The sequence below is a fragment of the Strongylocentrotus purpuratus genome, unplaced genomic scaffold (assembly GCF_000002235.5).
Source record: "Strongylocentrotus purpuratus isolate Spur 01 unplaced genomic scaffold, Spur_5.0 spur5_contig_867, whole genome shotgun sequence".
Taxonomy (NCBI): domain Eukaryota; kingdom Metazoa; phylum Echinodermata; class Echinoidea; order Camarodonta; family Strongylocentrotidae; genus Strongylocentrotus; species Strongylocentrotus purpuratus.
The window spans coordinates 909192-970902 of NW_022145576.1; the positions used below are offsets into that span (position 1 = coordinate 909192).

Below are 61711 nucleotides of genomic sequence, written 5' to 3' on the forward strand. Positions count from 1 at the left end.
TTTTGATTTGTTTATATTTTAAAAATTGAAGTATTTCCATTGGTAACATTGGTTATGACTTGCATATTTATACTGTCATTTCTATAGAAATTGAATCGCTGATAATAGCAAGATTGTTTCTATACCTATAACTATGTTATTATCGTTCGGCAAATTAACTAACCGTCAGTTCGTGACAGCTGTTTCTTCAATATCAAACACTGACAGAAATATTAAAGTAGATTGCGATCAAAATCAATGAGAAGGGATTGGGGAGCGGCAGCACACCATCTGGTGAGTTTTGCCATTTCAAATGCGAAACGGCATCCTTTTTAGTGTAACTTTGAGGCATTTAAGTCTAAAGATTGCAAGTTGCTTATCTAGAATATACAAAATTGTTCTGATAACTTATTGAGGGTAAGGTCAAAGTATTACAAGCAATAATTTAGCAAAACAATTCAAAAGACAGAGCTATAGGCAGAACTTTGAAAGTTGGTGTGCGAATAATGTGATGTTTTACAGTCTCGCAAACTTTAGGTGCAATCCGTCTTGTCGATGGGTCATCAGGTAACGAAGGTCGAGTCGAAATCGAATACAACGGACAATGGGGAACCGTCTGTGATGATCTCTGGGACGACACCGATGCGACAGTGGTGTGTCAAATTCTTGGTCTAGGTGAGAGCGGGAGTGCCCTTAGAAATGCTGCCTTTGGACAAGGGAGTGGAGACATCATTCTTGACGACGTACAGTGTGTCGGAACTGAAACGGATCTCTTCTCGTGTCCTAGTAACGGACCACTCAGTCACAACTGCGTGCATGCTGAAGACGCAGGAGTGCGATGCATCAGCACATCATCCGGTGAGTTATGTGATTTGAAAGCCAAAACGATATATTTTGGTTTGATTACTTATTAAGTCATTATTCTTAAGATTTCAAGTGATGTATCTCTAGGATGAACGATTTGGCTCATATGGATTATTGAGTTAAATTGATTAGAAATTGATTATTTTCAGAACCATTGCTGGAGGAAACGAACTTGTCGATTCTTCGCCTTTATTTTAATTCTGTTCCATGCAAAATTAACAAAACATAAAATATTTAAAAACAAAATATCTTAATGTAATAGGGAAATATTTAATCCTGAATCATAGCTTCCTCCTCAATAACCATAGTGAAGTATAAAGATATCGGATTTGAAGCACAGAGAAATCAGTAAAGTGACTATATGTGGCGGGAATTTTGCTGGCAAGATTTTGGCCTATTTCTGAAAAGACCCCCCCCCCCAATATTGCAACATTATATTGCAATATAGCAATAATCTGATCATTGGCTTTGATTTGTTTATATTTTAAAAATTGAAGTATTTCCATTGGTAACATTGGTTATGACTTGCACAGTATTTATACTGTCATTTCTATAGAAATTGAATCGCTGATAATAGCAAGATTGTTTCTATACCTATAACTATGTTATTATCGTTCGGCAAATTAACTTCAACAAATACTGCTTCAATAAAATAAACATACAAAGAAAATCTGGCCTCAACATAATATACTCGAAATTTTAAGATATGAATAAAGTGACTCCACCTCCTATCCTTCCAACTAGGTAAAATGTGATATGGTCATTTCCGGGCATTTAACACAACAACTGCAGTGCATTCTCAGTAAACAAAGTATCTAAAAAACCAATGGCAGAAAATCTGCGTTTCAAATCGGATAATTAAAATCTTAAATCCTTCTTGTCATTTGATCTCATTTCTCGGGTACCAACCTCAGAATCAATCCGTCTTGTCGGTGGCCAATCAATTAACGAAGGTCGAGTCGAAGTGCGTTACGATGGACAATGGGGAACCGTCTGTGATGATCTCTGGGACGACGCCGATGCTGCAGTGGTGTGTCGAGCTCTTGGATTTGGTGATACAGCAGCTGCCATCGGCCAAGCGATGTTTGGGGAAGGTACTAATAAAATTGTCCTAGACAATGTAGAGTGTCTTGGAAACGAAGCCGATCTCTTCGCTTGTCCCAGCAATGGTCCACTCATCCACGACTGTCGGCACTACGAGGACGCGGGTGTCCTCTGTTACGTTTAGGGTAATTCTTCTTTGTAATGATGTCTGTATATGTATACCCTTTCCCCGACAATTATCAAAATAACTCGAAAAATCGATGAGCTTGCCTAAATCGAATGAAAACTTAGTTGTTCTTTACAACATTTTGGTACGTTTTTTATTAATTGATAATTTATAGTGCTTCATGAAGACGTGATGACGTAATTCTATCCGTAAAGTTTTAACAGTCATCATCGTAACAGTACTCGTTGTTTGAATTTTAGTGCCACAGCACTGGCGTCTTTTGGCAAGACATTAATACAATCTTAATGCAATAGTGGCAGTCATGCTAAAGCCGGGGGGGGGGGGGGGTATTCATTGCGGAGTGCCAGGAGTGTCAAGTCTGACACCAATGACCGCTATAGAAGAACCCACTATTATAAACATTATAATCAATCTTCGATCGTGATTTTTTTTCCCATGAATCCTAAACGCGGTTCTTATTAAAATTACAAATTGTGCAATACGTTTGGGTAGCAGGAAATATCTTAACCAATATGCCGAGGTAAATTTAAGGTGCATAGATAATAATGAAAGTGATTAATTTATGCATTATATATTTGAATCTATCTCTTTTTCCAGACGGTGCTGATGTATCGTGATACATATTGCGTGCTATGGTGGTGTGTCGATTTTACAACTCACTTTTGATGGTGATTTTTTTCAACGTATACCTTTTTTTATACACTTCATCAATGGATATGGATCTCTTCTATTTTCTGTCTTCACAAAACTTGTCATCAGTGACAAATGACCGGTTTTTTGTATAAGCTAGCGAAATCCTTGCTTCTGATTGGTTATTACCAGATTTGTCACTAATATTTGTCATTTGTCATAAAAAAAAGGCTTTGTGAAACGGTTCCCAGGTATTTTATGGGTTGTTAATTTTCGATTTTAATGTCTCGCATATTGTTTTGTTTTTCTAATCCATTACAGCAATGGTAGTAGGCTTTCAATTTTTTGGGGAAAATGAAAAGCAGAAGAGAATTTCAAGTAGTTGGAGATAGTTACTTATATGGTTATTCATTGTGGCAAGCCACTGTTAGCGAGGGTGACTTTATTGAGTTCTGTAGTTATATTCAACACTGATGTAGTAGCAATTCTAGAGGCTGGGGGATCAAACCCCAACATTTCTTTAAGAACCCCCCCCCCCCACCCCCATTTCCCTGAAATATGTCAATTTACAAAGAGCATATACTATACAATTATAAAAGTATACTCTAATGCGCTTTCAATACCATATTATTCACCGGCTGTAGCTGAACTGCCATGATAAGGGGATAAACAGTTAAAGGAATTACTTTTAATTCACCTAGGTTGAGAGTGGCAAATGTAGATTAATGTTGAGGGACTCAAACCACGAACCAACTGATCAACAGTCCGACGGCACCTCTATTATACAGGACATCTCTTTCGTAAGTGAATATAAGCGAGACAAATGTAGACAATGAAGGCAGGACCCCCAAGCCCGCGGACCCCCAAGCCCACGGACCCAAACTTCTCTAAACCTACCCTTTTAGAACTGCGCCTGCATCAGTTATCGTACACGAAAGGCCGAGTAGAATTGTCCCAGTGCAATGACGGAGTATGGCGATGCTTTTTAGTTTCTGTCCATATAATTTTCTCAAAGATTTAGTCTTAAAAAAGTATTTGCTATCCTTAAAATTTAATCAATGATGGGTAGGATCTTACGCAGCTTGAGCACAGCACGGGATCGAGTGATCACGCTTCTGCATCTCTGGAAGGCTCTTTCGCACCGCCCAACGTCACTCCGCGAAATCACAAACTCACGAGCGGTCGCGTATAATACATACCCTTTAATCATGAAAAAACGTCCTTGTAAGTCCTTGTAAAAAAACAAACTCTTTAACCTCTACATTCGATGATATTGGTTAGCTTTGTATTTGAGTGGTGAAGTCGGTAAAAGTGATAAATACAAAGACTGGTATATGTGTGAATGCAAAACAAATTTCTTCAAAGGGTTCTGCGCGAACGCTTGTGTGTTCCCGGAATAATCTACGACGGTGCGATAGAACTACACAGGGACGCAAAAAAGCGATCACTCAATACTGTGCTTTGCTCAATGACCGCAGAGCAATAGAAGATTGGCCTTTTTCTCGTTTGTTAAAATGTTTCAAACTGTATTTACAAAAACCAACACAATTTGAATGACCCCGAATAACCTCATCGTATTATTATAAATAAATATGGCGTTGTAATCGTGGTATTTCATTTCGTACCTCTTTGACAAACCCACAAAAATTACTTTTAATTATCTGGAAATGTCGAATTTTTAAGAATCTGTTTTCCTTTGTATTTTGTTGTCTTTAAATGCTTTGATTCATTCATGTTTACATTTCCAAATTGTAATAGCATTTAAGTAATTCTAATCATACCAACGAAATAATGTACTCGCAGATTTACCGTTTATCATTAAATATTACAGCTGGAAAGAAAGTTAAAAGATGAACTTCGACAAGTTATTACGATTTAATAGGACACAAGTGTACGTAATTCATATCAAAAAGTGACTTGCAGATGTCAAAGTCTCTATGTTAAACATCTTTTCGTAAATGAAAACAAACGTATTTTTATGGTCCTTAAATTTCTTTTCAATGCGTTGCACCTTTGGACTTGTAATACTTCCCAACATCTTGGTCATGTTCTAAACTACGAAATTGATAACTTTTTTGATGATTCCATGTAAAAGAATATTTATGGTGTATTCGGGAATAAAATCTGTCACTTGCATGTAATTACAGAAGTGATTATAACTGTCTCATTCTTATATGTGTTAGCTTATTATCATTTAATGTTAGATCATGATACTAATTTATCTCATATTGCATCTGAAATATGATCCAAGGACATATATACCCCCATGAATATGACCCCCGGACAACAAACTATGAGGACGGTAGCTCCTGGACAACTATTCCCAGTCGATTGCCCCACAATGTTACCCAAACTAGTTTTCTGAGGATACTCTCCCAGGAAGTAGTTGTTGTAGGGGGTAGTTGTCCGAGTGGTTATTGTCCAGCATGGTTGTAAATCGTCTGGGCGGACTCGTCTTGAGTCCCAATAGGTCCAGGAAATGAAAAACCCTTTTATTATATGAAAGAAAACTAATTTGAAATTGTTAGCCATGATCGGTATTTGGCAATTGATGCCTATCACAAATTACTAAATTAGTCATGTGACTGAAATGTTTCCTTTAAAGGAAGCCTCCATCCAACATGTCCAATTAGAGATAGGGAAACGTACGTGAGAGAGAGGGGGGAGAGCGTGACTAACTTGATCATGTGACTGAAATGTTTCCTTTAAAGGGGGCCTCCATCAAACATGTCCAATTAGAGATAGGGAAACGTACGTGAGAGAGTGAGAGCGAGAGAGAGGAGAGAGTGACTAACTTGGTCATGTGACTGAAATGTTTCCTTTAAAGGGGGCCTCCATCAAACATGTCCAATTAGAGATAGGGAAACGTACGTGAGAGAGAGAGAGGAGAGAGTGACTAACTTGGTCCTTTAAAGGGGGCCTCCATCAAACGTGTCCAATTAGAGATAGGGAAAAGTACGTGAAAGGGAGGAGAAAGTTAGAGAAAGAGAGGGGGTGAGAAAGAGAAAGGGAGAGATGGCAGAGAGGCAGAAAGAGAAAGAAAGGATATAAAGAGAGGAGGAGGAGAGAAGGACGATGGTATGGGAGTTCATTATTGATGCGTGTGGTGTGAGAGAGGGTGGCGGTTGTGGGTTGAAATGATAGGGATCGATTCGTAAGCGTGTAGTCATACAATAACATCTTAACTCTCGATATGATGATAATAATCTGTTTTCAAGGAATAAGGAAGTTAAAGCTTTTCATATAATTTATCACCAGGGGGCGATATTGAATATGATGATCTCATAATATGAACAACTCTCCATGCCTTCTGAACATGGCACTTCACAATTCTGACCTGACTTATTAAGTAGAATATCACTCTGCATAATATATCTTGTTCTCAGGGAAGTAGGTTATCTCAGTCACAAGAAAGACGGAAAAACATGAAACTTGAAGCACACGACAAAAATCGCCCACTAGTCACAAGTTATTTCAAGAAGTTTCAACTTCCTCATTCCTTGCCCGATTTTGTTCAAATTCAAATCTTTTAAATTTACAATCAAATTCACTTTAGTATGAAGATTTTGGTTCCCTTTAATTTCGAAATTCAGAGGGGGGAGGGCCGCATTCTCCCCCAACTTCGGCCATGTATGATTTGATTTGATTTGCTTTTATTTCTGCAATTTTCCAAATATAATAACTGAATAACAAAGAACATCTACAAGCAAAACAAGCATTTGTAATAATGAAAAACAAAATGTACTTTGAAAACTGATTAAAAGAATCTCACATGTTTTTTAAAGGGATCGTGTAACAATGTTAAATCTGAGAAACACGGCCCTACGTGTTATCAGTGTCTGTGATATGGTGTAGTATTGAAGCCCTAAAAAAAATTGCGCTTCAAAATGATCAAGAAGTGCCTCAAAAAAGTAAAAGTCTTTGAGTGACCGGTTTTACCATACTCGTTTTTTGTTTCAGAATCTGAGACAAAGTTACCGGATCCCTTTAAGGGAAAGGTAATAAAAGGAAAATGAAAATTGTAATGACACGATCCCAAGGACTTTCAAAATATCAACCTAAGGCAATAGACGAGTTTACCAACATATTCAATTGTTATACATACTTTTTAAACAAAGATTGGTCTTGACAATCCGAAAGCTTGCTCGAGATTTGCCCGAAATATCAACAAGTAATTTCTGCAGACTGGATTCCGAGTATTGTAGTTCATTTCATTCATTGATAACAGGTTGATCGTCACTGGGTTCCCAGGAAGGAAACAACCATCAATTCAAATATTTTAATCGACCCGTCTATTTCGTTAGCTCTGTGTGTTTGTTTTTCGTGTGTTTCATCTGTATATTTCAATAGAGTATTTGAAAAAAAAAACCTGCCTTCGGTCGCAATGCTGTTATTAAGCAAGTCCGTATTATACAGTGCGTCAAAGAAAAAAAAGAAACCGAGAAAGATCGATGTTTAATCATAACTTATCACAATCAAAATTGATAATTATGACTGTATATTTCAATAGAGTATTTGAAAAGAAACCTGCAAACAATTTTTTAGACAATCAAACCCAAATGCAAAGCATGATGCTTAAGCAATATCTTGTTTTGTGTATAAAGTGACACAGATATTGAAATCATCACTGATAATTGTAATCACAAAGTAGGGTTAAATACCAATGTCTAAAAAATGTTATATATTCGCTTTGAGATTTCCCTTTGTAGGTGCCCTTTTTTCTCCAGAAAGTGGTCTCTTTTCTTTGGAAGTCGCTCGGCCGCCCCTGGATTTAACGAACTAGTTTTCACTGGTTGCCTGCCGTAGCAACAAACAGACTTGACAAAAGACTTTATGCATGGCGGATCGTGAAGTCTGCATGAAGTCTTTCGTCTTCTTTGTTGTTTGGGCAGACAGTAACTGGTGTTAACGTTAGTCATGTGATCTTGCCATAATGAATCACTACTTCAATTAATACCAAGGGGGCGGATAATTCTGAGCCTAAGAGAACTTCTGATACTCCACTTCAATTATTATCTCAGGGTCACATGGACACTTGATATGAACTCCATGGTGAAGGGTCTCTCTGGATATGTCTAACGGCGCACTCCGGTTTCTTAAGATCGTCCTCTTTGATCATCTGCTGGTTCTGTAACTTTCGGACAAGGTCAACGGGCGTAGGCTCTTTTATGAGGGTATAACTAAGACAGAAATATTGGTTTTAATTCGGAAAACAGAAGAGAAGAAGAAGGAGAAGAGAGAGAGAGAGAGAGGGGGGTGAAACTAGTTGTGTATTCTCAGTATTACTATCCGTGTTGCAACGTTGAAACTAGTCGTGTTTTCTCAGTATTACTATCCGTGTTGCAACGGTGAAACTCGATCACCACTTCCTGCCATCTCAGCTTCCTTTGATGGTGTCAAGTAGATAGAAAATAAGTGTAAACGCTGTAGGGAATCCTGGGGGTACAAGGGGTATTATGATGTACATGCCCCCTAACGGAATCTAAACACCTTCATACACATGTAAATGAGATATTTTACCGACATGTACTCGAGAGCCCCCCCCCCCCATCCTAACCTTGACCATAAAGTGCATAGGCATAATACGCAGTCAAACGCCACATGACTTTATATTCCGTTTTTTTTATATCTTATCTGAAATATTTTTCCATGGCGAAATTATCATTGTCGTTTAAAAATATGGTGTCCAACTTATATTCTACCACTCTCTTCGCTCGCTTGCAATATTTGAACATTTGAACTTTGATAATCGGGAGGGACGTCATCCCCCGTAGAAATCGTGTTTGTATGCCTATGCCCTCCACTCCCCCCCCCCCCCATCAAAACAATATCCTGATCCCGCCTCTGTATCACAGGACGTTTACCATAGTTTTCCCCGATCATTGCCGAGAGAGATTAGAACGGTAAGGAAAGTGAGAACAGTCAGCATCGTCGGCCGAGAACTGCTGGTTGAAGATTGAGCACAGTGGTTCAGTTGTTATTATGGTCGGTAATCTCCATCATATGTCGTGGTTTCTCGTGATCAAGATGATGTTGCTGACTTGTTTAGTAGCCTGTTTGCTCCCTACGTTAACGAATGCACAAGGTAAGCTAAAGATCAAATAAGTTATTATTCAACATACAATGTTTTTCTTTTCTTTTCGAGCAAGTGCATGAAGATTCCATGGAAGGATACACAATCGCTTCTAAAAGTGACCATCAGTCAAAAGGATTTGGTTTTATCACAGAGCGAATCCACCATGTGTTTAAGGTGTTCGCCTCTTCTCATCTCATATTTGATATTATTTGTTGCATTTATTATACAAAACAAAAACACATTGATGTTCTTGTCGATGATGTTTGATACTAGATACATATATTATCAGTTTATCCCAATCTAGAATTTAGAAAAGAAAGAACGAACAACATTGAATTCGGTATTCCGTGGTTTATTACTTTCCGAGCAGCACGTTCGAATAAAGAATCCGCTCAACAAAATCCAATAACCATCAAAGAAGCACAACATAATTATCAACATTTCATTGAGGGCTTCACACTGTGCAATATCATATGTTTAGGCCTCTTGAGCTGAGATTCATAGCAAGCGCTGCTCTTCCATTTTGATCGTACCTTTACCTCAACTTCATAGTAATAATAATAATAATAATAATGATAATAGCTCGTTCTTATATAGCGCTTTTCAGGACCGGAGGCCCTCTCAAAGCGCTTTACAGATAAGTATATTATTACCCCGGTCATTGGATTCAGGCTTACCCGCACACAATGTATGCACATTCTCCACTCCCTGGGGAGCATTCCAGCCAGGCGTCATTTTTACAAGCGCACACTCGCTAATCTAACCACATTAGCCTTCGCATCCTACCGGGTACCCATTTAACACCTGGGTGAAGAGTGGCAAATGTAGATCAATGTCTTGCCAAAGGACATTAGTGCTGCGGCGGGACTTGAACAACGGACCTTGTGATCCACAGTCCGATGACTTATCCACTCTTCCACAACACCTCGACATAGAACTCCTTTCATTTAAAATTTGTGGTAAGATGTATCAGCTCTCACTTCCTACCTAAGTATGATGGCAAGCTAAGATCAAGTACGGGAATAATGAACAAGGTCTATCCACGGCATACGCGCGACAAGATTTCCCATCTAGTCACAACTAAAATAATAATATTCAACAATATGCATTATTTTCCAATTGTTCCCAAGAAGATTAATTTTGCATCATCCTGGTACTTGTCAAGTGCCAGGCACACACATAAGGGCATTCTTGTTTTGTTTTTTTTAATCGTGAGCGAGCGAAGCGGCCAAGCAAAAATAAATGTTAAGGTGGTAAAATTTATATTTTTAATCAGCGCAGTAGATAATATATTAAAATAATTTATGCGGGCACCTCGTCGCAAAATACATGACTACAAAAATCAAATTTTCAGTCACTTTAATACACGAGTCTAAAGATATTCGGACATTTGTTTCCCTGAATTATCCCGTTTTTAAATATTGCGAGAGAGCGAAGCGAACGAGCGTAGCGAACGAGCGTGATAAAATGAAATTTCTATGCCAAAAATATATATTCGGACCCCTCGCTGTCAATGGGAAAGGTAACTCCTTGGGCAATAATGAAGGCATTCATGCACTTCGATGCCTGAAATCATGTTTTTCTTAAATGTTGAGAGCGAGCGAAGAGAACGAGGAAGAAAGTCAAAATACATAAAGAACGCGGTTTGTAATATTAAGTTTACACAAAATCGACGTTATCGAAAAAAGACTGCTGAAATTCATTAATAGCATGCTTCCGGATTCATTTAAATTAGACATTGATTAAAATAGGCATTGCATGTCAAATGAAAGCTCACGATCTAAATAAATTGAAACGTATTATATCTTTCCCCTAAAAAACATGCGTGACCACAATCAGACATTTAAAATTGAATCTTGGCATCCCCCCTCCCAATTAACGAAACCAAAATCATACAAACTGGGCGCTTAGATGATACGTAAGCGATTGAAGGAGTGTCAGTTCCGGATTCATATAACGCCGTTTCAACACACACTAGACGATCGATTATCATCAATGTTAATAATTTATTATCCATAAAATGAGTGAAATTAGGTCATGCAGTACCTTGGATCTGCAGTATTCATCGTCTGAATCCAGTGACGATAATAATTATGGTTTCGATGGGCCAGTTTTCAAATTATTCTGAATTAAAAATACGTGTTTTCATGTCGACTATGTTTGATCGTGGGTGGGTACATTCCATCGACGTAATGTTAGCGGAAGCCGTTGTATGAGACGAGTGTTACATTACTTTGGTCGTTTTATTGGTTTTATTTATTTATTTACATACCAATCACCATCACCATATTTTCACCATCATCAGTTTTTTATTATTATTTTAATCATCTACTTCACCCCGGCCTATCACGTTTTCTAACAAATGCTTATTGTGATGGTCCTTTTTCTTCTGCAGATTTATGACTGACTAATTCTTGATAGTGTGTTACAGGTACATTTTGTTTTAATGTCAACATTTCTACTATTATTATATCGTGTATACGTTCAAAGAAATTGTTCTATTCTGTATACGTTGTATCGTTGAAATGTTATGTTATGTTTTGCAGAAGAAAATTAATTCAATTCAATTCAATATAACTTTTTTCTCTCCAGGCAACCCAAGAAATGTCTTGCAGCATACGATTGAGAAAAAAAAATGCATTTGGCTTTTGTCTTTGTCCGTTCTTAATTAACTGTGGTTATCCAAACAAGGATTTCTTGAATACTGGCGATGGTAAAAATACATATTATTTATGCTAATCACTTAATTAGTGCAATGATTTCCTTCGTCCAGAAACCAACATTCGCCTTGTTAGTGGCTCTACGATCAGAGTAGGTCGAGTCGAGGTGTTGTACAACGGAGAATGGGGAACCGTCTGTGATAGTGGCTGGGACATGCAGGATGCCCGGGTAGTCTGTCAATCTCTTGGATTTGGTCAGGCACTCGAAGCTGTATCGGGTGCAGGATTCGGTGAAGGCACAGGGACTATTGTTTTGGATGACGTCAACTGCTCTGGAAATGAAGAGGACATTTTCCAGTGCGGAAATGCCGAACTTGGAATCAGCAACTGCGGACATGAACAAGACGCAGGAGTCCGATGTGCACAATTCCCATCAGGTAATGTTCTAATATCGGATTTCCTTTTTCAAAAAAAAAAAGAATGGAAAAAGGCAAACTATCACGATCGTAAACATCTTCGAAAAAAAAGCCTCTTCAATCACCTTTTACTGTAATCCAAACATGATTTTTGTTGTTGCAATATTTAGTCTCTGTTATTGTGTTAATTACACTTTCGACGATACACTCTTTAAACCTAAAGTACAAGAGCATTATTGAAAAGGGCTGAGGAGTAACCACATTTTCAAAATAGCTGGATATAGTTGGATCTAGAATGTCAATAAAATTAATCTATCATTTTGATAAAAGGGTCACTTTGAAATGGTGATTTATCACCCTTTTTTCGCTTAAACTTAGAAAATACCTCATATACAAAACATTTGTCTACCCTTTTGCCTCAACCCCAAAAAGCGTATTCGGTAGATGCGAATATATTCAGATATGCATGGATAACATTATCAAAATGCGTAGATTAATTGATTGTTGTTGTTGTTTTTATTGTGTGTGTGTTTTTTTTTGGTATTTTGTTTGTTAATTCGGGATGAATCTTCGAAAGATATCTTTGAGAAGCTTTTCACACACTGCCAGCTGTGCAGCTCGGATATCTTTGCCTCATCTCCCTTTCCCTCACTACCCTAGTAAAATGGTACAGTGACTTGTAAAATGTTTTTTGCGATGCCATTTATGTAGAAAAGATCACCACATTGGTTAACGCTCCTTCACGAACCATCACTATCTTCTTTCATATCATCAGCTAATATCCGTCTGATCAATGGGTCCAATCCTACCGAAGGTCGTGTCGAAGTCTTTTACAACGGAACATGGGGTACCGTCTGCGATAGCTATTGGGATGACTACGATGCTCAGGTGGTGTGTCAGAGTCTAGGTCTTGCTGCATTCGGGGTTGCTAATTTTAGAGCAACATTTGGAGAAGGCACGGGACCGATCTGGATGACTGAGACTAAATGTAAAGGAGATGAAATGGATCTCCTAGACTGCCCACACACTAGTCCACCCCACTACTGCGAACACCGCTATGACGCAGGGGTACAATGCAACCCAAGATGTAAGACATACTAATCATTATGATAACAGTAATATCAATAATTGTAATTACACTGTCGCTCATATAGTTGGAATATATTTTTTACTCTCAATTTATGGAATTATTTTGACAATGATTTATTCCCAATAGATCTAGATAATAGTATACATTCTCAGATTTTGTTGAACAATAATTTGCCATTGCTTGTTTTGCGTGACTGCTAAAAATGGATATCAACTATGGGACCTACGCCCTTAAGTCATAAATGACAGTAATGAGGATTAAATGCCCCACACAAGGGCACTAATATGGCACATCGACACAATATTTTGATCCTGGAGCCTCACATGACTGTACGCAGCGGGGGCTAGTGTAGGGAGCAGTTCCCACAAATTAAAAAAAGAAAAAGAAAATGCAGTAAATTATCAATAATTCATTGAATTCCCCCCCCCTCCCCTGGCCGTGCATTATGGCTCAAGGCATGGGCACACAGAAGATTTGTTTCTGTTGTGTACCGGGGGGGGGGGGGATTCAATGAATTATTGATAACTTATTGCATTTTATTCTTTCAAAAGGGCCGCTGGATTTTCAGCTACGATACACAATTGTATTCTGAACTTATTCATGATGTATAGGCCTACGTAGAAATGTTGGCATTGATCCAACAAAATGTAAGATAATTATATACCAGACATTCATAGCATAGTTGTATGGATTTAATTGAGTGAAGGCAATAAATTAAGTTAAAATTAATTTGATCTCTTTTTTGTTTTTAATGGGTGAATTTCAGCTTGATAATGGGATTCATCTTATCGTGTCATTTACAAATCAAAAGTGTCTTTTTGTTTGTTTTTGTGAACACCTATGGGACCTCTGAGCATGAACACAGTGGAATATGAGAATGTGATTATCTTTGGCAAGACATTTGTTTACATTTGCCACTCTCAACCCAAGTGTAGTAAATGGGTACCAGGTACTCCTTGTATTATTTATAACGCTGTAGGGCAGCTGGGCTCAAGCCAGCATAGGCCTAATATTAATACCTTGTAGGCGTCTCGATCATCCCCTGGCTTGAGCATCCCCTAGGATGGATGTGTGCTTGGTATAAATGTAATTAATATAATTATATGTTTATCATTCAAATTAATACCACCAGCAACACTTCGTCTGGTCGGTGGTTCGTCAAAGCTCGAAGGCAGAGTCGAGATGCAACTCAACGGCCAATGGGGATCTGTCTGTACCGATAATTGGGATCGCAACGCAGCCAACATCGTGTGCCGAAGTCTCGGGCTCGGGCAAGCTCGCTACATGTACTTTGACTCCGCCTTCGGTGAAAGTAACTTGACGAATGCTTATAACTTTGACTGCCAGGGGTTTCAGCCTAGCATCCTACGTTGCGGTCGGATTGGTGTCAATAACTGCCAATACAGACGTAACGCTGGTGTCCGCTGTTATGAAGGCATCTTAGGTAACATCCCAATAAACATTGAAAGGAATGAATAATGACAATAATTATGGAGATAATGATGATGACGGTAATAAGAGCAATAATGATTATGATAAGAACAACACCTGTGATTATAATAATATTGATATAACAATCATAACAATGTTTAATGATAATAAGAGACAAAACAACAATGATAATGATCATAAATCCAATTATAAATTAGTTAACAATAACTCTAACTACGAGGCATTTTTTAAATTTTGCATCAGCATGAATTTTGTAAAAAAGATTTCACAAACTACAAGAGTATGAGTAGATATTCTGAATGCAATGTGCTTGGGGCAGCAAAGGTAGATTCAGTTAACCTGAATGCGAAATATTATTATTTGTTTTGAGGTGGAGGCTCGTGGAGCGATATCTCCTCATGGTCCTACAAAGCTTAGCGCATACTTAGGATCCTAATTTGCTATCTAATTGAGCTCACAGTCGCAGAGCAATCAGATTGCAAAGGTCATTCAAGTAGACTCACAGCCTACGATACCAACATCCCACATGAAAGAAAGAGACCGACAAAACAAAGAAATAAATAAGAAAACATAGAAAAGACAGTTCCTAAAGGTCCACAAGCCCGACGGCCCACGAGACCGATAAAACAAAGGAATACATAAGGGAACAGATCTCGTTCTCGTGGGCTGTAGCCAGGATCATATTCTGATCGGATACATTGTTCTTGAGAGGTATCATCAGCATGCTCTAAGTTCAACGTAATTGTGTTGGTTCGTTTTTTTTGTTTTGTCTACAGCACCTGTTCGTCTTGCTGGTGGTCCATCGCTCCAAGAAGGTCGCGTCGAGATCCTTTACAACGGCGAATGGGGGACTGTCTGTGACCGTGGCTGGACTGTCTTCGACAAACCTTCCGACATAGTCTGTCACTCTATTGGACTAGGTAACGCCGAGGCAACCTATGGGGGTGGTCGTTATGAACAGGGTACAGGACCTATGGTTCTAGATGATGTATTTTGCCCAATTACAAGCGTAACTAGCATCATACAGTGCAGGAGCGAAGGTTTTGGAGTCGGTTACTGTAACCCCTCGGCAGAAGCTGGGGTACGTTGTGGAAGAAGCCCACAAGGTAAGAATCCTAATCAGTTGTCTTTGTAACTTCATGTAAAGGATCATTTACTTATGTTCACAAGCAGTTGATAATGTAATAAATCTGAACACTAGAATATAGATTACAGAACGTATATTGTATGCATTAAACTTTTCGACCAAGTCGACTGTGGGTGACAAAAGTAAAAGGTAAAATTATTCTTGAAAATAAGCTCAATTATACATTTGAAATATAGTGACACTTTGAAATGCAAAGAACTTTGACCGCCCATCGAACATTTACAAGATTTAATAGTCATTATATTCCTGGTCAGTTTAGTTTGTAGCGCACCTCAAATCTACATGATGAAAATAGAGCCAAGGGGCTAATGCCTCTAGCTAATATGTGAACTTTCATTTTTTTATAACTTTGCAAGCGAGCAAGCAAAAGGTCTGAAATTGATACTTTGTTATAATAGATAATCTTTACAAGCACTTGATAATAAAGATAGCTTATTTGTCTAGCTATAATAAGATCATTGCATGAATTATTTTAATTTCACAACTAAAAAATATCCACCACCTCTTACGCCTCCTGCACCCTCAAAACATTCCACAAGTGTTTCTATTCTAACTTTTCATCGGCGATAGAAACAAAACATAGACAAAATGAAGGGGTTATATAAGGAAAGGGATACATTTCTGCAGCTAAATGTTCAAGAATGCATATTTCTTTCCAGCATCAATCCGTCTTGCTGGTGGCTCGTCGAGAAACGAGGGGAGGGTGGAAGTTCTCTGGCAATCACAATGGGGGACTGTCTGCGATAATGGATGGGACCTGACTGATGCCAACGTAGTCTGTCGAACTCTTGGACTCGGTCCTGCACTCGAAGCCATCTCTTATGCTGGCTTTGGTCAAGGAGCATGGGCGATCGTTCTGGATAATGTGAACTGTACTGGGGATGAAGACAGCGTCTTCCAGTGCCAACATGCTGGTATGGGTGTCCATGATTGCGAACACGGAGAAGATGCAGGGGTTCGTTGTGCCCCTAGCCCATTAGGTAATCAGTAGTGTCCATTCTCTTTGGAGGGCTGTATGAATGTAAATGTTTGATGATTGTTTTACCCCACTACTAAGAAAACATGTGTATGCTTGTCAGTAGGCAACCAGGCAGGGGTCGAAGGCTTTAAGTACCCTCCGGGGGACTTGGTAATGCAGATTAAGGCCTCACTTAGAGGCACGAGCACATTGTCTTGGTATTGATCATGGGACCTCCCGGTCACGAGACCACTACCCTACCACCAAGCCTTCGCAACTTCTCCTTGGTTAGTTGGTTGATTTATTTTCCGTATAGAGAATACAAATTTTCTTTTACTAGTTTTACAAGGGGCCAAGTGGAAAAAATATGAAATTGAAAAAAAAATGAATTTAAGACTTCGATGGGATTTAAATAAAGATCTACAAACCGCCAAACTCAATAAACGAAGTATGAATTTATGATTATGGCTACCAAAAGAGAAATAGAACCCCCCCCCAAAAAAAAGAACTGATATGAGCCGATCGAATTAGCCTTACGATTAAGAGAACTGTGGTATATTAGTGAAGGCTCTATACTATCATACGAGATGCTGTTGGTTCGACCATGCTCGTTGCTGACATCGTTGGACAAAATGCGTTAGCCCAAACATGTCCCTCTATTTAAGTATTATACCTAGGTGTACATAGATACTTTGCAATGCTGGCGAAATAGTAATCGCAGGGCTGCAAGAAAAGCAGTTTCATATTATTAATACCGATGTGGCTATAGACCTACACTGCGTCAATAAGACCCAATTATTATCATATAACATTTTTTTCCCTTCAGGATCAGTACGTGTTGTCAATGGCTCATCAAGATACGAAGGCCGAGTCGAAGTCTATTACGACGGAAAATGGGGAACCGTCTGCGACGATTTTTGGGATGACACCGATGCTAGTGTCGTTTGTCGGATGCTTGGTTTGGGCGATAACGGAACTGCCGTCGGTTGCTCTACCTACGGGGAAGGTTCTGGAGATATCGTTCTTGACAATGTGAGGTGTTTGGGAAATGAGACGGATCTCTACTCCTGCCCCAGTAATCGTCCACTCCGACACGATTGCAAGCATTCGGAGGACGCGGGAGTGCAGTGTCTCAATACACGAGGTAAGTCGACGTTGTACATCTAACATTAACCCCATTGTATAAGAATTAATTATTATCAGAATGAAAACTTATATTTCTTTCAATTCTTACTTTTTAATTTTCTCTCAAGTCCAATCCATTCCACTGACAAGTATAGTGCCTTCAAAAAGCACTTCACGAATTTCATTTCATTATATTTTATCATTATATAAACTACATAAAAACAACAAAACTTGAGTTGTTTGAATACACGACAGTTACAACAAAAGTATTCAATAAAAATTAAAAATTTAATGTGTTTGAAAGATGTAACTCCCATTCGTTGATTAATTAAGATAATAGTTCTTCGTGTAATAAATATCACTAAAGCAAGTTTGATGCAAACGCTGATTGAATCCGACAGCTATTCGTCTTGTCGATGGGCCATCAAACAGCGAGGGTCGAATCGAGGTCCTCTACAACGGCATCTGGGGAACCGTCTGCGATAACTTATTTGACATGAACGCTGCCTACATCGCGTGCCGTTCTCTCGGCTTCAACTACGCCCTCGAAGCCGTCCGTCTTGGTGGGTTCGGGGAGGGCACAGGGCCGGTGATTCTTGATGAAGTTAGGTGCTACGGGCCTGAAGAGAACCTTTTCCAGTGCATGCATAGACCGCCTCTAAACGCCTATTGTGGACACTGGGAAGACGCTGGAGTACGTTGTGCCGGAAGCACACCAAGTAAAGTCTCTCGAGATATAGTTTCATTCATTTCATTTTTGTATTTCACTCTCTTTTAAACAACATCAAAAATATTTATATTTATATATACATGTTTGTTAATTATCAACATAGGATAAAAGGAAATGGGGAATTATGAAAGCCAAAACTGGCTTGATGAGGATGATCCCCAAATAAATACTTAGCATAAACAAGATACAAACTTATTTTATATAAAAACATAGTACATACATTCACAACAGAGGACAGAGGAAAGATAAAGATAACATAAGGTAAAGACAGTTACAGGAAGATAAGAAGAGAGAGAGAGAAGATAAGAAGAAGGAAGTTACAACTTGAATTTTACATTCTACATAATAATGACAATTTCATTTTGTTCCGCTTAAATAACCCTTATACATATATTTGAAGCGTTTCAATATATTGCACTGTTTTATGTCATGTGGCAAACTATGACAAACTAATGGGCCATGGAAAAATATGTAATCTTTAGAGGTTGAAGTACGGTGTAAAGGTAAATGAAAATCAAGAGCGTGTCTAGTACTATATTTGTGGATTTGACAATTCATTGAAAAACATTCCCTAAATGAATCTGGTCAAGGTATATCTTTCAAGAGCATGAACATAAAAGTGGCAAAATTAAAAATATTATGTCATGGATTTGCAAGATTTGCATCTGTTTCAAAAGAGGATTACTATGACAATATAAGGAAATTCGAATGAGTTATTATACGTAATACTCGTGTTTGTAATTTGTGTTAGTTCAATTTAAAAAGAATTTGTAAATGTCAATTCATTTATGGAATGCAATGACGTCAACCAAAATTAATTACCGGAATTAAGTTAGTTAAAACAAACACTGAATACGCGTAAAACCTCTGCATGAAATATTCAGGCACTTTTAATTGTCTTTACCTGGACTTCAGATCACTGTGAATATATAATTTAGTCACGATTTTGTTTTCTTCCTTGGATGATATTTCAGTTATTTCACTTTTTTGGGAATATATGTATTTGTGATAACCGTGAATGTTTATTGTTTACAGCACCCATCCGTCTAGTTGGTGACTCATCTAATACCGCAGGACGAGTCGAGATATCTTACAAAGGACACTGGGGGACAGTCTGTCATGATGACTGGGACAATGACGATGCAACTGTGGTGTGCCGTAGCCTGGGTCTTGGTACCAACGGAATAGCTTACAGGTATGGTACAGTACGGTAAGGTATGGTGTGGTATGGTGTGGTATGGAACAGTAGGTATGGTATGTTGTGGTGCGATATGGTATAGTATGGTGTGATATGGTAAGGAAGGTGTGTTTGGTATGGTGCGGTGCAGTATGGTATGGTATGGTGCGGTACGATGTGGTAAGGTTATGGTATGGTGTACAACAGTATGGTATGGTACGGTATGCTACGGTGTGGTATGGTATGGTATGGTACGGTGTGGTACGGTTATGGTATGGTATGGTGTGCAACAGTATGGTATGGTACGGTGTAGTATTGGTATGGTATGGTGTGGTATGGTACGGTATGGTATGGTGCGGTATGGTATGGTAGGTTATGATACGTTATGGTGTGGTGTGCCTTTGGTTTGGTATGGTATATTATGGTATGATGCGGTATGGTATGATATGATACGTTATGGTGCGGTGTGCCTTTGGTTTGGTATGGTATAGTATGGTATGTGCGGTATGGTATGATTTGATATGCTATGGTGCGGTGCGCCTTTGGTTTGGTATGGTGTGGTATGGTGCGGTATGGTATGGTATGATATGTTATGGTGTGCCTTTGGTATGGTATTGTATAGTATCAGGCGCGTACACAGGGGGGGGGGGGTTTGGGGGGTTAACCCCCCCCCTTTGGTATTTTTTGTGTGTAAACCCCCCCTAAATTTCCCTAAAACCCCACCCCCCTTTTGGGTGACCTCAAAAAGATGACCTTACCCCCCCCAACGGAGCAAAATGTCAAATTTTCAAATTTCGATAACAAAAAAAAAAAAAAGTAACCTCTTACCCCCCCCCCCCCCCCGCTTATTCAGCGGTCGGCTGAGTCGTTGCGATTTTTTTTTGGGACCAAAAAAAAAAAAAAGTGACCTCTTACCCCCCCCCCCCCCCCGCTTATTCAGCGGTTGGCTGAGTCGTTGCGAAATTTTCGGCCCGATTTATAAATGTTAACCCCCCCCCCTTGAAAAAATCCTGCGTACGCGCCTGTATAGTATGGTATGGTGCGGTGTGGTATATGATACGTTATGGTGTGGTGTGCCTTTGGTACGGTATGGTAGGTTCTCCGACATTTGGTCCGGCGACAATTATTTTTTGGGTATCATTTATATGGCAACATACACCAAGATAAAATAATATATTCATATACAAAAGAGGGAGAAAACAAAGATTGAAAATACTGGATGTGCTAGCTTTGTTGCTTGGGTATAGAAACAGGTAACTTAATAGCAATAACCCTGACCAAGCTAGCGCAACCAGGGTAAAAAAAATATTGATAAATATCATGAATAGTATAAAACAAAATAAAAAGAATAGTCCTTGCTTGGTTGGAGCTCGGTATTCAATTTTGATCGTTGCTTTCCGTACGGATTTGGGACGTAACTTGTTTCTAGCTTTATTTCGTTGCGAGTTGGTTTGAGGTTAGGGTTAGGTATAGTGTTGAGTCAATTGTTGAAATGGTTGCAGGAAAAAGTGTCTAATGGTATGTTATGGTATGGTACTGTATGGTACGGTATGGAATTTACTTACCAAATCATAATATGAAAGAATACGTAACTACTTATCTGGGGCATGCTCCAAGCGTTCTCTTCAAACAGGGTAACAAAAGTTAATCCTGAAGCACTCCCATCACTTTCTGAGTGACTATTCTAAGTGAGACCTATCCATGTTTTATAAGATCTGTGGATATTTAGCAACTATCCAATTGTATTGTTAATGTTCAGTGTTATCTGAGGTATGGACATGTATCGTGAATATTTTTATATTGTAACGGAAAATAAATCAACTCCAAACGAATAAATACAGGTATCATCACTTTGTCGAGGGTTCTGGAGGGGTTGTCCTTGCTGAACTTGTGTTCATTCTAGGTTTACATATAGCACACTGATTTGATATTTAATCAAATCAAATCAGGTATGGTCACTGTGGCGATGGTCTAGGAGAAGTCATTCTTGCCATATTCCATAATATAAAGCAATGGCTAAACAATTATGTAGGCCTATGCATGTACGTCAGTAACCGTGATTTTGTCATTTAAATTTGAAATTTAATCCAATCAAATCAGGTATGCTCACTTTGGTGAGGGTTCTGGAGATGTTATACTTTCCAATCTCCGATGTACTGGTGATGAATCGGATCTTATGGCCTGTCCCAGCACTGGACCGCTCAACAACAGGTGCCTACATTTCCAGGATGCCGGAGTACGCTGTCGCTGAGGTAGTTTTCTTAAAACATTTTCTTAAACCAAAACAGCTCTACTAAATTATTTATCAATCTTGGTAGTACTTTTCATGTGAAAGATTCTCCTTCTCCACTTTCATCACTTGTTGGGTTATATTGGATATGGTGAAAGGGATATCTCGTTTCTCCGAAGGTTCATATTACGAAAAGTTGGTTACTCCGCAGGTTCATTATCCCGTAGGTTCCTTAGTCTGAACTTGAAATAGGGTTCTTTATTCTGAAAATGAAGGTTCTAAATTTCGAAAGATTGTCGTTATTCTGAAGGTTTGTAATTCCTCAATGCAATAGAATCACATTATTTTTTAGGAATTCCGATCCTTCGGAAGGGCACTCAATTAATGAGAGAGAAGATAATTCAGTTAGTTTTCAAGATTAAATTTCGGATAAATTTGACTGCGCCGCTTGCAAAATAAATTGGAAAGATTTTACGTCTCATGTTGATACGCACTTAATTTCTTCATAGAGTTATGTGTTATGGGCCAACACCTGTGAGTTCACGGAATGACTTACGACGCTGCGATAGGGCTACACAGAGACGCAGAAAAGTGATCACCCAATACTGTGCTTTGCTCAATGATCACAAAGCAATAAAAGACTAGCTTTTTTTTCTCCTTTGTTAAAATGTTTGAAACTGTATTTAAAAAAACAAAAACAATTTGAATGACCCCGAATAACCTCATTCTATTATTAGATATAAATATGGCATTGTAAATATGGTATTCGATTTTGTTACCTCTTTGACAAACGCACAAATATGAACTTATTTTCAAAAATGTCAATTTCTTAAGAATCTGTTTTCCTTCGTTATGTATTGTCTTTTACCACTTTGTTTATTCATGTTTAAATTTCCAAATTGTAATACATTACCATTAACGTAGTTCAAGTCGTATCAACAATTATAATCGAACATTTATCGTTGATCAATAAGTATTACAGCTGGAAAAAATATTAAAGGTAATACAAAGTTTTGGTAGGGGGTCATGAATTTAGTTCAAATGAACATATTGGAAGCATATGCGATCCTACAATATTAAGTGATCGTTGTCGCTGTTGAAAGCGAGTCTAAAAATATAAAATTGTTAATAAAAAACTCTTTGTTTTATAGCTCCCTCTCAAGGTCAAGATATAAATTAAGCTATAAAACACTGTTTCTTGACTAAAATCGACCGATTAGCTATTCCCGTTTTGAAATTATGTATCACAAACCACATATTATGAAATGTTCATGGTCGCAGCTACCATTGTATGGCAGTATAGGCGCTATTTGAAATTTTTCAAAATTTAAAGTAGAATTTTATATTCCTTTTTTTCCCGAAAGCAGAAGTGTTTTAGGGGCTAAATTTTATAGTGCTTACAATACATCCACAGAGGCATCCAAATATATCAAAATTTTAAAGAATCGTTATCCAGCCAATTTTCAAAATATCCCAAAACTTTGTATTACCTTTAAAAAGATGAATTATGACAATTCATTACAATTTATAAGGACTCAGGTGTACGTAATTGATAAGTGACTTGCAGTTGTCAAAGTCTCTATGTTAAATATTTTTTAGCAGATGTAAACAAACATATTGTCATGATCCTTCAATTCCTTTTTAACAGGTTGAATCTTTGGACTTGTAATACATCCAAACATCTTCGTCATGATTTACACTTCGAAATTTATGATATCATGAATTCATGTAGAAAAATATTTAAAGTGTATTTGTGAATAAAGTCTGTCAATTGTATGTTACTACAGAAGTGATTATAACTGTCTCATTCGTATATCTTATATATTTGGTTTTGTGACTGAAATGTTTCCTTTAAAGGGGGCCTCCATCAAACGTGTCCAATTACTGACAAAGGGAATAGTAAGTAAAAGAGAGGAGAGAGTAAGAGAAAAGAGGGGTGAAACAAAGAAAGGGAAAGAGGGCAAAGAGGCAGAAATAGAAAGCGAGGAGGGAAATAGAGAATAAAAAGAGGGGGATAGAGAAGGGCGATGGTGTGAGAGATTATTTATTAGTGCATGTGGGGTTAGAGAGGGTGACGTTTGTGGGCAGAAAGAATGGGGAGCGATTTGTAAGCTGTTGTCATACTCGGAACAGTATAGCAATTTTTCTTCTCTCATGCAGATTATTTCCATTACCAATGTAACCGTATATCTGACTTCGTGAGTATTTATGGTTATTTAAGTGGAAATTAAAAGAGTTGAAATTAGTAGAAAAAAATTGAACAAAATCAGTCAAGGAATGTAAAAAATAAAGTTTATTTTAATATATATGTATAACTTGTCACTAGAGGGCAATATTTTATTTGATGACATAATTTGGGCCTATGGACGATTCTCCATGCCTTTTGACCAAGGAATCTTACCATTCTTTCATTTTCTTCATATTCATTCGTGTTCATGATTCAAATTCTTAAAATGTCAAGTAGAATATAATTCTGCATACTATATCTTTCTTTTTTTAGGGGAGTAGGTTATGTCAATCACAAAAAAGAAGGAAAAACATGAACTTTGAAGTACAGGACTGGACAGTTGTCAATAAATGATGCACCAAAATAAATATCGCACTCTAGTCACAAGTTATTTCAAAAACTTTTAATTTCATTATCCCTTCCCGATTTTCTTCAAATTGTCACTGGTTTAATACAAATCTTTGAACTTTTACAACCAAATTCACTTAGTACGGAGATTTGGTTCCCTTTAATATCACAATTCAGAGGGAGGGGGGCTGAAGGAATATACAGCCTATCCCAATTTCAGCCTTGTGTCTCTATGGTCGATAGCATAACAAGTACTTGTTTAATAACTTTGTACTTTGAAAACTAATAAAAAGAATCTGACATGGTTCTGATAAAAAACGAAAATTGTATTGATACGAAGCACTATCGTAACGACTTTTAAAATACCAACCTTAGGCAATTTCATTAGCTCTGTGTGTTTGTTTGTGTGTTTTATCTGTTTATTTCAAATTTTTAATACGGTGTTAAGAACCATGCCTTCAAGGGCATGGCTGTTTTTCAACAAGTCCTAATCATGTACATCTATTGAAATTGTCATACATCACAAAGACGTATTACATCTTCTTAACATGAGGATTTCTTTTGGCAGTGTAAATAGGGTATACAAATTGTCATTGAGCTGATTTCTCAACAATTTTTGCGATCATGTCGCAAATGGTCTCTGAGTATGATCAGTGCAATGCCAAAATTGATTTACAGCAACGAGCACTACGGGTTGGTTAGCACATACCAGTAACTGGTGTTTACTAAAGTCATGTGATCTTACCATGATGAATCACTACTTCAATTAATACCAAGGGAGGACACTTATGAGCCTAAAAACCTTTCGATACTCCACTTCAATCATTATATCAGGGTCACTTGATATATGAACTCCATGGAGGAGGTTTTCACTGGATATACATGTATAACGGTGCTCTTCAGTTTCTTAAGATCGTATTCTGTGATTATTTGCTGGTTTTGTTCTTTCCAAACAAGGTCACGGGGCGTATAGGCTCTTTTATGTGGGTATCACTAAGACGGAAATTTAGGCTTCAAATGGGAAAACAGGAGAGACGAAGAGAGAAGGAGAGAAGCAGGGGATAAGAAAGGGAGGGAGAGGGAGGATGGGGTAAACAGATCAAACGAAATGTCTTTATATGATATAAATGTATGCCACAAAAATCAAAAGACGGGGAAGTAACGAGATAGGGAAGAATTAGTAAAATCGAAAAGTAAATAATAATGAGAAAGAGAGAGGGTTGTCAAAATATTTAAATTATTTAAGGATTCTATGGTTAATATAAGAATATAGAATATCACTTCCCATTTGCAGATCTGTCTTGTAGGAACAGGGCGAGAAATTCATTCAGAATCGATGGTTTACAATAATAATGAGTTTTAATTTTTTATAAACATTGCGCTACATGTCGGTAAAGATTATGCAGACAATCGCTCGAATATATCAACGGGATTTTGTATTATCGGCAAAGTCTTTTCATTGAGGTTATTATGTATCATAATGGATCAAGATTATTCCTCTATTTCAATGGGATACATGCACACTTTAGAGGTTGTTGCAACCTTTTTTTTTTGGATTACTATCTGCAACGATGAAACTAGATCACCACTTCCTCACACCTCAGTTTCCTCGATGGATTCAAGTGGATAGCAAATAAGTGTATCATTACTGTGGGGTATCCTGGGGGACAAGGGGTATTATGAGGCACATGATCGCACATCCCTCCCCCTAACTGAATGTAAACACCTTCATGCACATGTAAATGAGAAACTTTACCGACGTGAACTCGTGAGCCCCCCCCCCCCCATCCTAACCCTAACCACAAAGTGCATAGGCATAAGAGCAAGTCATACGCCACCTAATATCCTTTGTAATGGCGCAATTATGATCGTCGTTAAAAATATGGTGTCAAAACTGTTATTCTACTCACTCTCTTCGCTCGCTTGCAATATTAGAACACTTGAACTTTGATATTCGGGAGGGTCGCCGTGCCTGTATGCCTATGGCCTCCAGAAAATGTGACAATTCCCCCCCCCCCCCCTGCTAGTCACCGATTTTTCTTTTTGCCTGTACGCTCACCACTCCCTATCAAAAAAAATATCCTGACCCCGCCCCTGTATCACAGTATGGTCACCCTAGTCTTCCGAACCATTGCCGATCGAGATTAGAACGGTAAGGAAAGCGAGAGCAGTCAGGACCGACCCCCGAGAACTGCTAGTTGAAGAGTGAGCAAAGTGTTTCAGTCGATGAACACACTTGATTGGCTAATCTCTATCATATGTCGTGGTTTCTCGTGATCAAGATGATGTTGCTGACTTGTTTAGTAGCCTCTTTGCTCTCTACATTAACGAATGCACAAGGTAAGTTAGAAAATATTTAACAAGTTATTATTCAACAAACAATGTTTCTTCTCTTTTCGAGCAAGTGCATGAAGGGTTCACGGAAGGATACACGATCGCTTCTAAAAGTGAGCATCAATCAAAAGGATTTGGTTTTATCACAGAGCGAATCCACCATGAGTAGGTATGCGCCTCTTCTCATCTGATACCTGATATCATGTGTTGCATTTATTATACAAAACAAAAACACATTGATGTTCTTTTCGATGAGTTTTGATAATAGATACATGTACTTATACAAATTAACAGTTTATCCCAATCTAGAATTTAGAAAAGGGAGAACGAACAACATTGTATTTGGTATTCCGTGGTTTATTACTTTCCGAGCAGCACGTTCGAATAAAGAATCCACTCCACAAAATCCAATAACCATCAAAGAAGCACAAAATAATTATCAACATTTCATTTAGAGCTTCATACTGTACAATATATGTTTAGGCCTCTTGAGCTGAGATTCATAGCAAGCGCTGCTCTTCCATTTTGATCGTACCTTTACCTCAACTTCATAGAACTCCTTTAATTTAAAATTTGAGGTAAGATGTCTCAGCTCTCACTTCCTACCTAAGTATGATGGCAAGCTAAGATCAAGTACGGGATTAATAAACAAGGTCTATCCACGGCATATTCGCGACAAGATTTCCCATCTAGTCACAACTAAAATAATAATATTCAACAATATGCATTATTTTCCAATTGTTCCCAAGAAGATTAATTTTGCATCATCCTGGTACTTGTCAAGTGCCAGGCACACACAGAAGGGCATTCTTGTTTTTTTTTTTTTAATCGTGAGCGAGCGAAGCGGCCAAGCAAAAATAAATGTTAAGGTGGTAACATTTATATTTTTAATCAGCGCAGTAGATAATATATTAAAATAATTTATGCGGGCACCTCGTCGCAAAATACATGACTACAAAAATCAAATTTTCAGTCACTTTAATACACGAGTCTAAAGATATTCGGACATTTGTTTCCCTGAATTATCCCGTTTTTAAATATTGCGAGAGAGCGAAGCGAACGAGCGTGATAAAATGAAATTTCTATGCCAAAAATATATATTCGGACCCCTCGCTGTCAATGGGAAAGGTAACTCCTTGGGCAATAATGAAGGCATTCATGCACTTCGATGCCTGAAATCATGTTTTTCTTAAATGTTGAGAGCGAGCGAAGAGAACGAGGAAGAAAGTCAAAATACATAAAGAACGCGGTTTGTAATATTAAGTTTACACAAAATCGACGTTATCGAAAAAAAGACTGCTGAAATTCATTAATAGCATGCTTCCGGATTCATTTAAATTAGACATTGATTAAAATAGGCATTGCATGTCAAATGAAAGCTCACGATCTAAAGAAATTGAAACGTATCATATCTTTCCGCTAAAAAACATGCGTGACCACAATCAGACATTTAAAATTGAATCTTGGCATCCCCCCTCCCAATTAACGAAACCAAAATCATACAAATTGGGCGCTTAGATGATACGTAAGCGATTGAAGGAGTGTCAGTTCCGGATTCATATAACGCCGTTTCAACACACACTAGACGATCGATAGCTGAATATTATCATCAATGTTAATAATTTATAATCCATAAAATGAGTGAAATTAGGTCATGCAGTACCTTGGATCTGCAGTATTCATCGTCTGAATCCAGTGACGATAATAATTATGGTTTCGATGGGCCAGTTTTCAAATTATTCTGAATTAAAAATACGTGTTTTCATGTCGACTATGTTTGATCGTGGGTGGGTACATTCCATCGACGTAATGTTAGCGGAAGCCGTTGTATGAGACGAGTGTTACATTACTTTGGTCGTTTTATTGGTTTTATTTATTTATTTACATACCAATCACCATCACCATATTTTCACCATCATCAGTTTTTTATTATTATTTTAATCATCTACTTCACCCCGGCCTATCACGTTTTCTAACAAATGCTTATTGTGATGGTCCTTTTTCTTCTGCAGATTTATGACTGACTAATTCTTGATAGTGTGTTACAGGTACATTTTGTTTTAATGTCAACATTTCTACTATTATTATATCGTGTATACGTTCAAAGAAATTGTTCTATTCTGTATACGTTGTATCGTTGAAATGTTATGTTATGTTTTGCAGAAGAAAATTAATTCAATTCAATTCAATATAACTTTTTTCTCTCCAGGCAACCCAAGAAATGTCTTGCAGCATACGATTGAGAAAAAAAAAATGCATTTGGCTTTTGTCTTTGTCCGTTCTTAATTAACTGTGGTTATCCAAACAAGGATTTCTTGAATACTGGCGATGGTAAAAATACATATTATTTATGCTAATCACTTAATTAGTGCAATGATTTCCTTCGTCCAGAAACCAACATTCGCCTTGTTAGTGGCTCTACGATCAGAGTAGGTCGAGTCGAGGTGTTGTACAACGGAGAATGGGGAACCGTCTGTGATAGTGGCTGGGACATGCAGGATGCCCGGGTAGTCTGTCGATCTCTTGGATTTGGTCAGGCACTCGAAGCTGTATCGGGTGCAGGATTCGGTGAAGGCACAGGGACTATTGTTTTGGATGACGTCAACTGCTCTGGAAATGAAGAGGACATTTTCCAGTGCGGAAATGCCGAACTTGGAATCAGCAACTGCGGACATGGACAAGACGCAGGAGTCCGATGTGCACAATTCCCATCAGGTAATGTTCTAATATCGGATTTCCTTTTTCAAAAAAAAAAGAATGGAAAAAAGGCAAACTATCACGATCGTAAACATCTTCGAAAAAAGCCTCTTCAATCACCTTTTACTGTAATCCAAACATGATTTTTGTTGTTGCAATATTTAGTCTCTGTTATTGTGTTAATTACACTTTCGACGATACACTCTTTAAACCTAAAGTACAAGAGCATTATTGAAAAGGGCTGAGGAGTAACCACATTTTCAAAATAGCTGGATATAGTTGGATCTAGAATGTCAATAAAATTAATCTATCATTTTGATAAAAGGGTCACTTTGAAATGGTGATTTATCACCCTTTTTTCGCTTAAACTTAGAAAATACCTCATATACAAAACATTTGTCTACCCTTTTGCCTCAACCCCAAAAAGCGTATTCGGTAGATGCGAATATATTCAGATATGCATGGATAACATTATCAAAATGCGTAGATTAATTGATTGTTGTTGTTGTTTTTATTGTGTGTGTGTTTTTTTTTTGTATTTTGTTTGTTAATTCGGGATGAATCTTCGAAAGATATCTTTGAGAAGCTTTTCACACACTGCCAGCTGTGCAGCTCGGATATCTTTGCCTCATCTCCCTTTCCCTCACTACCCTAGTAAAATGGTACAGTGACTTGTAAAATGTTTTTTGCGATGCCATTTATGTAGAAAAGATCACCACATTGGTTAACGCTCCTTCACGAACCATCACTATCTTCTTTCATATCATCAGCTAATATCCGTCTGATCAATGGGTCCAATCCTACCGAAGGTCGTGTCGAAGTCTTTTACAACGGAACATGGGGTACCGTCTGCGATAGCTATTGGGATGACTACGATGCTCAGGTGGTGTGTCAGAGTCTAGGTTTTGCTGCATTCGGGGTTGCTAATTTTAGAGCAACATTTGGAGAAGGCACGGGACCGATCTGGATGACTGAGACTAAATGTAAAGGAGATGAAATGGATCTCCTAGACTGCCCACACACTAGTCCACCCCACTACTGCGAACACCGCTATGACGCAGGGGTACAATGCAACCCAAGATGTAAGACATACTAATCATTATGATAACAGTAATTCAATAATTGTAATTACACTGTCGCTCATATAGTTGGAATATATTTTTTACTCTCAATTTATGGAATTATTTTGACAATGATTTATTCCCAATAGATCTAGATAATAGTATACATTCTCAGATTTTGTTGAATAATAATTTGCCATTGTTTGTTTTGCGTGACTGCTAAAATGGATATCAACTATGGGACCTACGCCCTTAAGTCATAAATGACAGTAATGAGGATTAAATGCCCCACACAAGGGCACTAATATGGCACATCGACACAATATTTTGATCCTGGAGCCTCACATGACTGTACGCAGCGGGGGCTAGTGTAGGGAGCAGTTCCCACAAATTAAAAAAAGAAAAAGAAAATGCAGTAAATTATCAATAATTCATTGAATTGCCCCCCCCCTCCCCTGGCCGTGCATTATGGCTCAAGGCATGGGCACACAGAAGATTTGTTTCTGTTGTGTACCGGGGGGGGGGGGGATTCAATGAATTATTGATAACTTATTGCATTTTATTCTTTCAAAAGGGCCGCTGGATTTTCAGCTACGATACACAATTGTATTCTGAACTTATTCATGATGTATAGGCCTACGTAGAAATGTTGGCATGATCCAACAAAATGTAAGATAATTATATACCAGACATTCATAGCATAGTTGTATGGATTTAATTGAGTGAAGGCAATAAATTAAGTTAAAATTAATTTGATCTCTTTTTTTTTTTAATGGGTGAATTTCAGCTTGATAATGGGATTCATCTTATCGTGTCATTTACAAATCAAAAGTGTCTTTTTGTTTTTTTTGTGAACACCTATGGGACCTCTGAGCATGAACACAGTGAAATATGAGAATGTGATTATCTTTGGCAAGACATTTGTTTACATTTGCCACTCTCAACCCAGGTGTAGTAAATGGGTACCAGGTACTCCTTGTATTATTTATAACGCTGTAGGGCAGCTGGGCTCAAGCCAGCATAGGCCTAATATTAATACCTTGTAGGCGTCTCGATCATCCCCTGGCTTGAGCATCCCCTAGGATGGATGTGTGCTTGATATAAATGTAATTAATATAATTATATGTTTATCATTCAAATTAATACCACCAGCAACACTTCGTCTGGTCGGTGGTTCGTCAAAGCTCGAAGGCAGAGTCGAGATGCAACTCAACGGCCAATGGGGATCTGTCTGTACCGATAATTGGGATCGCAACGCAGCCAACATCGTGTGCCGAAGTCTCGGGCTCGGGCAAGCTCGCTACATGTACTTTGACTCCGCCTTCGGTGAAAGTAACTTGACGAATGCTTATAACTTTGACTGCCAGGGGTTTCAGCCTAGCATCCTACGTTGCGGTCGGATTGGTGTCAATAACTGCCAATACAGACGTAACGCTGGTGTCCGCTGTTATGAAGGCATCTTAGGTAACATCCCAATAAACATTGAAAGGAATGAATAATGACAATAATTATGGAGATAATGATGATGACGGTAATAAGAGCAATAATGATTATGATAAGAACAACACCTGTGATTATAATAATATTGATATAACAATCATAACAATGTTTAATGATAATAAGAGACAAAACAACAATGATAATGATCATAAATCCAATTATAAATTAGTTAACAATAACTCTAACTACGAGGCATTTATTTAATTTTGCATCAGCATGAATTTTGTGAAAAAAGATTTCACAAACTACAAGAGTATGAGTAGATATTCTGAATGCAATGTGCTTGGGGCAGCAAAGGTAGATTCAGTTAACCTGAATGCGAAATATTATTATTTGTTTTGAGGTGGAGGCTCGTGGAGCGATATCTCCTCATGGTCCTACAAAGCTTAGCGCAAACTTAGGATCCTAATTTGCTATCTAATTGAGCTCACAGTCGCAGAGCAATCAGATTGCAAAGGTCATTCAAGTAGACTCACAGCCTACGATACCAACATCCCACATGAAAGAAAGAGACCGACAAAACAAAGAAATAAATAAGAAAACATAGAAAAGACAGTTCCTAAAGGTCCACAAGCCCGACGGCCCACGAGACCGATAAAACAAAGGAATACATAAGGGAACAGATCTCGTTATCGTGGGCTGTAGCCAGGATCATATTCTGATCGGATACATTGTTCTTGAGAGGTATCATGAGCATGCTCTAAGTTCAACGTAATTGTGTTGGTTCGTTTTTTTTGTTTTGTCTACAGCACCTGTTCGTCTTGCTGGTGGTCCATCGCTCCAAGAAGGTCGCGTCGAGATCCTTTACAACGGCGAATGGGGGACTGTCTGTGACCGTGGCTGGACTGTCTTCGACAAACCTTCCGACATAGTCTGTCACTCTATTGGACTAGGTAACGCCGAGGCAACCTATGGGGGTGGTCGTTATGAACAGGGTACAGGACCTATGGTTCTAGATGATGTATTTTGCCCAATTCCAACGTAACTAGCATCATACAGTGCAGGAGCGAAGGTTTTGGAGTCGGTTACTGTAACCCCTCGGCAGAAGCTGGGGTACGTTGTGGAAGAAGCCCACAAGGTAAGAATCCTAATCAGTTGTCTTTGTAACTTCATGTAAAGGATCATTTACTTATGTTCACAAGCAGTTGATAATGTAATAAACCTGAACACTAGAATATAGATTACAGAACGTATATTGTATGCATTAAACTTTTCGACCAAGTCGACTGTGGGTGACAAAAGTAAAAGGTAAAATTATTCTTGAAAATAAGCTCAATTATACATTTGAAATATAGTGACACTTTGAAATGCAAAGAACTTTGACCGCCCATCGAACATTTACAAGATTTAATAGTCATTATATTCCTGGTCAGTTTAGTTTGTAGCGCACCCAAATCTACATGATGAAACTAGAGCCAAGGGGCTAATGCCTCTAGCTAATATATGAACTTTCATTTTTTTATAACTTTGCAAGCGAGCAAACAAAAGGTCTGAAATTGATACTTTGTTATAATAGATAATCTTTACAAGCACTTAATAATAAAGATAGCTTATTTGTCTAGCTATAATAAGATCATTGCATGAATTATTTTAATTTCACAACTAAAACATATCCACCACCTCTTACGCCTCCTGCACCCTCAAAACTTTCCACAAGTGTTTCTATTCTAACTTTTCATCGGCGATAGAAACAAAACATAGACAAAATGAAGGGGTAATATAAGGAAAGGGATACATTTCTGCAGCTAAATGTTCAAGAATGCATATTTCTTTCCAGCATCAATCCGTCTTGCTGGTGGCTCGTCGAGAAACGAGGGGAGAGTGGAAGTTCTCTGGCAATCACAATGGGGGACTGTCTGCGATAATGGATGGGACCTGACTGATGCCAACGTAGTCTGTCGAACTCTTGGACTCGGTCCTGCACTCGAAGCCATCTCTTATGCTGGCTTTGGTCAAGGAGCATGGGCGATCGTTCTGGATAATGTGAACTGTACTGGGGATGAAGACAGCGTCTTCCAGTGCCAACATGCTGGTATGGGTGTCCATGATTGCGAACATGGAGAAGATGCAGGGGTTCGTTGTGCCCCTAGCCCATTAGGTAATCAGTAGTGTCCATTCTCTTTGGAGGGCTGTATGAATGTAAATGTTTGATGATTGTTTTACCCCACTACTAAGAAAACATGTGTATGATTGTCAGTAAGCAACCAGGGGTCGAAGGCTTTAAGTACCCTCCGGGGGACTTGGTAATGCAGATTAAGGCCTCACTTAGAGGCACGAGCACATTGTCTTGGTATTGATCATGGGACCTCCCGGTCACGAGACCACTACCCTACCACCAAGCCTTCGCAACTTCTCCTTGGTTAGTTGGTTGATTTATTTTCCGTATAGAGAATAAAAATTTTCTTTTACTAGTTTTACAAGGGGCCAAGTGGAAAAAATATGAAATTGAAAAAAAAATGAATTTAAGACTTCGATGGGATTTAAATAAAGATCTACAAACCGCCAAAGTCAATAAACGAAGTATGAATTTATGATTATGGCTACCAAAAGAGAAATAGAACCCCCCCCCCCAAAAAAAAAGAACTGATATGAGCCAATCGAATTAGCCTTACGATTCAGAGCACTGTGGTATATTAGTGAAGGCTCTATACTATCATACGAGATGCTGTTGGTTCGATCATGCTCGTTGCTGACATCGTTGGACAAAATGCTTTAGCCCAAACATGTCCCTCTATTTAAGTATTATACCTAGGTGTACATAGATACTTTGCAATGCTGGCGAAATAGTAATCGCAGGGCTGCAAGAAAAGCAGTTTCATAGTATTAATACCGATGTGGCTATAGACCTACACTGCGTCAATAAGACCCAATTATTATCATATAACATTTTTTTCCCTTCAGGATCAGTACGTGTTGTCAATGGCTCATCAAGATACGAAGGCCGAGTCGAAGTCTATTACGACGGAAAATGGGGAACCGTCTGCGACGATTTTTGGGATGACACCGATGCTAGTGTCGTTTGTCGGATGCTTGGTTTGGGCGATAACGGAACTGCCGTCGGTTGCTCTACCTACGGGGAAGGTTCTGGAGATATCGTTCTTGACAATGTGAGGTGTTTGGGAAATGAGACGGATCTCTACTCCTGCCCCAGTAATCGTCCACTCCGACACGATTGCAAGCATTCGGAGGACGCGGGAGTGCAGTGTCTCAATACACGAGGTAAGTCGACGTTGTACATCTAACATTAACCCCATTGTATAAGAATTAATTATTATCAGAATGAAAACTTATATTTCTTTCAATTCTTACTTTTTAATTTTCTCTCAAGTCCAATCCATTCCACTGACAAGTATAGTGCCTTCAAAAAGCACTTCACGAATTTCATTTCATTATATTTTATCATTATATAAACTACATAAAAACAACAAAACTTGAGTTGTTTGAATACACGAAAGTTACAACAAAAGTATTCAATAAAAATTAAAAATTTAATGTGTTTGAAAGATGTAACTCCCATTCGTTGATTAATTAAGATAATAGTTCTTCGTGTAATAAATATCACTAAAGCAAGTTTGATGCAAACGCTGATTGAATCCGACAGCTATTCGTCTTGTCGATGGGCCATCAAACAGCGAGGGTCGAATCGAGGTCCTCTACAACGGCATCTGGGGAACCGTCTGCGATAACTTATTTGACATGAACGCTGCCTACATCGCGTGCCGTTCTCTCGGCTTCAACTACGCCCTCGAAGCCGTCCGTCTTGGTGGGTTCGGGGAGGGCACAGGGCCGGTGATTCTTGATGAAGTTAGGTGCTACGGGCCTGAAGAGAACCTTTTCCAGTGCATGCATAGACCGCCTCTAAACGCCTATTGTGGACACTGGGAAGACGCTGGAGTGCGTTGTGCCGGAAGCACACCAAGTAAAGTCTCTCGAGATATAGTTTCATTCATTTCATTTTTGTATTTCACTCTCTTTTAAAAAACATCAAAAATATTTATATTTATATATACATGTTTGTTAATTATCACATAGGATAAAAGGAAATGGGGAATTATGAAAGCCAAAACTGGCTTGATGAGGATGATCCCCAAATAAATACTTAGCATAAACAAGATACAAACTTATTTTATATAAAAACATAGTACATACATTCACAACAGAGGACAGAGGAAAGATAAAGATAACATAAGGTAAAGATAGTTACAGGAAGATAAAAAGAGAGAGAGAAGATAAGAAGAAGGAAGTTACAACTTGTATTTTACATTCTACATAATAATGACAATTTCATTTTGTTCCGCTTAAATAACCCTTATACATATATTTGAAGCGTTTCAATATATTGCACTGTTTTATGTCATGTGGCAAACTATGACAAACTAATGGGCCATGAAAAAATATGTAATCTTTAGAGGTTGAAGTACGGTGTAAAGGTAAATGAAAATCAAGAGCGTGTCTAGTACTATATTTGTGGATTTGACAATTCATTGAAAAACATTCCCTAAATGAATCTGGTCAAGGTATATCTTTCAAGAGCATGAACATAAAAGTGGCAAAATTAAAAATATTATGTCATGGATTTGCAAGATTTGCATCTGTTTCAAAAGAGGATTACTATGACAATATAAGGAAATTCGAATGAGTTATTATACGTAATACTCGTGTTTGTAATTTGTGTTAGTTCAATTTAAAAAGAATTTGTAAATGTCAATTCATTTATGGAATGCAATGACGTCAACCAAAATTAATTACCGGAATTAAGTTAGTTAAAACAAACACTGAATACGCGTAAAACCTCTGCATAAATATTCAGGCACTTTTAATTGTCTTTACCCGGACTTCAGATCACTGTGAATATATAATTTAGTCACGATTTTGTTTTCTTCCTTGGATGATATTTCAGTTATTTCACTTTTTTGGGAATATATGTATTTGTGATAACCGTGAATGTTTATCGTTTACAGCACCCATCCGTCTAGTTGGTGACTCATCTAATACCGCAGGACGAGTCGAGATATCTTACAAAGGACACTGGGGGACAGTCTGTCATGATGACTGGGACAATGACGATGCAACTGTGGTGTGCCGTAGCCTGGGTCTTGGTACCAACGGAATAGCTTACAGGTATGGTACAGTACGGTAAGGTATGGTGTGGTATGGTGTGGTATGGAACAGTAGGTATGGTATGTTGTGGTGCGATATGGTATAGTATGGTGTGATATGGTAAGGAAGGTGTGTTTGGTATGGTGCGGTGCAGTATGGTATGGTATGGTGCGGTACGATGTGGTAAGGTTATGGTATGGTGTACAACAGTATGGTATGGTACGGTATGCTACGGTGTGGTATGGTATGGTATGGTACGGTGTGGTACGGTTATGGTATGGTATGGTGTGCAACAGTATGGTATGGTACGGTGTAGTATTGGTATGGTATGGTGTGGTATGGTACGGTATGGTATGGTGCGGTATGGTATGGTAGGTTATGATACGTTATGGTGTGGTGTGCCTTTGGTTTGGTATGGTATATTATGGTATGATGCGGTATGGTATGATATGATACGTTATGGTGCGGTGTGCCTTTGGTTTGGTATGGTATAGTATGGTATGTGCGGTATGGTATGATTTGATATGCTATGGTGCGGTGCGCCTTTGGTTTGGTATGGGTATGGTGCGGTATGGTATGGTATGATATGTTATGGTGTGCCTTTGGTATGGTATTGTATAGTATCAGGCGCGTACACAGGGGGGGGGGGGGGGGTTTGGGGGTTAACCCCCCCCTTTGGTATTTTTTTGTGTGTAAACCCCCCCCCCTAAATTTCCCTAAAACCCCCCCCCCTTTTGGGTGACCTCAAAAAGATGACCTTACCCCCCCCCCCAACGGAGCAAAATGTCAAATTTTCAAATTTCGATAACAAAAAAAAAAAAAAGTAACCTCTTACCCCCCCCCCCCGCTTATTCAGCGGTCGGCTGAGTCGTTGCGATTTTTTTTTGGGACCAAAAAAAAAAAAAAAGTGACCTCTTACCCCCCCCCCCCCCCCCCGCTTATTCAGCGGTTGGCTGAGTCGTTGCGAAATTTTCGGCCCGATTTATAAATGTTAACCCCCCCCCCCCCTTGAAAAAATCCTGCGTACGCGCCTGTATAGTATGGTATGGTGCGGTGTGGTATATGATACGTTATGGTGTGGTGTGCCTTTGGTACGGTATGGTAGGTTCTCCGACATTTGGTCCGGCGACAATTATTTTTTGGGTATCATTTATATGGCAAGATACACCAAGATAAAATAATATATTCATATACAAAAGAGGGAGAAAACAAAGATTGAAAATACTGGATGTGCTAGCTTTGTTGCTTGGGTATAGAAACAGGTAACTTAATAGCAATAACCCTGACCAAGCTAGCGCAACCAGGGTAAAAAAAATATTGATAAATATCATGAATAGTATAAAACAAAATAAAAAGAATAGTCCTTGCTTGGTTGGAGCTCGGTATTCAATTTTGATCGTTGCTTTCCGTACGGATTTGGGACGTAACTTGTTTCTAGCTTTATTTCGTTGCGAGTTGGTTTGAGGTTAGGGTTAGGTATAGTGTTGAGTCAAGTGTTGGAAATGGTTGCAGGAAAAAGTGTCTTATGGTATGTTATGGTATGGTACTGTATGGTACGGTATGGAATTTACTTACCAAATCATAATATGAAAGAATACGTAACTACTTATCTGGGGCATGCTCCAAGCGTTCTCTTCAAACAGGGTAACAAAAGTTAATCCTGAAGCACTCCCATCACTTTCTGAGTGACTATTCTAAGTGAGACCTATCCATGTTTTATAAGATCTGTGGATATTTAGCAACTATCCAATTGTATTGTTAATGTTCAGTGTTATCTGAGGTATGGACATGTATCGTGAATATTTTTATATTGTAACGGAAAATAAATCAACTCCAAACGAATAAATACAGGTATCACTTTGTCGAGGGTTCTGGAGGAGTTGTCCTTGCTGAACTTGTGTTCATTCTAGGTTTACATATAGCACACTGATTTGATATTTAATCAAATCAAATCAGGTATGGTCACTGTGGCGATGGTCTAGGAGAAGTCATTCTTGCCATATTCCATAATATAAAGCAATGGCTAAACAATTATGTAGGCCTATGCATGTACGTCAGTAACCGTGATTTTGTCATTTAAATTTGAAATTTAATCCAATCAAATCAGGTATGCTCACTTTGGTGAGGGTTCTGGAGATGTTATACTTTCCAATCTCCGATGTACTGGTGATGAATCGGATCTTATGGCCTGTCCCAGCACTGGACCGCTCAACAACAGGTGCCTACATTTCCAGGATGCCGGAGTACGCTGTCTCTGAGGTAGTTTTCTTAAAACATTTTCTTAAACCAAAACAGCTCTACTAAATTATTTATCAATCTTGGTAGTACTTTTCATGTGAAAGATTCTCCTTCTCCACTTTCATCACTTGTTGGGTTATATTGGATATGGTGAAAGGGATATCTCGTTTCTCCGAAGGTTCATATTACGAAAAGTTGGTTACTCCGCAGGTTCATTATCCCGTAGGTTCCTTAGTCTGAACTTGAAATAGGGTTCTTTATTCTGAAAATGAAGGTTCTAAATTTCGAAAGATTGTCGTTATTCTGAAGGTTTGTAATTCCTCAATGCAATAGAATCAATTATTTTTTTAGGAATTCCGATCCTTCGGAAGGGCACTCAATTAATGAGAGAGAAGATAATTCAGTTAGTTTTCAAGATTAAATTTCGGATAAATTTGACTGCGCCGCTTGCAAAATAAATTGGAAAGATTTTACGTCTCATGTTGATACGCACTTAATTTCTTCATAGAGTTATGTGTTATGGGCCAACACCTGTGAGTTCACGGAATGACTTACGACGCTGCGATAGGGCTACACAGAGACGCAGAAAAGTGATCACCCAATACTGTGCTTTGCTCAATGATCACAAAGCAATAAAAGACTAGCTTTTTTTTCTCCTTTGTTAAAATGTTTGAAACTGTATTTAAAAAAACAAAAACAATTTGAATGACCCCGAATAACCTCATTCTATTATTAGATATAAATATGGCATTGTAAATATGGTATTCGATTTTGTTAAATATAAACTTATTTTCAAAAATGTCAATTTCTTAAGAATCTGTTTTCCTTCGTTATGTATTGTCTTTTACCACTTTGTTTATTCATGTTTAAATTTCCAAATTGTAATACATTACCATTAACGTAGTTCAAGTCGTATCAACAATTATAATCGAACATTTATCGTTGATCAATAAGTATTACAGCTGGAAAAAATATTAAAGGTAATACAAAGTTTTGGTAGGGGGTCATGAATTTAGTTCAAATGAACATATTGGAAGCATATGCGATCCTACAATATTAAGTGATCGTTGTCGCTGTTGAAAGCGAGTCTAAAAATATAAAATTGTTAATAAAAAACTCTTTGTTTTATAGCTCCCTCTCAAGGTCAAGATATAAATTAAGCTATAAAACACTGTTTCTTGACTAAAATCGACCGATTAGCTATTCCCGTTTTGAAATTATGTATCACAAACCACATATTATGAAATGTTCATGGTCGCAGCTACCATTGTATGGCAGTATAGGCGCTATTTGAAATTGTTCAAAATTTAAAGTAGAAGTTTATATTCCTTTTTTTCCCGAAAGCAGAAGTGTTTTAGGGGCTAAATTTTATAGTGCTTACAATACATCCACAGAGGCATCCAAATATATCAAAATTTTAAAGAATCGTTATCCAGCCAATTTTCAAAATATCCCAAAACTTTGTATTACCTTTAAAAAGATGAATTATGACAATTCATTACAATTTATAAGGACTCAGGTGTACGTAATTGATAAGTGACTTGCAGTTGTCAAAGTCTCTATGTTAAATATTTTTTAGCAGATGTAAACAAACATATTGTCATGATCCTTCAATTCCTTTTTAACAGGTTGAATCTTTGGACTTGTAATACATCCAAACATCTTCGTCATGATTTACACTTCGAAATTTATGATATCATGAATTCATGTAGAAAAATATTTAAAGTGTATTTGTGAATAAAGTCTGTCAATTGTATGTTACTACAGAAGTGATTATAACTGTCTCATTCGTATATCTTATATATTTGGTTTTGTGACTGAAATGTTTCCTTTAAAGGGGGCCTCCATCAAACGTGTCCAATTACTGACAAAGGGAATAGTAAGTAAAAGAGAGGAGAGAGTAAGAGAAAAGAGGGGTGAAACAAAGAAAGGGAAAGAGGGCAAAGAGGCAGAAATAGAAAGCGAGGAGGGAAATAGAGAATAAAAAGAGGGGGATAGAGAAGGGCGATGGTGTGAGAGATTATTTATTAGTGCATGTGGGGTTAGAGAGGGTGACGTTTGTGGGCGGAAAGAATGGGGAGCGATTTGTAAGCTGTTGTCATACTCGGAACAGTGTAGCAATTTTTCTTCTCTCATGCAGATTATTTCCATTACCAATGTACCCGTATATCTGACTTCGTGAGTATTTATGGTTATTTAAGTGGAAATTAAAAGAGTTGAAATTAGTAGAAAAAAATTGAACAAAATCAGTCAAGGAATGTAAAAAATAAAGTTTATTTTAATATATATGTATAACTTGTCACTAGAGGGCAATATTTTATTTGATGACATAATTTGGGCCTATGGACGATTCTCCATGCCTTTTGACCAAGGAATCTTACCATTCTTTCATTTTCTTCATATTCATTCGTGTTCATGATTCAAATTCTTAAAATGTCAAGTAGAATATAATTCTGCATACTATATCTTTCTTTTTTTAGGGGAGTAGGTTATGTCAATCACAAAAAAGAAGGAAAAACATGAACTTTGAAGTACAGGACTGGACAGTTGTCAATAAATGATGCACCAAAATAAATATCGCACTCTAGTCACAAGTTATTTCAAAAACTTTTAATTTCATTATCCCTTCCCGATTTTCTTCAAATTGTCACTGGTTTAATACAAATCTTTGAACTTTTACAACCAAATTCACTTAGTACGGAGATTTGGTTCCCTTTAATATCACAATTCAGAGGGAGGGGGGCTGAAGGAATATACAGCCTACCCCAATTTCAGCCTTGTGTCTCTATGGTCGATAGCATAACAAGTACTTGTTTAATAACTTTGTACTTTGAAAACTAATAAAAAGAATCTGACATGGTTCTGATAAAAAACGAAAATTGTATTGATACGAAGCACTATCGTAACGACTTTTAAAATACCAACCTTAGGCAATTTCATTAGCTCTGTGTGTTTGTTTGTGTGTTTTATCTGTTTATTTCAAATTTTTAATACGGTGTTAAGAACCATGCCTTCAAGGGCATGGCTGTTTTTCAACAAGTCCTAATCATGTACATCTATTGAAATTGTCATACATCACAAAGACGTATTACATCTTCTTAACATGAGGATTTCTTTTGGCAGTGTAAATAGGGTATACAAATTGTCATTGAGCTGATTTCTCAACAATTTTTGCGATCATGTCGCAAATGGTCTCTGAGTATGATCAGTGCAATGCCAAAATTGATTTACAGCAACGAGCACTACGGGTTGGTTAGCACATACCAGTAACTGGTGTTTACTAAAGTCATGTGATCTTACCATGATGAATCACTACTTCAATTAATACCAAGGGAGGACACTTATGAGCCTAAAAACCTTTCGATACTCCACTTCAATCATTATATCAGGGTCACTTGATATATGAACTCCATGGAGGAGGTTTTCACTGGATATACATGTATAACGGTGCTCTTCAGTTTCTTAAGATCGTATTCTGTGATTATTTGCTGGTTTTGTTCTTTCCAAACAAGGTCACGGGGCGTATAGGCTCTTTTATGTGGGTATCACTAAGACGGAAATTTAGGCTTCAAATGGGAAAACAGGAGAGACGAAGAGAGAAGGAGAGAAGCAGGGGATAAGAAAGGGAGGGAGAGGGAGGATGGGGTAAACAGATCAAACGAAATGTCTTTATATGATATAAATGTATGCCACAAAAATCAAAAGACGGGGAAGTAACGAGATAGGGAAGAATTAGTAAAATCGAAAAGTAAATAATAATGAGAAAGAGAGAGGGTTGTCAAAATATTTAAATTATTTAAGGATTCTATGGTTAATATAAGAATATAGAATATCACTTCCCATTTGCAGATCTGTCTTGTAGGAACAGGGCGAGAAATTCATTCAGAATCGATGGTTTACAATAATAATGAGTTTTAATTTTTTATAAACATTGCGCTACATGTCGGTAAAGATTATGCAGACAATCGCTCGAATATATCAACGGGATTTTGTATTATCGGCAAAGTCTTTTCATTGAGGTTATTATGTATCATAATGGATCAAGATTATTCCTCTATTTCAATGGGATACATGCACACTTTAGAGGTTGTTGCAACCTTTTTTTTTTGGATTACTATCTGCAACGATGAAACTAGATCACCACTTCCTCACACCTCAGTTTCCTCGATGGATTCAAGTGGATAGCAAATAAGTGTATCATTACTGTGGGGTATCCTGGGGGACAAGGGGTATTATGAGGCACATGATCGCACATCCCTCCCCCTAACTGAATGTAAACACCTTCATGCACATGTAAATGAGAAACTTTACCGACGTGAACTCGTGAGCCCCCCCCCCCCCATCCTAACCCTAACCACAAAGTGCATAGGCATAAGAGCAAGTCATACGCCACCTACTATCCTTTGTAATGGCGCAATTATGATCGTCGTTAAAAATATGGTGTCAAAACTGTTATTCTACTCACTCTCTTCGCTCGCTTGCAATATTAGAACACTTGAACTTTGATATTCGGGAGGGTCGCCGTGCCTGTATGCCTATGGCCTCCAGAAAATGTGACAATTCCCCCCCCCCCCCTGCTAGTCACCGATTTTTCTTTTTGCCTGTACGCTCACCACTCCCTATCAAAAAAAATATCCTGACCCCGCCCCTGTATCACAGTATGGTCACCCTAGTCTTCCGAACCATTGCCGATCGAGATTAGAACGGTAAGGAAAGCGAGAGCAGTCAGGACCGACCCCCGAGAACTGCTAGTTGAAGAGTGAGCAAAGTGTTTCAGTCGATGAACACACTTGATTGGCTAATCTCTATCATATGTCGTGGTTTCTCGTGATCAAGATGATGTTGCTGACTTGTTTAGTAGCCTCTTTGCTCTCTACATTAACGAATGCACAAGGTAAGTTAGAAAATATTTAACAAGTTATTATTCAACAAACAATGTTTCTTCTCTTTTCGAGCAAGTGCATGAAGGGTTCACGGAAGGATACACGATCGCTTCTAAAAGTGAGCATCAATCAAAAGGATTTGGTTTTATCACAGAGCGAATCCACCATGAGTAGGTATGCGCCTCTTCTCATCTGATACCTGATATCATGTGTTGCATTTATTATGCAAAACAAAAACACATTGATGTTCTTTTCGATGAGTTTTGATAATAGATACATGTACTTATACAAATTAACAGTTTATCCCAATCTAGAATTTAGAAAAGAGAGAACGAACAACATTGTATTTGGTATTCCGTGGTTTATTACTTTCCGAGCAGCACGTTCGAATAAAGAATCCACTCCACAAAATCCAATAACCATCAAAGAAGCACAAAATAATTATCAACATTTCATTTAGAGCTTCATACTGTACAATATATGTTTAGGCCTCTTGAGCTGAGATTCATAGCAAGCGCTGCTCTTCCATTTTGATCGTACCTTTACCTCAACTTCATAGAACTCCTTTAATTTAAAATTTGAGGTAAGATGTCTCAGCTCTCACTTCCTACCTAAGTATGATGGCAAGCTAAGATCAAGTACGGGATTAATAAACAAGGTCTATCCACGGCATATTCGCGACAAGATTTCCCATCTAGTCACAACTAAAATAATAATATTCAACAATATGCATTATTTTCAAATTGTTCCCAAGAAGATTAATTTTGCATCATCCTGGTACTTGTCAAGTGCCAGGCACACACAGAAGGGCGTTCTTGTTTTGTTTTTTTTAATCGTGAGCGAGCGAAGCGGCCAAGCAAAAATAAATGTTAAGGTGGTAACATTTATATTTTTAATCAGCGCAGTAGATAATATATTAAAATAATTTATGCGGGCACCTCGTCGCAAAATACATGACTACAAAAATCAAATTTTCAGTCACTTTAATACACGAGTCTAACAAATTTTCAGTCACTTTAATACACGAGTCTAAAGATATTCGGACATTTGTTTCCCTGAATTATCCCGTTTTTAAATATTGCGAGAGAGCGAAGCGAACGAGCGTGATAAAATGAAATTTCTATGCCAAAAATATATATTCGGACCCCTCGCTGTCAATGGGAAAGGTAACTCCTTGGGCAATAATGAAGGCATTCATGCACTTCGATGCCTGAAATCATGTTTTTCTTAAATGTTGAGAGCGAGCGAAGAGAACGAGGAAGAAAGTCAAAATACATAAAGAACGCGGTTTGTAATATTAAGTTTACACAAAATCGACGTTATCGAAAAAAAGACTGCTGAAATTCATTAATAGCATGCTTCCGGATTCATTTAAATTAGACATTGATTAAAATAGGCATTGCATGTCAAATGAAAGCTCACGATCTAAAGAAATTGAAACGTATCATATCTTTCCGCTAAAAAACATGCGTGACCACAATCAGACATTTAAAATTGAATCTTGGCATCCCCCCTCCCAATTAACGAAACCAAAATCATACAAATTGGGCGCTTAGATGATACGTAAGCGATTGAAGGAGTGTCAGTTCCGGATTCATATAACGCCGTTTCAACACACACTAGACGATCGATAGCTGAATATTATCATCAATGTTAATAATTTATAATCCATAAAATGAGTGAAATTAGGTCATGCAGTACCTTGGATCTGCAGTATTCATCGTCTGAATCCAGTGACGATAATAATTATGGTTTCGATGGGCCAGTTTTCAAATTATTCTGAATTAAAAATACGTGTTTTCATGTCGACTATGTTTGATCGTGGGTGGGTACATTCCATCGACGTAATGTTAGCGGAAGCCGTTGTATGAGACGAGTGTTACATTACTTTGGTCGTTTTATTTATTTATTTACATACCAATCACCATCACCATATTTTCACCATCATCAGTTTTTTATTATTATTTTAATCATCTACTTCACCCCGGCCTATCACGTTTTCTAACAAATGCTTATTGCGATGGTCCTTTTTCTTCTGCAGATTTATGACTGACTAATTCTTGATAGTGTGTTACAGGTACATTTTGTTTTAATGTCAACATTTCTACTATTATTATATCGTGTATACGTTCAAAGAAATTGTTCTATTCTGTATACGTTGTATCGTTGAAATGTTATGTTATGTTTTGCAGAAGAAAATTAATTCAATTCAATTCAATATAACTTTTTTCTCTCCAGGCAACCCAAGAAATGTCTTGCAGCATACGATTGAGAAAAAAAAAATGCATTTGGCTTTTGTCTTTGTCCGTTCTTAATTAACTGTGGTTATCCAAACAAGGATTTCTTGAATACTGGCGATGGTAAAAATACATATTATTTATGCTAATCACTTAATTAGTGCAATGATTTCCTTCGTCCAGAAACCAACATTCGCCTTGTTAGTGGCTCTACGATCAGAGTAGGTCGAGTCGAGGTGTTGTACAACGGAGAATGGGGAACCGTCTGTGATAGTGGCTGGGACATGCAGGATGCCCGGGTAGTCTGTCGATCTCTTGGATTTGGTCAGGCACTCGAAGCTGTATCGGGTGCAGGATTCGGTGAAGGCACAGGGACTATTGTTTTGGATGACGTCAACTGCTCTGGAAATGAAGAGGACATTTTCCAGTGCGGAAATGCCGAACTTGGAATCAGCAACTGCGGACATGGACAAGACGCAGGAGTCCGATGTGCACAATTCCCATCAGGTAATGTTCTAATATCGGATTTCCTTTTTCAAAAAAAAAAAGAATGGAAAAAAGGCAAACTATCACGATCGTAAACATCTTCGAAAAAAGCCTCTTCAATCACCTTTTACTGTAATCCAAACATGATTTTTGTTGTTGCAATATTTAGTCTCTGTTATTGTGTTAATTACACTTTCGACGATACACTCTTTAAACCTAAAGTACAAGAGCATTATTGAAAAGGGCTGAGGAGTAACCACATTTTCAAAATAGCTGGATATAGTTGGATCTAGAATGTCAATAAAATTAATCTATCATTTTGATAAAAGGGTCACTTTGAAATGGTGATTTATCACCCTTTTTTCGCTTAAACTTAGAAAATACCTCATATACAAAACATTTGTCTACCCTTTTGCCTCAACCCCAAAAAGCGTATTCGGTAGATGCGAATATATTCAGATATGCATGGATAACATTATCAAAATGCGTAGATTAATTGATTGTTGTTGTTGTTTTTATTGTGTGTGTGTTTTTTTTTTGTATTTTGTTTGTTAATTCGGGATGAATCTTCGAAAGATATCTTTGAGAAGCTTTTCACACACTGCCAGCTGTGCAGCTCGGATATCTTTGCCTCATCTCCCTTTCCCTCACTACCCTAGTAAAATGGTACAGTGACTTGTAAAATGTTTTTTGCGATGCCATTTATGTAGAAAAGATCACCACATTGGTTAACGCTCCTTCACGAACCATCACTATCTTCTTTCATATCATCAGCTAATATCCGTCTGATCAATGGGTCCAATCCTACCGAAGGTCGTGTCGAAGTCTTTTACAACGGAACATGGGGTACCGTCTGCGATAGCTATTGGGATGACTACGATGCTCAGGTGGTGTGTCAGAGTCTAGGTTTTGCTGCATTCGGGGTTGCTAATTTTAGAGCAACATTTGGAGAAGGCACGGGACCGATCTGGATGACTGAGACTAAATGTAAAGGAGATGAAATGGATCTCCTAGACTGCCCACACACTAGTCCACCCCACTACTGCGAACACCGCTATGACGCAGGGGTACAATGCAACCCAAGATGTAAGACATACTAATCATTATGATAACAGTAATATCAATAATTGTAATTACACTGTCGCTCATATAGTTGGAATATATTTTTTACTCTCAATTTATGGAATTATTTTGACAATGATTTATTCCCAATAGATCTAGATAATAGTATACATTCTCAGATTTTGTTGAATAATAATTTGCCATTGTTTGTTTTGCGTGACTGCTATTAAAATGGATATCAACTATGGGACCTACGCCCTTAAGTCATAAATGACAGTAATGAGGATTAAATGCCCCACACAAGGGCACTAATATGGCACATCGACACAATATTTTGATCCTGGAGCCTCACATGACTGTACGCAGCGGGGGCTAGTGTAGGGAGCAGTTCCCACAAATTAAAAAAAGAAAAAGAAAATGCAGTAAATTATCAATAATTCATTGAATTGCCCCCCCCCTCCCCTGGCCGTGCATTATGGCTCAAGGCATGGGCACACAGAAGATTTGTTTCTGTTGTGTACCGGGGGGGGGGGATTCAATGAATTATTGATAACTTATTGCATTTTATTCTTTCAAAAGGGCCGCTGGATTTTCAGCTACGATACACAATTGTATTCTGAACTTATTCATGATGTATAGGCCTACGTAGAAATGTTGGCATTGATCCAACAAAATGTAAGATAATTATATACCAGACATTCATAGCATAGTTGTATGGATTTAATTGAGTGAAGGCAATAAATTAAGTTAAAATTAATTTGATCTCTTTTTTTTTTTTAATGGGTGAATTTCAGCTTGATAATGGGATTCATCTTATCGTGTCATTTACAAATCAAAAGTGTCTTTTTGTTTGTTTTTGTGAACACCTATGGGACCTCTGAGCATGAACACAGTGAAATATGAGAATGTGATTATCTTTGGCAAGACATTTGTTTACATTTGCCACTCTCAACCCAGGTGTAGTAAATGGGTACCAGGTACTCCTTGTATTATTTATAACGCTGTAGGGCAGCTGGGCTCAAGCCAGCATAGGCCTAATATTAATACCTTGTAGGCGTCTCGATCATCCCCTGGCTTGAGCATCCCCTAGGATGGATGTGTGCTTGATATAAATGTAATTAATATAATTATATGTTTATCATTCAAATTAATACCACCAGCAACACTTCGTCTGGTCGGTGGTTCGTCAAAGCTCGAAGGCAGAGTCGAGATGCAACTCAACGGCCAATGGGGATCTGTCTGTACCGATAATTGGGATCGCAACGCAGCCAACATCGTGTGCCGAAGTCTCGGGCTCGGGCAAGCTCGCTACATGTACTTTGACTCCGCCTTCGGTGAAAGTAACTTGACGAATGCTTATAACTTTGACTGCCAGGGGTTTCAGCCTAGCATCCTACGTTGCGGTCGGATTGGTGTCAATAACTGCCAATACAGACGTAACGCTGGTGTCCGCTGTTATGAAGGCATCTTAGGTAACATCCCAATAAACATTGAAAGGAATGAATAATGACAATAATTATGGAGATAATGATGATGACGGTAATAAGAGCAATAATGATTATGATAAGAACAACACCTGTGATTATAATAATATTGATATAACAATCATAACAATGTTTAATGATAATAAGAGACAAAACAACAATGATAATGATCATAAATCCAATTATAAATTAGTTAACAATAACTCTAACTACGAGGCATTTATTTAATTTTGCATCAGCATGAATTTTGTAAAAAAGATTTCACAAACTACAAGAGTATGAGTAGATATTCTGAATGCAATGTGCTTGGGGCAGCAAAGGTAGATTCAGTTAACCTGAATGCGAAATATTATTATTTGTTTTGAGGTGGAGGCTCGTGGAGCGATATCTCCTCATGGTCCTACAAAGCTTAGCGCAAACTTAGGATCCTAATTTGCTATCTAATTGAGCTCACAGTCGCAGAGCAATCAGATTGCAAAGGTCATTCAAGTAGACTCACAGCCTACGATACCAACATCCCACATGAAAGAAAGAGACCGACAAAACAAAGAAATAAATAAGAAAACATAGAAAAGACAGTTCCTAAAGGTCCACAAGCCCGACGGCCCACGAGACCGATAAAACAAAGGAATACATAAGGGAACAGATCTCGTTATCGTGGGCTGTAGCCAGGATCATATTCTGATCGGATACATTGTTCTTGAGAGGTATCATGAGCATGCTCTAAGTTCAACGTAATTGTGTTGGTTCGTTTTTGTTGTTTTGTCTACAGCACCTGTTCGTCTTGCTGGTGGTCCATCGCTCCAAGAAGGTCGCGTCGAGATCCTTTACAACGGCGAATGGGGGACTGTCTGTGACCGTGGCTGGACTGTCTTCGACAAACCTTCCGACATAGTCTGTCACTCTATTGGACTAGGTAACGCCGAGGCAACCTATGGGGGTGGTCGTTATGAACAGGGTACAGGACCTATGGTTCTAGATGATGTATTTTGCCCAATTCCAAGCGTAACTAGCATCATACAGTGCAGGAGCGAAGGTTTTGGAGTCGGTTACTGTAACCCCTCGGCAGAAGCTGGGGTACGTTGTGGAAGAAGCCCACAAGGTAAGAATCCTAATCAGTTGTCTTTGTAACTTCATGTAAAGGATCATTTACTTATGTTCACAAGCAGTTGATAATGTAATAAACCTGAACACTAGAATATAGATTACAGAACGTGTATTGTATGCATTAAACTTTTCGACCAAGTCGACTGTGGGTGACAAAAGTAAAAGGTAAAATTATTCTTGAAAATAAGCTCAATTATACATTTGAAATATAGTGACACTTTGAAATGCAAAGAACTTTGACCGCCCATCGAACATTTACAAGATTTAATAGTCATTATATTCCTGGTCAGTTTAGTTTGTAGCGCACCTCAAATCTACATGATGAAACTAAAGCCAAGGGGCTAATGCCTCTAGCTAATATATGAACTTTCATTTTTTTTTTATAACTTTGCAAGCGAGCAAACAAAAGGTCTGAAATTGATACTTTGTTATAATAGATAATCTTTACAAGCACTTAATAATAAAGATAGCTTATTTGTCTAGCTATAATAAGATCATTGCATGAATTATTTTAATTTCACAACTAAAAAATATCCACCACCTCTTACTCCTCCTGCACCCTCAAAACTTTCCACAAGTGTTTCTATTCTAACTTTTCATCGGCGATAGAAACAAAACATAGACAAGATGAAGGGGTAATATAAGGAAAGGGATACATTTCTGCAGCTAAATGTTCAAGAATGCATATTTCTTTGCAGCATCAATCCGTCTTGCTGGTGGCTCGTCGAGAAACGAGGGGAGGGTGGAAGTTCTCTGGCAATCACAATGGGGGACTGTCTGCGATAATGGATGGGACCTGACTGATGCCAACGTAGTCTGTCGAACTCTTGGACTCGGTCCTGCACTCGAAGCCATCTCTTATGCTGGCTTTGGTCAAGGAGCATGGGCGATCGTTCTGGATAATGTGAACTGTACTGGGGATGAAGACAGCGTCTTTCAGTGCCAACATGCTGGTATGGGTGTCCATGATTGCGAACATGGAGAAGATGCAGGGGTTCGTTGTGCCCCTAGCCCATTAGGTAATCAGTAGTGTCCATTCTCTTTGGAGGGCTGTATGAATGTAAATGTTTGATGATTGTTTTACCCCACTACTAAGAAAACATGTGTATGATTGTCAGTAAGCAACCAGGGGACTTGGTAATGCAGATTAAGGCCTCACTGAGCACATTGTCTTGGTATTGATCATGGGACCTCCCGGTCACGAGACCACTACCCTACCACCAAGCCTTCGCAACTTCTCCTTGGTTAGTTGGTTGATTTATTTTCCGTATAGAGAATACAAAATTTCTTTTACTAGTTTTACAAGGGGCCAAGTGGAAAAAATATGAAATTGAAGAAAAAAATGAATTTAAGACTTCGATGGGATTTAAATAAAGATCTACAAACCGCCAAACTCAATAAACGAAGTATGAATTTATGATTATGGCTACCAAAAGAGAAATAGACCCCCCCCCCCCAAAAAAAAGAACTGATATGAGCCAATCGAATTAGCCTTACGATTAAGATCACTGTGGTATATTAGTGAAGGCTCTATACTATCATACGAGATGCTGTTGGTTCGACCATGCTCGTTGCTGACATCGTTGGACAAAATGCGTTAGCCCAAACATGTCCCTCTATTTAAGTATTATACCTAGGTGTACATAGATACTTTGCAATGCTGGCGAAATAGTAATCGCAGGGCTGCAAGAAAAGCAGTTTCATAGTATTAATACCGATGTGGCTATAGACCTACACTGCGTCAATAAGACCCAATTATTATCATATAACATTTTTTTCCCTTCAGGATCAGTACGTGTTGTCAATGGCTCATCAAGATACGAAGGCCGAGTCGAAGTCTATTACGACGGAAAATGGGGAACCGTCTGCGACGATTTTTGGGATGACACCGATGCTAGTGTCGTTTGTCGGATGCTTGGTTTGGGCGATAACGGAACTGCCGTCGGTTGCTCTACCTACGGGGAAGGTTCTGGAGATATCGTTCTTGACAATGTGAGGTGTTTGGGAAATGAGACGGATCTCTACTCCTGCCCCAGTAATCGTCCACTCCGACACGATTGCAAGCATTCGGAGGACGCGGGAGTGCAGTGTCTCAATACACGAGGTAAGTCGACGTTGTACGACACAATGATTATATTAAGTGTCGATTGCTCATCGGTCAATTTTCCTAAACTATTTGTTTAAGATTATCAGAACGAAAGCTTATTTTTTCTTCAAATCTTTATCTTTAATTTCCCTCACCAGCCCAAATCCATTGCACTGAGAACTCAGTATAGCGCCTTCGAAAAGCACTTCACGAATTTATTTTATCATTATAAAAACTACATATAGAACAACCGAAGTTGAATTGTATAAATACATGATAGTTACAACAAAAGCGTTACAATAAAAACACAAACAAAATACGCAAAGTGCTTGAAAGATGTAGCTCCCGTACATAGAATATTTAATTTAATAGATCTTCATGTAATAATTACCACTCACTAAAGTTTTATGTAAACGTTGATTGAATCCGGCAGCTATTCGTCTTGTCGACGGGCCATCAAACAGCGAGGGTCGCATCGAGGTCCTATACAACGGCACTTGGGGAACCGTCTGCCATGACCAATATGACATGAACGCTGCCTACGTCGCGTGCCGTTCTCTCGGCTTCAACTACGCTCTCGAAGCCGTCAGATATGCTGGGTTCGGGAAGGGCACAGGTCCGGTGATTCTTGATGACGTTCGGTGTTACGGTGCTGAAGAGGACCTTTTCCATTGCAGTCATAGAGCTCCTTTTGATAACATTTGTCAACACCATAAAGACGCTGGAGTGCGTTGTTATTCCGGAAGCACACCAAGTAAAGTCTTGATATTGAATTACTGTTAGATTTTTAATATAATCTAAACTACGTTCCATTTTGATGAATTGAAATGAGGTTACCTAAATCAAGTGTGGGTAATGGTCCTATGTTCACCACATGTGGACAATACCGTCGAAGTTCGTTTTTCCCAAACCACATCAAGTAAAGTCTCTCGAGTTATAGTTCAATTTGAAAATAATTTATATATGTCATTTCATTTAATGAATTTGCATTCAACCAATATCAATTACCTTAATAAAGTTAGTTACAACAAACGCTGAATAGAACCTGTGCTTGAAATTTCAGGCACTCTCAATTGGCTTCAGATCACTGTGAAAATATATAACTTAGTCACAATTAGTTTTTCTTGTTTGAGTGATATTTGAGTTATTTCATTTTTTGGATATCCTTAGGATTATGTGTAATTGTGATAACCGTGAATGTTTATTAACTTTATTGTTTACAGCACCCATCCGTCTAGTTGGTGACTCATCTGATACCGCAGGACGAGTCGAGATATCACACAACGGACAATGGGGGACAGTCTGTCATGATGGCTGGGACAATGACGATGCAACTGTGGTGTGCCGTAGCCTGGGTCTTGGTACCAACGGAGTAGCTTTCAGGTATGGTGTAGTCCGGTATGCTATGGTATGGTGTGGTATGGTGTGGTGTGGTGAGGTATGGTATGGAACAGTAGGTATAGTATGTTGTGGTGCGGAATGGATGGTATAGTACGGTATGGTATGGTATGTTGTGGTGCGGTATGGTATGGTATAGTATGGAACAGTAGGTATAGTATGTTGCATAGGCGCCGGAAGTGGGGGGGCAGGGGGGCAGTTGCCCCCCCAGTCAAAAAAGTGGGGGGCAAAACGCATTTTTGCCCCCCCAAAACGCCCCCCCCCCTCCAAAAAAAAAAAAAAAAAGCAGTAAAGGAATAAACATGGTTTGTATTTTTAACCCAAAAGAACATAACATTAATAAAAACCTGAATTAAAGCACATATACCATTCCATTCAAAGAAAAGGAAAGTTCACAGGAATTAAATTTTTATAAACATTGCGCATGCTACCTATACGGTTTATAATAGCGATACGCGCATATCGTGGACATATTGTGCGAGAATGGGAAAACGTGTCTGTTTTTTTGGTTTTGTTATAGGGGTGACAAGACATGAGCCCCTGAACGCTGGCGTACTGATGGGGGGGGGGGGGGTATATCTAAACGATACCAGTGATTTACACATGTTGCTGTTATGACATGATTTTCCGGTATTTTTTCTCCATTTTTTTTTAAGTCATACCTTTTTATGCGTTTGTTGGAAAATAAGAAATTCCCAAATTACAGTCGGGCGAAAAATACGCTTATTTAGAAGCCTTTTATGACATGGTCTGCAAAGTGGCTGGGCTCGAGCCCCTCCCCCCTCACTTTTTGAAAAAGTATGTTAAAGAGAAAAAGAAAGAAAGACGGAGAGAAAAAATAAGTGACCTGCCAATGTCACAAATAAGGCATAAAAAATGCTCATCTGACCGTAATTAAATGCCTAGAACCCCAGAGCTTACGGGTGCTCCGCCCCCGGACCCCACCAAGGGCCCTAAGGCGGGCCCCTGGATGCTCATCTGACCGTAATTAAATACCTAAAACCCCTGAGCTTCCGGGGGCTCTGCCCCCTGGACCCCACCAAGGGCTCTAAGGCGGGCCCCTGGATGCTCATCTGACCGTAATTAAATACCTAAAACCCCTGAGCTTCCGGGGGTTCTGCCCCCTGGACCCCACCAAGGGCTCTAAGGCGGGCCCCTGGATGCTCATCTGACCGTAATTAAATACCTAAAACCCCTGAGCTTCCGGGGGCTCTGCCCCCTGGACCCCACCAAGGGCCCTATAAGGCGGGCCCCTGGATGCTCATCTGACCATTATTAAATACCTAAAACCCCTGAGCTTCCGGGGGCTCTGCCCCCTGGACCCCACCAAGGGCCCTATAAGGCGGGCCCCTGGATGCTCATCTGACCGTAGTTAAATATTAAAACCTCTGAGCTTCTGGGGGCTCCCCCCCCCCCTCTGGAACACGTCAATGGCCTTAAAGAGGCCCCTGGATGCTCATCTAACCGTAATTAAATACCTAAAATCCCTGAGCTTCCGGGGGCTCAGCCCCTTGACACCCTGCCGAGGCTGGACCCCACGCCAATTTACGCTCTACCTGATCGTTAATACTTCACTTTGAAAAACGTTCCGCGGGACCTGCATGTAACGTGTAAGACTGGTGGTGATGCAGATTTTTCGTCTGCCCCCCCCCTTCCGAACGTTTTTTCTCATTACGTCACTGCCCTCGGAAGGTGAGCCCCCTGGAATGTTTGCCCCCCCAATCCCAAACTGCTTCCGGCGCGCCTGGTATGTTGTGGTGCGGAATGGATGGTATAGTACGGTATGGTATGGTATGTTGTGGTGCGGTATGGTATGGTATAGTATGGAACAGTAGGTATAGTATGTTGTGGTGCGGTATGGATGGTATAGTACGGTATGGTATGGTATGTTGTGGTGCGGTTTGGTATGGTATTGTACGGTATGGTATGGTGCGGTGCGGTTGGTATGGTATGTTGTGGTGCGGTATGGTATGGTATAGTATGGTATGGTATGTTGTGGTGCGGTATGGTATGGTATAGTATGGTATGGTATGGTGTAGTACGGTATGGTAGGTATGGCATGGTACGGTATGGTATGGTATGTACGGTGTGCTATGGTATTGTATGGTAAAGTGTGGTTTGGTGCAGTAAGGTGTGGGATGGTGTGGTTTGGTGCAGTAAGGTGTGGTATGGTGCGCTACGGTATGGAAGGGTGTGGTGTTCTATGCTAAGGTTTGGTGTAGTACGTATATGGTACGGTATGGTATGTGTGGCATTATTTTTTATAGTATTGTGTGGTACGATGTGGTATGGGGTGGTATGGCATGGTGCGGTATGGTATGGTAAGGAACGTAACGGTATCCTGCAGTACAGTATGGTACTATTTGGTATGGTATTGCATGGTATGGTATGTTTTGGTGCGGTATGGTATGGTACGGTATGGTAACGTATGATATGGTACGGTATATGTTGCGGTATAGTATGGTACCGTGCGGTACGGTATGGTATGGTGCGGTACAGTATGGCATGGAATATTATACAAATAATGAATGATTATGAGTTCAATAGACTATTGAACTCATAATAGTGCGAATATGTTCATGAGTTGAAAGATTAACATTCTATTCAACGAGGCGTCAGCCGAGTTGAATAGAATTAACGTTAATCTTTCAACGAATGAACATATTTGCACTATTAAACGAATGAAAAACATTCATTATTTGTTTTATACAACATCGAAGAAGACCTAATAGAACGTTAATCAACAAATTATGCTTTACTCCTTATAAAGATGAATTAAAGTTCGAGTCAAGCCTTCTCGATTACATGCAGATTGCCTTCGCGTCAGATACACGCAGGGATACGCGCACATGCAGCAGAGAGGTACGCAGTCTGCATATAACCAAAAATGCACGGCGCATATAACCAAAAGTGCACGACCGTGCAATATACCATCTATTGAATATCATGTGACCAACAATCGTCCAATCAAATGACAAGGATCCACGTAGGTGTTGTATAAAACGGTATGGAGCGTTCCAGTATGGTTTGGTATGATATGATATGGTATGGTGCAGTATGGTATGGTATGGCGCGTTATGTGTTTATGTATGGTACGGAATGGTACGATATGGTACGGTATTGTAGGTTCATTCACATTGGTTCGGGCGACAATCGTTTTTCAATGTATTATGTACCATTCATATGGCAACATACACCAAGATAAAATGATATATTCATATACAAAAGAGAAGGAAAAATGATTGAAAATGCAGGATGTGCTAGCTTTGTTCCCGGGCTTTGTTGCTTTGGTATAGAAACAGCTAACTTGATAACCATAACCATCAGGTCTTTCTCCCCGATCAAGTTAGCGCATCCACGGTAGAAAGTATCATCAATACAAGAATATATGAAACAAAATAAAAAGAGCAGTCCTTGCTAGGCTGGAGCTCGATCTAATTTTGATCTTTGCTTTCAGTTCAGATTTTGAAGAAAATTTGTTCCTGGCTTTATTTCGTTGCGAGTGGGATTTGGGTAGGGGTTGGGTATAGTGTTGGGTTGATGGTTGAACATACCGCGGAAAAATTGTCGCAGGAGAAAGTGTTTTATGGTATGTCACGGTATGGTATGGTACGGCATCGTATTTACTTACCAAATCACGATACAAAATAATACGTAACTACTTATCTGGGGCATGCACCATACAAGCATCACTTTTTAGCCAACCATTTTGAAACGTGTTCTCTTCAAGAAGGTTAACAAAAGTTCATCCTGAAGCACTCCCAATCACTTTCTGAGTGACTGTTCTAAGTGAGACCTTTCCATGTTTCATAAGATCTGTGGATGTTTAGCAACTATCGAATTGTATTATTTAACGTTTTGTTTGTTAACAGTGTGGAATAGACATGTATCGTGAAAAGGTTTATATTGTAACTAAATAAATCAACTCAAAACGAATAAAATCAGGTATTTGGCGAGGGTTCTCCTTGCTAATCTCGTGTATGTTACATGTTTACGTATAGCATAATGATTCAATTTTTACATTAATAGATGTTCATCATTTACCGTGATATTATTTGAATTTAAAATTAATTCAAATCCGTCCAGGAATGCTCAATTTGGGTAGGGTTATGGAGATAGACATGTATTGTCAATACTTATATATTGTAATGGAAAATAAATCATTTCAAAACGAATTAAATCAGGTAGGATCATTTTGCCGAGGGTTCTGGAGAAGTTGTCCTTTGCCAATCACTTGTACAAGTCATAGTCAAACTCCATTATATAGCACTATGATTCAAGTTTTGACATCAATACAGTATACATCAGTTATCGTCCTTTTGTCCTTTAAATTTGAAATTTAATCCAATCAAATCAGTTATGCTCACTTTGGTGAGGGTTCTGGAGAGGTTATACTTGCCAATCTCCGATGTACTGGTGATGAATCGGATCTTATGGCCTGCCCCGGCACTGGACCGCTCAACAACAGGTGCTTACATTTCCAGGATGCCGGAGTACGCTGTCTCTGAGGTAGTTTCCTTGAAACATTTTTCTTAAACAAAATTGCCATTACTAAATTATTCATCAATCTTGATATTAATAAAATGAAAGATTCTCCTTTCGCTGGTACCAGTTAATATGTCTCACATTAGTAGAAGTATACTAATCTTTTTTGTTTGTTTGGGGGGGGGGACCCTGAATATATAGTTATCACTTGTTGGGAACATGAAATACGGTCTTAAATGAAGGTTCCTTATTTCGAAAGATTCATATTTCCAAAATATTTTCCTTATTCAGAAGGTTTATAATTCCTAAATGCAATATCAGAGAACCACATATTTTTTCGGAATTGTTATTCTTCGGATTTATAACCCGTCATTTTCGGAATTGTGAACCTTCAGAGAAATTTGTTCGGAATAGCGAGCCCTCTTTCATTTCAAGTATAACGAACCCCTTGGTATGGGAAAGTTTATTTCGGAAGTATGAACTCTTGGAGTGACGAATCTTCGAAAAAACGTAGCTTCGAGAAAAAAATAGTGCACTCAATTAATGAGGGGCGAGGAGAAAATTCTATATTCCTAAAAAAATTAGTTTTCAAGATTTAATGATGAATTTGAAATAATAATGTTCAGATCACAGACTGAGTTATGACCTAAGTTTGTTGTATTTTTTGTCTTTATTTTCCAGACGATGCTGACTGGTAGTACACATCGCCGGTCTAGCCGAAGACAAGCCAAGTTTACCAATCTTGGCACATATGGATTAGTTTTATATCATAATCGTCTTTGTAGTTATTTGTAATTCTTAATGTTTTCAAGAAGCGAAACATCGAAAATGTTCTCTTACACTTTTGTCATGGACGATGTACGTGTCAGTATTTTACTTTTTCTTATATTTCTTGCTTAATTTAAACCTATACAATATAGCCATATTTTGTGATTTCCATAAACTTTTGTTTTGAAAATAAAAATATTGTATAGATATTCAAGTGTCAGAGCATTGGATATTTTCAGTTCATTGATACATATGCCGGGAAGCAGAAAATTGCCATTGAGCTACAATTATCTTTGACATTTCTAGTGCCCTTTCGGGACCTAAACAAATATGATTTTGTCATTTAAATTGTCTGTTCTTTCAAAATATACACTCAGTTTTTCATTATCTCACAACAAAATTATTTTGTGTAGCGCCCTCTACTACAGAACTCAACCCTCCCTTTAATTCAGTAGGTATTTATATATGTCCATATAATTAGTTTTATTCAAACTTATACAAGTAGCTTTGATGACCAGCTTACAAAAGAACACCTACAACGTAAAAATAAATCCACCGTACATGAAAACACTGTACATGAAAAAAGTCAGAACAAGTTTGTAGTTGAAAATTATTATCAGAATAATTAAAAAACAACAAATTCCGGAAGAAGAACGCCGAATCAAGGAGGTACAGCCAATTCATAAATTATTATCAACAATTCATTTCTAGCAAATAAACGAGAGTAAAAGGTGAAATTCAAAGAAGATCACAAATATGCCAACTAATGTATCACTAGAAACTGGTAAGCTAACAGATGGCCATCGTACAAGTTTTAGGTCAACTACATATCGGGTGATTTATTAAAATACAAAGACAACCACCTCCATAGCAGTTGGGATATACGAGAGATTCGCCGGAAAAATAACGATGTTTTGATGACGTCACTATATGGACCAACACTACCCAAGCAGACGACATCCCATAGAGAATGAACATAATTGCAAAGCTATTATTTCCCAAATTATAATGAGTTTAGTGTATATAAATGTAATGGCATGTCAAACCATTCAAAAGGGGATATGACCCGATTCTGATAACTAAAATCATTTGCTTGTAAATACACAGGATAGGGGTTAATTAACAATCAAAGAAACCAGACTTTCAAATTAAAAAAACCCCGGAATGATATTAAGCACGGCATTATTTTGTTCCCTCTTGAAACGCCGAACATACCCCGATGTGTGCAGCTGAATATACAATGGCGTCTTATTTTGTTTACAAGCGACAGATTCCTTTATTTTTGTATCGCTGCATTTGTCATCAAAATAAAACCATGCGCGGGGTTTAGAGTGAGGCAATAGATTATACATTTTAGCCTGACGGTAGTGAAGTAAGAGAAAGAACTCAAGAGAAGATGAAAACACAGGCACTGAAAATGTGTGAGATGTCATGGGACATCGTCTGCTTGTGCAAGTCATGTCCATACTGTGATCTCACACATCTCAGCAGCGTTCGGAGAGCTCTTCCGGTGCTATGCCGGGGCTGTATTTAAGCGTTTTGTAATTTATAATAATCGTTACTTCGAATGTTTCCATGCATTGAATTTCGTTAACATTGTCGAATCAAAGTTTTAACTTTGCAATAATGACAATAAAGTTAGTTTTTAAAATCAATGAATATCTACTTTAAAAGAAAAGAAAATCTACATAAGCGATAAAAAAAAATACATACCAAAAAGAAGAAGAAGAGATAGAGAGAGGGAGAAAAATATATCTCAAGTGTGATTGGAGCATTACCTTCTGAATAAAGGGAACGATTATTGTATCAAATTGAACACAATTCCATGAACTTCTCATTCAAAATTGGAACAACCTTTTTTTTGCAACGTACTCATTCTTTTAAATATACCGATATACTTGGAATTCGTAGCCTATTAATAAAAGGGACCTCGATGCTTTTATGTAGCAAGAAATTGGTGGAGGTGTGGTAGTTTGGTGGTTTAAATAACAGGGTCACCCGAAGGTTGTGGGTTCGATCCCAGGCAGGACAGTTTCATCTCCATGGCCTGCCTCCACCTTGTGCAAAGTGAAATAGGATTAGGCGGTCGTTAATGACCAGCGGTGGTTTGTTCAGTATTGTGTATCCTATTGCGGTCTGTTCAGTAATTTTCGAACCCCATGAGTGGAGAAGGTGCACATAATAGGCGGTGTCACACAGAGGCCAAAAATCCGGATTTTAGTTATCCGGTTTTTAATTATCCTCTTTTTGGCTGTCTGACATCAATTATCCCTTCAAAAATCCCTTCAAAAATCCCTTCAAAAAACCTCATATGAAGCAAGATAATTCTCTCTTGAAAGGATTTTTCAAGGGTTTTTTGAAGGGATTTTTCTGTCTGACACCAATGTTGAAATAATCCCTTTAAATAAGCGTGATGTCACAATGCTTATCCACCTAAACGGCGCA

The 61711-nt window shown here is 38.4% G+C and overlaps 5 protein-coding genes across 16 annotated transcripts in view; all 5 read left to right on the top strand.

Moving 5' to 3' along the window:
- The window catches only part of LOC105437691 (deleted in malignant brain tumors 1 protein), a 34664-nt gene extending 31834 nt beyond the window's left edge, over window positions 1–2830 (top strand). For all 12 annotated transcript variants that reach the window (XM_030975157.1, XM_030975212.1, XM_030975194.1 and 9 more), the window contains 3 exons: window positions 502–837; window positions 1758–2072; window positions 2672–2830. In XM_030975157.1, coding sequence (XP_030831017.1) covers window positions 502–837; window positions 1758–2071 — 650 coding nt within the window. In that variant the 3' untranslated portion in view covers window position 2072; window positions 2672–2830. The remainder of the gene's footprint in view (window positions 1–501; window positions 838–1757; window positions 2073–2671) is intronic.
- A 5856-nt stretch (window positions 2831–8686) lies between these two features.
- LOC576389 (deleted in malignant brain tumors 1 protein) lies at window positions 8687–22820 on the top strand. The gene is made up of 10 exons (XM_030974846.1): window positions 8687–8789; window positions 11554–11877; window positions 12632–12943; window positions 14079–14390; window positions 15175–15504; window positions 16205–16525; window positions 17330–17647; window positions 18030–18347; window positions 19394–19553; window positions 21636–22820. The coding sequence occupies exons 1-10, from the start codon at window positions 8687–8689 to the stop codon at window positions 21784–21786; spliced, it is 2649 nt and encodes an 882-aa protein (XP_030830706.1). The 3' UTR covers window positions 21787–22820.
- Window positions 22821–28483: 5663 nt separating this feature from the next.
- On the top strand, window positions 28484–32917 carry LOC115920012 (deleted in malignant brain tumors 1 protein-like). Its single transcript, XM_030974852.1, has 5 exons — window positions 28484–28501; window positions 29044–29389; window positions 30142–30453; window positions 31585–31896; window positions 32682–32917. Exons 1-5 carry the CDS (start codon window positions 28484–28486, stop codon window positions 32915–32917), a joined length of 1224 nt encoding a protein of 407 aa, XP_030830712.1.
- Window positions 32918–32920: 3 nt separating this feature from the next.
- LOC115920177 (deleted in malignant brain tumors 1 protein-like) lies at window positions 32921–39600 on the top strand. The gene is made up of 6 exons (XM_030975239.1): window positions 32921–33010; window positions 33710–34030; window positions 34834–35151; window positions 35534–35851; window positions 36894–37053; window positions 39140–39600. Exons 2-6 carry the CDS (start codon window positions 33967–33969, stop codon window positions 39288–39290), a joined length of 1011 nt encoding a protein of 336 aa, XP_030831099.1. The 5' UTR covers window positions 32921–33010; window positions 33710–33966; the 3' UTR covers window positions 39291–39600.
- A 4398-nt stretch (window positions 39601–43998) lies between these two features.
- Window positions 43999–59250, top strand: LOC115920014 (deleted in malignant brain tumors 1 protein-like). The gene is made up of 11 exons (XM_030974857.1): window positions 43999–44164; window positions 46574–46897; window positions 47651–47962; window positions 49099–49410; window positions 50195–50524; window positions 51228–51548; window positions 52316–52633; window positions 53049–53369; window positions 53839–53998; window positions 58371–58522; window positions 59180–59250. The coding sequence occupies exons 1-10, from the start codon at window positions 44083–44085 to the stop codon at window positions 58519–58521; spliced, it is 2631 nt and encodes an 876-aa protein (XP_030830717.1). The 5' UTR covers window positions 43999–44082; the 3' UTR covers window position 58522; window positions 59180–59250.
- The last annotated feature ends 2461 nt before the right edge of the window (window positions 59251–61711 follow it).

Bases quoted from the DNA above. Each gene is read 5' to 3' on its own strand.
- LOC576389 (XM_030974846.1), top strand. From the start codon at position 8,687: ATGGTCGGTAATCTCCATCATATGTCGTGGTTTCTCGTGATCAAGATG. The intron at 15,505-16,204 runs GTAAGAATCCTA...ATTTCTTTCCAG, and splicing joins TTGTGGAAGAAGCCCACAAG to CATCAATCCGTCTTGCTGGT. The intron at 16,526-17,329 runs GTAATCAGTAGT...TTTTCCCTTCAG, and splicing joins TTGTGCCCCTAGCCCATTAG to GATCAGTACGTGTTGTCAAT.
- LOC115920012 (XM_030974852.1), top strand. The intron at 30,454-31,584 runs GTAAGACATACT...TAATACCACCAG, and splicing joins GGTACAATGCAACCCAAGAT to CAACACTTCGTCTGGTCGGT. The intron at 31,897-32,681 runs GTAACATCCCAA...TTTTGTCTACAG, and splicing joins CTGTTATGAAGGCATCTTAG to CACCTGTTCGTCTTGCTGGT.
- LOC115920177 (XM_030975239.1), top strand. From the start codon at position 33,967: ATGGGTGTCCATGATTGCGAACATGGAGAAGATGCAGGGGTTCGTTGT. The intron at 34,031-34,833 runs GTAATCAGTAGT...TTTTCCCTTCAG, and splicing joins TTGTGCCCCTAGCCCATTAG to GATCAGTACGTGTTGTCAAT. The intron at 37,054-39,139 runs GTATGGTACAGT...CAATCAAATCAG, and splicing joins ACCAACGGAATAGCTTACAG to GTATGCTCACTTTGGTGAGG.
- LOC115920014 (XM_030974857.1), top strand. From the start codon at position 44,083: ATGTCGTGGTTTCTCGTGATCAAGATGATGTTGCTGACTTGTTTAGTA. The intron at 51,549-52,315 runs GTAATCAGTAGT...TTTTCCCTTCAG, and splicing joins TTGTGCCCCTAGCCCATTAG to GATCAGTACGTGTTGTCAAT. The intron at 53,370-53,838 runs GTAAAGTCTTGA...TATTGTTTACAG, and splicing joins TTATTCCGGAAGCACACCAA to CACCCATCCGTCTAGTTGGT.